Source organism: Piliocolobus tephrosceles, chromosome 16 (assembly GCF_002776525.5).
Source record: "Piliocolobus tephrosceles isolate RC106 chromosome 16, ASM277652v3, whole genome shotgun sequence".
NCBI lineage: Eukaryota > Metazoa > Chordata > Mammalia > Primates > Cercopithecidae > Piliocolobus > Piliocolobus tephrosceles.
Window position 1 is genome coordinate 10,377,272 of NC_045449.1, and position 64,302 is coordinate 10,441,573.

The following is a 64,302-nucleotide window of genomic DNA, read 5'->3' on the forward strand; positions in this document are numbered from 1 at the left end:
AATTAAATTCTTTCCTATTTTTTAAGGTCAGATATATTGAGGTATAATTTACATAGAGTCAGATTCACCCTTTTAAAGTGACAGTTTTATGAGGTTTTTTGCTTGTATTTTTAAAAATTTTTTAACTTTATAACAAAATTTACTTCTTTTGTTGTATGATTCTATGAGTTTTTATATGTGTATTGATCCATGTAGCCACCACCACAGATAGGATGCAGAACAATTCCAGGCCTATGAGTTTGATAAATATATGCAGTTGCATGAACTCTTACACTGTGATTACATAAAAATTAAAGCCTTAGAGATTAGGCTAAATTTTCCCTTTGATGAACATTCACAATGCTGGTACCTCCCTTTTCTCCCAAGGTAACTATGGATACTCGTTTGGTTTGTAATATTGTAGACCTTTTCTGGACATTTACATATGTATTTTCTGGGAAAATATAAATTAGTAAAACTGGTCTAAGGAAATTGGCCCATAGAAAATTTATAATACATAATATCGATGTTTAAAATATAGATGGTATTATAGTTTGTTTATTTACAAACTTGCTTTTTTCATTCTACACTCTTGGATCATTTGCCATGTTAGTACATAAATAATAATATGAAAAAATTGCAAATATATACAAAAATAGAAAGGGTAGCATAATAAACCTAGTATACTTATCATCCAGCACTGATAATTATCAGTTCATGGTCAATCTTGTTTCATATATATTCTCACCATTCCCTCTATTGCTGGATTATTTTGATATTACTCATTTTTAAATTTCTGTGTAAAATTCCATAGGTTGAAGATTGCAATAATTTCTTTTTTTTATACAAGTTGTAAAAAGTTTCTCCTGATTTAATAATAATCTTTACTGTGGGATCTCAGTCTTCTAGAGGTTTTACATCTTTAGGTAGTCAAAGTAATAAAAAATTTTCTTTTATATTTTTGGTTTTTTTGTGTGTATTGTATAAGAAAAACTTTGTCTAACACAAGAACTCAGAGTCATACATGTATTCCTCTGTATTTTCAATCTAATGCTTAAAAAATAGTGATAGTTGTAATCCTGTATTTTCAATCTATTGCTTAAAAAAATTGTGAGATTTGTAATCCAGCTGTATGTGTTTGTGTGTATGTAATCTGTTTCTGGATTCCATATTTTGTACCGTATTTCTGTGCCAATAGCATAGGTTTGGATGATCAGTAGGGCCAATTTTCCCTAATTATTCAAAGTTGTCCTGTTAATTTTTACCTTCTATTATATGAGTTTTAGAATCATGTTCTCCAGGTTATGTGGAGAATTCTATTGGGATTTTGATTTCGATTAAATTGATATAATAGATTAATTTGATAAGAATTGATACCTTTACGAAAGTGAGTCTTTCAATTTATGATATATTTTCCTGTTTTTTCCAAGTCCTTTTAAAAAATTTTTTTAGTCATTTTTAAAAGTTTTTTCCATAAAGATCTTATATTCCTTGTTAGGTTTATTCCTACAAATTTTATAGTTTTTTGTTGATATGTTGAGTGGGATTATTTTTTCTATTACACTTTCTACTTGGTTACTACTGGCATGTGGCAGACAAGTTTGCATAATCAGACCTGCACTTTTGTTTGTGGCAGTAGTATGCCAAACTATATATTATTCAGACTCTCAGCATAGAGTAACCATATGACAGTGTTTTGGTTAATGAAATGCAAGCAGAAGCTGCTGGGTGGAGCTCCCAGAAAAGCTCTTTTCTAAAAGAGGGTAGACTTTGCTCATACTACCTTTTTCTTTATCTTTCCCCTACGTAGAACACAGATGTAATGGTTAGAACTATATAGCCTTAAAAGAAAGATCAAGAGATTTTTGGAGACCTTAGCCTTGACACCTGTGAGCTAAATTTCATTGTGTGAAGAAAAAAGTAAAGCACTAATTTTTTGAGGCATTGTTGCCTTGGGTTTTTTTGTTATATACGAACACATTCCCTAACAGATACATGGTGTTTCAGAAAGTTACTGACTTTTCTGTGTTAACTGTTATCTGGCTCTCTTGCTGAACTCTCTTATCACTTCTAATAATTTATTTGATGCTCTTGGATTTTCAATGTGTCATAAGCAAATAATCACAGTTTTGCCGTCTTCTTTCTCTTGTCACTTATATGTTATTTTGTTTCCCTTCTCTGTCTCTCAATCTGTTTTTTTTTTTTTTTTTTTTTTTGAGATGGAGCCTCGCTCTGTCACCCAGGCTGGAGTGCAGTGCTGCGATCTTGGCTTACTGCAAGCTCCGCCTCCCAGGTTCACGCCATTCTCCTGCCTCAACCTCCCGAGTAGCTGGGACTACAGGTGCCCGCCACCACGCCTAATTTTTTGTATGTTTAGTAGAAACGGGGTTTCACTATGTTAGCCAGGATGGTCTCCATCTCCTGACCTCATGATTGCCTCGGCCTCCCAAAATGCTGGGATTACAGGTGTGAACCACTGCGCCCGGCCTTTTTCCCTTCTCTTATTGCATTGTCTATGACATTTAGGACAGTGTTGAATAGTATTAATATAGTATTACTACTGAGATACTTGTGTACACATCCTGTGCAAGATAAGGGCATCCTTATCTTGTTCTTGACTTTTATTGGATTGCATCTGATGTTTCACCAACCATATTTACTGTATACTTTGTATCTAGTTTGCTAATCATTTTGATCATAAAAATGAGTTAAATAATTCTATTTCTAGGTATATGCCCGAGAGAATTGAAAACATGTTTATATAAGAACTTGTACGTAAAGTTCATAGCAACATTATCTATACTAGCCAAAAAGTGAGAACAATCAGATGTCCATCAGGCAACAGGTAGATAAGGAAATCCTGTTTGTCCTACAATGGAATTTATTAATACAATGAAAAATTATTCAGCCATAAGAAGGAATGAAGTTAGATGCTACCCTATGGGTGAACCTCAAAAATATTATGCTAAGTGAAAGAAGCCTGACACAAAGGGCCCATATTTGATGACTGTGTAGATCTAAAATGCCCAGAATAGGCAAATCCATAGAGAAAGAAAATGGATTAGTGATTGCCAGAGGATGTGGAGAGAAGAGGCGTTGGGGAGTGACTGAAAATGGACATGGAGTTTCTTTTTGGGGTGATGAAAACATTCTGGAATTAATGGTGATGGTTGCATAACTTTGTGAATCTAATAGAAACCACTGAATTATACACTTTAAATTGTGAATTTTGTGATATGTGAATTACGTCTACAAATAATAGATTGGATTTTACCAATTTTTTAATATTTGTTGAGATTACTGTTTTTCTCCCCTAAACTATCCATGGAGCAAATTATATGGTATCTTTTTCTCACCTTACCACCCTAGAATTCATGAAATAAAGGCTATTGATATAATATTGTTTAATTCCCTGCTGCTTTCAGTTTTCTAATTTTTTATTGGAATTTTTACATCTGAGTTCATATATGATGAGGTCAAAGTTTTCTTGTGCTATCATTTTCTCGTTTTGATATTAGGATCGTATTAGTCTTGTAAAATAAACTGAGTAGCTTCCCATTTGTTTGTGTTTTCTATATCATTGCGTTTGAGATGTAAATTATCTGTTCCATGATGGTTTGATAGAGTTCTGCCATGGAATTCTTTTAACCTCTAGCCTTTGTGGAATATAATTTTTTTACTCTTATTAAGTCTTTTTATGATTATTGATTAATCTTTGTTGAGTTTCTACTTGTCTTTTGGCCCATTTGGATAATTATATTTTCCTAGAAAATTGCTTATTTTGTGTGGGTTTTTATATTTTTGGATCTTTTCTGTGCATATCTCTTTATAATAAAAAAAATCTCAGTTTAGTCATCTATTTCATTTTATTATTTATATTAATTTTGTCCTTATTTTAAATCATATTTGCCAAAGTTTTATCTTTTTCACTTAGTTTTACTGAATAGCTTTTATTTTCTAATTTATTATTTTCTGCTTTTAGTTTTATCAATGCTTTATTTCCTTATATTCATTTTGGTTCTCATTTCAACTCCCAAATTATTTAAAGCATTTTGTTTTTTAAACTTCCAGATGTATAAATTTGGGTGTTGGGCAGACGGATTTCATCTAGCTATTAATTATTTTTGTCTTTTGTGAGTGTGTGTGGTTGTGGTGTGTTCACCTCCTAGTACGCCCAATGGGAATGAGGGTTGTGGTTCATGTGATTGTGTTTGTGTGTGTGGATGTAAGTAATAAAACAATTCAAATAGTATCCAATACCCCACAAAACTCACATGATCTTCTGTATTATATCTCATATTTTCCTTCCTTCAAAGGTTACTATGAATTTATTTTTATGATAATTATCCACATTTCTTAATGTTTTAAAATTTGTATATGCATTGCTAGTTTAGTTTGGCTGGTTTTGAACTTCATGTGAATACAGCTGAATTTATTCTTTAGTATCTATCTTACTTCTTTTGCCCAAAATTATTGTTGTGAGATTTTTGCATGAAGTTGCATGTAACTGTGTTTTATATTCATTGTGTACAGTATTACATTGTATGATAATGTGATAATTTATTCATTCTACTGCAGACAAATTTTTGGGTTGTTCCAAGTTTTTGGCTATAGTTTATTGATCGATTGATTGATTGCATGATGAATAGTGACTGTCACTTGTCTGATATCTCATTGTAGAGTTAGTTGACATTTCTTTTGTGGCTTTGTTCATAGATCAGGATTTTGTTTTTTTTTAAACATCTTTAGGTAGAATTTTACATACCTTAAATGTCATCCATTTTAAGTATACAGTTCAATGGATTTTAGTAAACTTATATAGTTGTGCAGTCATCACCACAATCTAGTTTTAGAATACTTTCATCAATCCAAAACATTTCCTTTTGCCCATTTGCTGTTAATTCCCATTCAACCCCAAATCCTGGGGAACCACTGATCTGCTTTTTGTCTCTATAATTTTGCCTTTTTTTAGAAATTGTATAGAAATGGAATCCTATAATAGGCAATTTTTTGTGTCTGGCTTCTTTCCCTTAGCATTTTCATTTCAACTCCCAAATTGTTTTGTTTTTTGAACTGCCAGGTGTAGAAAGTTGGGTGTTGGGGTGGCAGATTTTATCTTTTTATATTTTGTGAGTGTGTTTGGTTGTTGTGTGTTCATATCCTAGTAGGAAATTCAATTTTTTGAATTTCATCTATGTTGTTTTATGTGTCAGTAATTCATTTCTTTTTATGAATGTATATGTGGTAGTCCATTGTACAGGACTACCACATTTTGTTTATCCATTCACTAGTTGATGGACATTTGAATTCTTCCTAGTTTTTGGCTTTTATGAATAATGTTATTATTAACATTCCACATAAGTTGTTGTTTAGTTGGTTTGTTTTTATTGATTTGTTTTCCAGGAATGGATGTTGGATATTATAAAAAATGGCTAGACTGGGAAGTAGCAGACAAAAGGTATTGCATCTATTCTGGATGGAGAATTGTAGCAGTGGAGTTCTAAGCAAAAGAAAGCAAGTTTCCAGGAATAAAAAGCTTTTACCACACAATGAATTAACAAGCCATCGTACCTGACATCAAAACACGTTTTAAAAATATGAGATTAAAACAATATATAATTAATATAGATAAGTATAACAGTAGAACATAATATAGTCTAGAAATGGTCTCCTATATGTATAGCAAGTTAGTATAGGATAAAGGTGCATTTCTGATTCATTAGAGGAAAGGAAGAACAATTCAGTGAATTAAAATGGAGACTTACCATTTGAAAAAAAATTAAACTACTTCCTTGGCAGACACCATTTATAAAAATAAGTTCTAGATGAATTAACATCTTAGGCGTAAAAACAAAGAAGTATTGAAGAAATTGTAGGATAATATATTGATACTGTCAGAGTAGGGGGAGATCTTTAATGAGGCAAAAAGATCAGACATTTGACGACATCAAAATTTAAAACTTCTCAATGATTAAAAAAATCTACACAAACAAATTGGAAGACAAGTGGCAGGCTTGGATAAACTATTAGCAACTTAAATAACAAAGAAGTTATATTTGGCAAACACACACACACACACACACACACACACACACACACACACACGCACACATCTCCTTCAGATCGAAAAGAAAGGGAGATACAAGCAAGTAGAAAAAAAAAATAGCCAAAAAATAGAAATAGACAATTTATGGAAGATGTAGTACATATGGCTAATAAACATGAAAACATGCTCAATCTCAAGAGGTATAAAATAAAATAACAAAGAGCTAGTATATTTTACCCATCAAGTTGACAAAAAAAAAAAAAAATGATGGTATCAAATGGTGGTGTGGAGAGGTGAATGTTCTCATATGTTGTGAGTAAAGGTGTAAATTTCCAGGGCAATTTGTTGTACCTTTTGAAATTTAAAATTGCAGTGATTTCACTTCTCATTTTCTTTCCTACAGAAGCACAGTGAAATAGGACGGATGCTCAAGACTATGCATTTAACATTTTTTCTAATAGCAAAATTTTGGAAACAACTGTCAATTCAGTTACTTTGTAATTTAATTATGTGGCCACCTGTTAAGTGGTGGTGCTCTGATGATGTGGTCAGTGGTTGAAACTTGAAACTCGCCTTAATCTGAGATTTGGATCAGCATAATGCATTTTCCACTGGTTCTCTTTGAGATATACTGAAAATTGAAAACCTTATTTAAAATAGCAATAAACAATGAAGTAAAGAGTTTTTATAGGTAACATATATAAGAATACTAAACTGTGAGATATATTTTGCTAAAGCCTAATTATTGGTATATTTCATCCCTTCTATAATGTACAGATATCTCTTCCACCATTCTTGTGTGACAACTCATTTATTTTAACTTAGAGTAAAGGCTCTTCCAAGGTCTGGCTTATATCCCTTGTCCTTGCTCTTCTGCTAGTATCCACTTACAGTTAAGCCCAGGGTGAACATTAAGTTACCGTATTTAATGACCCTTCTGCTCTAAGAGTCCTTGCCAGAAATTAGCTTACAATTCCTAAGATTCCCTCTGCCCTAAGAGTTCCTCTACTTTCTCTCTCCAGTGAGTAAAAGCAGATGAATTACAGCCACTTTAAGACATCTCTACCTTTTCTAAAACTCTGTAATTATATTCTCTTCAACCCAAGGAAAAAACTGACCTTTCATATGACTCATGCCAAAGAGGAATGTTACTTAGATTCATCCACATTCTTGCATGTATCAGTAGTTCATTTCTTTTTATTGGTGAGTAGTATTCCACTGTGAGGATGTACCATCTGTTCTCTTGCTGGTATATATTTCTTATCTTTTTATAGACATATCTTTCATTTCTTTCAGTTAAATAGCAAGGAGTGAGATTGTTGGATCAAGAGGTAGGTGTCTAGTAACTATACTGTTTTAGATTCTGGCTAGTGATATATAAGCAATGTGGTTGCCCAGCATCATTAGTCTTTATAAATTTAGCCATTCTTGTTGGTTTGTAGTGGAATCTCTTTGTGGTTTTAAAATCTATGTCCCTAGGCCAATGATATTGAGCAACTTTTAGTTTTATTACTAGGCTTTCATGTATTCTCTTTATGAAATGTCTATCTTTTGCCCATTTTTGTTGGATTATTTTTTTTAAATATTGTTTTGTTTGTGTTCTTTATAAGTCATTTGTGCAGTATATGTATTGCATCTGTTTTTTCTAGTTGGTGACTTGCCTTTTGTGTTCTTAACACAAAATTGATGAGCAGTAGCTTTAACTTTGAAGAGGACCAGTTTATCATTTTTTCTTCTATATTTAGTGCTTGCTGTATTCTGTTTAAAGAATTTTGCATGAGATTACAAAGATATTCTCCTATATTTTCTTCTAGGAGATGTGTAATTTTAGGATTTACATTTAAATCTGTTGTTTACCTTGAATTAATTATTGTATATGAGTTATTATTTTTTCCATACAGATGTCTAATTGATCCATCATCATTTATTGCAGAGACTTATCTTTCCACATTGAATTGCATTAGCAACTTAGTAAAAAGTCCACTATATACATATTGGATCTATTTCCAGACTCTCCATTCTTCTCTATTCTGTTCCATTCATGTATTTTTCTACCCTTACACTAATACCACACTATCTTAATTACTGTAGCTTTGTAATAAATTTTAAAGTCTGTTGGGTAAGTTCTCCAATTTTGTACTACTTATTTTTCAAGACTGCTTTGGCTACTGTAGGTACTTTATATTCTTATATGCATTTTAATATCACATTGCCAACTTCTACTGAAAAATAAAGCTTGATAGGATTTTGATTAGGGTTACATTAAAACTGTAGATCAATTTGTGGAAAACTGACAGATTTACAATATTGAGTCTTCCAGTCCAAGAACATGGTCTCTCTCTCTCTGCTCTCTCGTTTAGTCCATTTTTTGACAGAAAGGGTTTACTGTTTTATTATTAGGCAAGATATCTTAGCTGTGCTTTATTTGTAGGTGCCTCTTACTAGATTGAGACAGTTTTCTTTTATTGCTTGTTTGCTGAGAGGTTTTTTTTTCATGGACGGGTATCGGATATTGTCAAATGCTTTACTGCATCTGTTGAGATAGCTATATGATTTTATTTTTTATTCTGTGAATGTTATGAATTACCTGATTTTTGAATATTAAACCTACCTTGCATTCTTGTGATAAATTCTATTTGCTCATGATTTATTATTATTATTGTTGTTGTTAATATTGTTTTCATATATAGTCATTCACTGCATAATGACGTTTTGGTTGACAATGGACTGCATATATGATGGTGGTCCCAAAATATTATAATACTGTATTTTTACTGTACCTTTTCTATATTTAGACATGTTTAGATACACAAATACCTACCATTCTGCTACAGTTACCTACAGAATTCTGTACAGTAACACACTGTCCAGGTTTGTAGCCTAGGAGCAATAGGCTAGGTGTGTAGTCGGCCATACTGTCTAGGTTTGTGTAAGTACACTCCGTGATATTTGTACAATGAGGAAATTGTCTAATAATGCATATTTCAGAACACATCCCCATTGGTAAGCAACACATGACTGTATTGTTAGACATTGTTGGATTTGATGTACCAAATTTTTGTTAAGGATTTTTGCATCTATTAGGGATATTGGACTATAATTTTCTATGTTGTTTTTCTATTCTCGATTTCATTAATTTCTCCTCTAGTCTCTATTATGTCCTTTCTTCTGCTTACCTTAGATTTCATTTGTTTTTCCCACCCGCTGTGCCTTAGGTGGAAAATTAGGTTATTATTTGAACTCTTTCTTTTCTCTTTATATAGGCATTTACAACTATAAAGTTCTCTGTAAGCACTGCTTTAGCTGCATCCCATATGTTTTTGTATATTGTATCTTCATATTCGTTAATCTCGAAGTACTTTCTGGTTTCCCTTTTGATTTTTTCTTTGACACATGATTATTTAGGAGTGTGTTGTTTAATTTCCACAAATCTGTGATTATCTCAAATTTTTTCCTAGTATTGATTTCTAACTTCATTCCATTGTGGTCAGAGAACATACTTTGTATCGTGTCTATCCTTCTAAGTTTATTGAAGTTTGTTTTATAGCCTAGCATGTGGTCTGTCCTGGAGAATGTTACATTTGAACTTGAGAAGGATGTATATTCTGTTGTTACTGGGTGGCGTGTTCTATAGATATCTGTTAGGTCTATTTGGTTTATAGTGTTTTTCAAGTCTTCCTTTTTTTCTTATTGATCTTCTTTAATTGTTACATCCATTATTGGAAGTGGGGTATTGACATCTTCAATCATTATTGTGGAATTGTCAGTTTCTCCCTTTATTGCTGTCAGTTTTTGCTTCATGTGTTTTAGTGCCTCTGCTATTAGGTGCAAATATATGTGTAAGTGTTATGTCTTCCTGATGAGCTTATCCTTTTATTATTTTTTCATTATAAAATGTCTCTCTTTATCTCTTGTAAGTTTTTTTTTAAGTCTATTTTGTCTCCTATCAGTATAGCCATTCCATTTTATTATGGTTCCTGTTTGCAAGATAATGTATTTTTCCATCTTTTTACTTATATTTGTGGTTTCTGTAGACAGCACATAGTTTGACTATGTATTTTTATACATTATGACAATCTCTGACTTTTGATTGGACTGCTTAATTCACATTCACATTGATTCACATTTAGTGCTTTATTGGTATAGTTGTAATTATTTCCTGTATGTCCCATGCCTTTTTTGTTCCTCTTTTCTGTCTTCCTGCTTCGTTTTGCATTGAATATTTTCTAATGCAGCATTTTAACTTTTTTAGTAATTCTCTCACTATATTTTTATTTTATTTTTAAATTTTTCTATAGAGATGGGTTCTCACTTTATTTCCTATGCTGGTCATGAACTCCCAACTTTCAGCAACCCTCCCACTTTGGCCTTCTAACATGCTGGGATTACAGGCATGAGCCACCATGCCCACTCCTTTCACTATATTTTTAATAGATACCCTAGATTTTACCATATACTGTAAACCTTAACTTAACAGAATGAGTTTCAGATTTATACTAGTTTTATTCTAGTGACATATAGAAAAGTTACTCCTCCATAACTCTATTCCATTTTTCCCCAGTTTTGACCTATTACTGTTCCCTATCGCTTTTTTTTTTGGAAACAGAGTCTCGCTCTGTCGCCCAGGCTGGGGTGCAGTGGCGGGATCCCAGCTCACTGCAAGCTCTGCCTCCCGGGTTTATGCCATTCTCCTGCTTTAGCCTCCCGAGTAGCTGGGACTACAGGCGCCCTCCACCGCGCCCGGCTACTTTTTTGTATTTTTTTTAGTAGAGACGGGGTTTCACCGCGTTAGCCAGGATGGTCTCGATCTCCTGACCTCATGATCCGCCCGTCTTGGCCTCCCAAAGTGCTAGGATTACAGGCCCTTTCGCTTTTAATGTTACAAACCCAACAGTACATTGTTAAAGTTATTATTTTACTATTTATAGTCATTTCCTTATCCCAGTACAGCTTTGTTCCCACAAAACTCCTTCATGCTGTATTGGCAAGTATGTTACACATATATTACATTTCTTTATGTTACAGGCCCAACCATACAATGTATATGTATTATTTTATACAATTGCTTTTTAAGTCAGTTAAGAGAAGAAAGGAGAAAAAATGTGAATTTATACTGTCTTATAATTACATACTTACATTTTCTGGTACTCCTTTTTTTGTGTGGATATGAATTGCCATCTGGAGTTACTTGCTGTCAGCTTGAAGAGTTTTCTTTAGTATTTCTTATCAAGCAGGTTTGCTATCAGCAAATACTCCCAGTTTTTATCTGGGAAAGTGTTTATTTCACCTTCGCTTTTGAGAGATAGGTTTGCTGGATATAAGATTTTTTGGTTGATGGTTTTTTTTTCTTTTTTTTTTTTTTTTTATCTTTGACCACTTTGAATATGTTATTTCTCCTGGCCTCTATTATTTCGGCTAAGAAGTCAGCTGTTAATCATACTGTTCTCTTGTAAGTAATGAGTCGTTTTTCTCTCACTGCTTTCAAGATTTTCTCCTTGTCTTTAATTTTCAGCATTTTTACTATGATATATCTATAGAACTATTTGCATGTATCCTACTTAGTGTTCATTGAGTTACCTGGATGTATAGATAATTGATAAATTCAGGGAGTTTTCATCCATTATACATTTGAATATTAAATATATAGATAATAAATTCAGTGAGTTTTCATCCATTATACATTTGAATATTTTTTCTGCTCCTTTGTCTTCTCCTTCTGGTATTTTCACTGTGTATGTATTAGTGTACTTAATTATGTCCTACATTTCTTTGAGGCTCTTTTCATTTTTTATTATTCTTTTTTCCCTCTCTATACTTTGGCCTTCATAAGCTTTATCAATCTGTCTTCAAGTTCACTTATTCTTTCTTCTTCCAGTTCAAATTTCCTGCTGGGCTCCTCTAGTGAATTTTAAAATTTCATTTATTATATTTTCAACTCCGCAATTCTGTTTTTTTAAAAAATTTCTACCTTTTTATTGATAGTCATTATTTGATGTGACATTGTCATTATGCCTTCCTTTACGTCTTTCATCATGTTCTCTTTATTTCTGTGAAAATGTTTATGATAACTACTTTGATGTATTTTTCTGTTAAATTCAACATTGATTGCTGTCACAAGCAGTTTCTGTTGTCTGATTTTTTCAGTGTATGGATCATGCTTTCTTATTTCTTTGCGTGTATCGTAATTTTTTGTTGGAAACTGGACATTTTAGATAATGTATTGTAGCAACCTTGGGTAGTGTTGCCCTCTCCAGGGATTGTCAGTTTTATTTTCTTACTTATTTGTTATTAAACAATTTCTTTATTACCTTTATTATTTTTTAAAAGTTTAATTATTTTAAAAATTAGTACATAATATTTGTACATATTTATGGGGTACACATGATATTTTGATACATGAATACACTATGTGATGATCAAGTCAAGGTATTTAGGATATCCATCACCTCAAATATTTATCATTTCTTTGCATTGGGAAGATTTCCATTTTCTCATTCTAGCTATTTTGAAATATACAATATTTTGTTGTTAATTAGAGTCACGCTTCTGTGTTATCACACACTGGAACTTATTCTTGTGCTTATTTGTTTTTAACTGGCTGGTTTATTTCAGTGAAGTTTGTTTCCCACCCACAGTTTAAAGCTTCTGAAATTGCTCCTCAGGGAGGTGCAGCTTTGGTATGCCCACATCCACCCTGTGATGACAGTGGTTTTGGGAGGGCTCTCTTCCTCTCTTTTTCTGACTGCACCCAGATGTCAAACTCCACTACTAGGTGGCTGATAGCTTTATTGATTTTAATAATTCCTTTGGGCATAAATTGCTCTGTGAATGAATCCAATCAAATTCTATCTCCTTTGAAAATGTAATTTCTGAGGTCAGTGTTTGATATTTGTTTTGATCCCAGGGGGACTTCTCCCAGCTATCTTATTACCTGGTTCTCTCCTAAAAACTAGCTGGCATACAGTTTAGCCTATATATTTCATTTCATGGCAATTTGTTTTTAACACAATGTGCCCTGTTCTTGAAAGTGTACTTGGGTTTTAATTTCTCTGCCTTCTGTTGCAAATGAAATCAGTTCCTTTGGGCAAAGATTAGGAGCTCTGTTTTATGACCGACTTCTCCCCTAAGGCAAAATCTGAGCCAGGGCTTTGGAGCTGGTGGTGGGGACAATTTTAATCTTCTGTCTGATTGACACCTCCATTCTGGGAACTGAGCACTTGGTGGGGATGAGCAGCAGCCTAAGGTCCTCTTGGCTTGTCTCTCCTTGTGTAGAACCTCCACCTCATAAGTCAGGTCAAGGGTGATCAGGGCCCCAATGTTCTCAGCATCTAGGGTAGAGCCTCTGTTCCTTGAGTGGTAGCTGGGCAGAAAAGAGAGCCTAAACCTTTCAATCACACTTGCTCAGGTCTTAGCCTCAGAGACAGGTAGCTGGAGGCTGAAGGAAAAAGACCAATGTTTTGCACTTTCTAGAAAGAAAGCCCTCTGACTGGGAGCTTGAGGAAGAGGAAATCCTGCAGTCGGCTATAGCAATCTGGAGTGGAGTCCCACCTCTCTGTGCTGGGATGGTAAGAGGCAAGAAGTGATTTTGGTTCAATACCACAGAACTTTACCTTTCTTACTGAATTTGCACAGATTTTCTTGATAGATGTTTTTTCCTTTTCTGTTTCTTTAGGACCATTTATTTTCAGAGACTTTAAATGTTGTTTTGTTTAAAATAATTTTCACCTATTTCAGTGGGAAGAGGATCAGTGGAGCTCCTCACACTGTCAATGCTGGAAGTAAATCCTCCGTATAGCACATGTGGGTGTATGTGTGTGTGTTTCTTTGTATGTCATTTTTAGTAGTTTGCTTTAGGTATTACATTATGTGCGTCTCATCACTGTCTTCTGTTGTCATGTTATCAGTTCAAATGAAACATATGCATTTTATCTCCCTGTAAGTCCTTTTATCCTCCCAGTTTGTAACTGTCTTAAACATTTCCTCTGTATACTTTTAGAACCACACCAGAAGGTGATACAATTTTTGTTTCAATCATCAAACATAATTTATGAAACTCAGGAACAGAAAATCTTTTCTACTTACTTTTATTTTTGCTTGTCATATTTTTTCCTCTTTGATGTTCTAAGGTTTCTTTATTCACTTTTTTCCTTTCTGCTTAGACACTTTTCTTAGCCATTCTTTTAGGCTATGACAATTCTCACAGTCTTGATCTAAGACTTAGGTCTAAGACTTAAAATAGTGCTAATCTAAGAATGTCTTCATCTCCCTTTCATTCCTGGAGCTTATTTTTGCCAGACATAAGATTCTGAGTTGACATTTTTTTTCAACTACTGAAAAATATTGTACTATTTATTTCTGTCCTTCATGATTTCTGATGAGAAATCCCCTGTCATCTAAACTGTTTTTCTCCTATAGGTAAGATGTCATTTTTCTCTGGCCGCTTCCAAGATTTTGCTTTATTTTTAGTATTTAGAAGTTAATGATATGCCTTGGTGTTGATTTCTTTGAGTTTATCCTGTATAGATAAACTCCTTCTTGAATCTGTAGGTTTATGTTTCCTAACAAATTTGTAAGTTTTCAACCATTATTTATTTAAGTACTTTTCAGCCCCACCCTCTTTTTCCAGCACTCTGATAACATGAATGTTAGGTCTTTTGTTTTAAGGCTTTGTCTACTATTTTTTCATCTACTGCTTTTAGTTGTTCAGGTTGGATTACTTCGATTATTCTTATTCCAACTCACTGATTTCTCTGTCCTCTCCATTTTCCTGTTGAGCCCATCCACTGAGCTTTTTAATTCAGTTATTGTATTTTTCTCTTCTAAAATTTCCACTTTTTTATGTCTTCTTTTTATTTGCTGAGGCTTTCTCTTTCTCCATTTGTTTCAAGCATGTTCATAGTTGCTCTTTGAAGCACTTTTATCATGTCTGCTCTAAAATCTTTGTCAGGTAATTTAACATCTCTATCATCTTGGGTTTGGCTTTTTTAACTCATTTATCTCTTTTCATTCAGTATGAGATTTTCTTGGTATAATGAGTGATTTTCAGTTGAAACTTGGACATTTTTGTATTATGTTCTTGGAATCTGGATCTTATTTAAACCCTTGAATTGGCTTTCTGTTACACTTCTCTAATAAGGGAAGTGATGTGGTTTGGCTGTGTCCCCATTGAAATCCCACTATGAATTGTAACAATCCCTACATGTCAAGGGCAGGGCCACGTGGAGATAATTGAATCATGGGGTCGGTTTCCCCCATACTGTTCTCATGGTAGTGAATAAATCTCATGAGATCTGGTGGTTTTATAAATGGGAGACCCCTGTACAAGCTCTCTTGCCTGCTGCCATGTAGGACATGACTTTGCTCCTCATTTGCCTTCTGCCATGATTGTGAGGCCTCCCCAGCCAGTGGAACTGTGAGTCAATTAAACCTCTTTCCTTTATAAATTAACCCGTCTTGGGTATGTCTTTATTAGCAGTGTGAGAACAGACTAATACAGGAAGTAAGTGAAGGGGGGCTGGTGATGCTACCTTACCGTTTCCAGATAGAGGTGAAAGTCCAGTGTCCCTTCTGTTAGCACTTGAATGGAGAGTATTTTTTCACTACTGTTGCAGGGGGTAAATTCATTACCACTGAGCAACAGTGAAAGTGCTGACTTACCTCTAGGCCTCCTCTAATGGTGGGAAGGACAAGGGGTGCCTTGTTACTCCCCGTGTGTGGGAGTCAAAGATCCCAATGTTGTCACTACTGATATGCTGTAGGAGGGCATTACTGACCAGCAGGGATGAAAATTCCATTTTTCTGCTTGGTTGGCATCATCACCCTCTAGTGCAAGTGCTGGGCATCTAATCATAGCCTCATAAAGGCAGAAGTATAGGCTTTCCACTCGTCTTTTGCTGGGGGTGGGAAGGGGTCACAGTCTTATTCTCTCTTGTTTGATTCCACTGGAGAAGCTATTGTCTAAAAAGCTATTGTCTAAGTTTTCTGTCTTGCTAGGCTGCCTGTTTCTTTTTCCTCTGGCTAGAGAGAAAGGCCTTTGTTGGGGCTTTTAAAATCTTCATCCACTTGTGTTTTTGTATTGTGTGCTTCTTCAGTTCCAAGTCTGGGGCATATAAGTCAAAAAGAAAACTCAGGGAATTTATGTCATTCTTTGGGTCCTGAAGTCCTGTATTACTTTGTCTTCATGCTGCTGATAAAGACATATCCAAGACTGGGTAATTTATAAAGGAAAGAGGTTTAATTGACTCACATTTCTGCAGGGCTAGGGCTTGCACCCTCTGAAGCAACATCCTGAGCTGTCCTTTGGCACCTTTTAGCTATGGCTGGAGTGACTGGGACGCTGGGGACCAAGTTCCAACCCTGCACACAGCAGGGGGGCCCTGGACCCAGTCCAGGAAACCATTTTTCCCTCAGGAAGCTTGTGGCAGAAGGGGAAGCAAACATGTCCTTCTTCACATGATGACAGCAGGGTAAGTGCTAAGCAAAAGGAGGAAAACCCCCTTATAAAACCATCGAATCTCATGAGAACCCCCAGTATCACGAGAACAGCAGCATGGGAGTAACCACCCCCATGATTCAATTACCTCCCTCCCATGGCACATGGGGATTATGGGAACTACAATTCAATATGAGATTTGGGTGGGGACACAGCGAAACCCTATCAGGTCCCCGACTTTTCCATCTTTTCTCCGTCTTTCAGAACCTCTTACGTAAGTTTTATGTATAACGCCCAGGGTTTTTTGTTGTACTTAATGAGAGGAATAGGGAAAAGTACAAATTATTGTCCTGGAAGTGGAAGACTCCTTACAGATTTTTTTTTTGTAGTTCTATCAATTACTGAGGAAAAGATGTTAAAATATACACTACTTTAGGATGTACTTATGGATAATATGTGTAAGATGCCTAGCACTGTGCTTGGTACAGGTTAAGTTCTTATTATTCATTCATCCCACAGATATTTCTTGATCACCCATTACATGTCAGGCAATGTTCGTCAGATATTCAACAGTGAGCGTAACAAAGTCCCTGTCCTTATGGAACTTATATTTTAGCAGAAGGAGACAGATGTTAAACAAATAAATTAATAGTTAAGTGGTGCCGTGGACAAATATGAAGCAAATCAAGGAGATAAGAAGCGTAAGTGGCAGGGTAGGGAGAAATGGTTGTTTTTTTTATACTGGGTGGCCAGGGAAGGTTTCTCTAATAAGGTGTAATTTGACCAGAATCCTGAAGACATTAAGGAGCAAGCCACATGGATATCTGGGTGAAGAGCCTCTGCTGTGGTGAAATGACAGATGACTGACCTTATTTGTAAGGGAAGAATGTCATCAGAACCTTTTGCTTATTAGGGTATGGTGGAACTCAGAATAGTGTATTACTTCCAGAAGGAAGAGTTAGATGATCATGCCCCAGGTCTGGCTTTCCCATCTATTAGTCATACAACCTTTGACAAAGCACAGTCTTCTTTGTACCTCAGTTTCCAAAAGGATTCTCTTTATCTCACATGGTTGTGAGAATCCAGTGACTGACAAATTACACATAAAAAAGCATTTTACAAATGAAGCAAAGGGTTCTATAGATGTAAGATATTATAATTGTATCATTATTACTTCCAGTGCTATCTAACTTGGAATAAAAAACATTCAGATTATATTTTAGAGATTATTTTTAGCTCAACCTCCTAATTGCATGGATAAAAAAACAAGCCCAGGCCGGGCGCCGTGGCTCATGCCTATAATCCCAGCACTGTGGGAGGCTGAGGCAGGCGGATCACAAGGTCAGGAGATTGAGACCATCCTGGCTAACATGGTGAAACCCTGTCTCTGCTAAAAATACAAAAAAAAAAAAAAAAAAAAAATTAGCCAGGCGTGGTGGTGGGCACCTGTAGTCCCAACTACTCAGGAGGCTGAGGCAGGAGAATGGCGTGAACCCAGGAGGCGGAGCTTGCAGTGAGCCGAGATCGCGCCACTGCACTCCGGCCTGGTCGACAGAGCTTGACTCCATCTCAAAAAAAAGAGAAAAAAAAGAGATTAAATAAAATGACCATCCTTTAGGGTCCCAAGAATTCAGACTCTAATAGGAGATTGGGATATAAGATAGATAGAAGAGGTAATGCTGTGGAGTAGAAGGATCCTGAGATTTCTTCTGTTCTTAATACCTGTTTGGTTATTTGAACACTTATGAATGGAGTGGAAAGAAGAAGATTTATGATATTTCCAGTGTTAGTCACAGAATTTGTTTCTAGTAGCCATGGTTTTTAAGTTCTCAGAACAGAGAGAAAAAAAGGGACTGGCATTGTTACAGATTCTTAGGGGGTTTTATTAGCGTCATGATGCTTGACTTACCAAAAACACTAGGGTATGGTCATCTTTGCCTAGTTCTCTGTGTGTGCTTTAAATAGTTTTATCTGTAAGTTAGAGAAGAAGTCCCTTGCTTTTTTTTTTTTTTTTTTTTTTTTAATGTTTCAGTCTTTTTCCAGTCTCCATTTCTTTCTGTCACACTAACTATTAGTGTTACAATCAGGTAGAAATTGAACTTAAACTACCTGTCTTGGTCCTAATTCAGACTTGTGTATTCTTGGAGACAGCCTCTGCCTTCTCCTTGCATGCATCCTGTTTGGGTTCTCAGATCCAGCAGCACTAGGTTAGAAACAGTCACCAAATCTCAGTAATACCTCATATCAATTAAAGGAAAGATGAAGAGTGCTATAAGCTGTCCTAGATTATTATGTGTGGCTTTATTGTAGTAGATAAGGAAGTAAGTCTATAAATCAGCTAGTCTGAGGAAAATGAGGAAAAATATTAACCAGAATAACTGTGACTCTATGTGCTTGCTCCTTTAATCAGGAAACCCATAATAATTGACCCATAGGTAATAGAATACACTCTCGACTCTCTACATAAGCAATTATTTAAGTTAGGAGTCAGAATAATAAAGCAATTGCTCAGTGCTTTTGAGGTCAGTAGATTAACTCTCCAGAGCTTAATTAAAAAGCAATAATAAATGCCTGCTCTAGGGAGGATGTTTCATTAGTCTTCATCATGGCCTAGGTGAAGTATTCCTAATAATTATTTTCTACCGCTTTAAAATTCTCCTCTTATGAAGCAAGCTTCTCACTGCTAGTTAGGATTCCCACACTGGGGAAGGAGAGTTCCCAAAGCAGCCTCTCCATTAGAAAAGCCTAACTTTGAAAAGACAGCACCACTATAAAAGAATACATTGGTATTCTGTTATCTTATTTTTGGAAGAAGCAAAATATTAAATTTTAAGAAAATATCAAAGAGAAGAACACTATGGCAATGGTTATGATAAAATTTTGGTCATATTCTTTTTGAAATTAAGAATTAAATTTCCTTTACAGTTCCTCCTTAAAATATACAAGATACTGAGAAAAGTCAGACTCCTTTTCTGGAGCAAAAATGGACAGAACTTTTTGGATAAGTATTTCTCTTGACCTTCTAATTCTACATACAGTAAGCAGAACTTCATCTTCATCATGGCCTAGGTGAAGTATTCCTAATAAGTAAGCAATACTGTATGTAGAATTAGAAGGTCAACAAAAAGATTTATCTAAGAAGTTCTGTCTATTTTTCTTGGGGAAGGAGAAAGTTCAGAGAAGAATAATTTATTCCAAAGGGAAGTGAAATCTGTAACCAAAAGTAACTGGGAGGTTTGAATGCTGTGAAACTGTTTAACTTCTTCCGTTCTTCCAAGCCCTTTCTTTATACTGTTAGAACTGTGCGTTAATTCTGCATTCTTGTTCATTTCCATCACCATCATCCATTCTTGTTCATTTCCATCACCACCATCTCTAATTTTGACCATTTAATAGCCTCCTAAATAGTCTTTTTGCAGGCTTTGATCTTTCCCACCTTACTCATTCCTCCATACTGCTGCCATAATTGTGTCAACTCTACTCTTCAAGAAATTGGACCAGTTTGATGTGTGTCCTTATTCCTTAGCACTACATATGAGGCCATACCCTTCACAGCCAGGCCTTAACTTCCGTATCTGGCCTCATCTGCTCCCCTTTGCTCATGAAGCCTATGCTAAAACTATGCTGAAATCTCATGCTTGTTTTCTTTTCTTCGAATGATCACATATTTTTTTTCTCTTTCACCTAATAACTGTCTGGTCATCTTTTAGGAACTAGCTCATAGTCTCCTTTGAGAAGCCTCTCTGGATTTCCAAAGTTAGCAGCTCAGTCTATGTTATTGCCACACTTGTTTTTCACACTTATGTCAGAGCATGTATGTTGGACATACATACAGCATATATCTGTTTGAATTGCCGTCTTCCACATTGGATTAAACTCCTCAAACAGGGATAACTATCATATCTTTGGTGTCCATTTCTGGACCAGATGTATAGTTGATACTCAGTAAACTTGGTTGAATGGAATTGAGAGTGCATTTGTCACCTTCATGTCTCCTCAGAATACCTTATTTCGTTTACCTTCTTTTAAAGTTGGGTTTACTGCCCACATTCATTTTTGTTATCATCTCTGATTGCACATAGTAGGAGCTCCACAAATGTTGAATAAAGGCATTAGTTCTATTAGCACTAAAGAGCTTATAATTAAGGGACAAATGTATTTTTAGATGCAAAATTATCTAAAGATTTTATTTCCTTGATATACAGGACAGTGACAAAGAACTTCACATTTTGTGCATTTCTTTGGCCACATTTTCTTCCATTAAAATGAATTACTCTTCACTTATGACTTTTGTGTGAACCTCCCGACTCTTCATTCTCAGCTTGTTGACTTGGGACTCAGCAATGTCAGCCCGTTCCTCGGCCTCCTCCAGCTCGTGCTGGAGCTTGCGGAACTTGGCAAGGTTCACATTGGATTGTTCCTCCTGAAAACAGAGATGCATTTGAGATAACAAGAAAATTGGACATTTTCTGATTGTTACTGCTTTTGTTACTTCAGTATTTGCCTCATGAATGAGAAAGAAAAAGGGTCTGTTGTCCGGGCGTGGTGGCTCACACCTGTAATCCCAGCACTCTCGGAGACCGAGGAGGGTGGATCACCTCAGGTCAGGAGTTTGAGACCAACCTGGCCAACATGGTGAAACCCCGTATTTACTAAAATTAGCCCAGTGTAGTGGTGCATGCCTGTAATTCCAGCTACTCAGGAGGCTGAGGACGGAGAATCTCTTGGACCCAGGAGGCAGAGATTGCAGTGAGCTGAGATTGCACCATTGCACTCCAGCCTGGGCAACAAGAGCGAAACTCTGTCTCAAAAAAAAAAAAAAAGAAAAAGAAGAAGAAAAAGGCTTTATTATTTAGTAACATAGTTATTTGAGAGCAACGCATCCTACAAACTCGCCTATGTAAATGAATGTGCTTATGACCCTCCTCAAGTCTCTTTCTCACTTGACTCTCTGGAAAACTGAAGAGGCTGCAATGATAACCAGAAGAACAAAGTAGCAGGGATCCGAATTCAATCTTGTTTCTAAAAAACAAACTTTAAAAAATAGGTGCGATAGTGGCATTTGGTGCCAAGAACCCTAAGGAAGGTTTCACAATTAACAGAATGAAAAAGATAACTGCAGCCGAATTGAAAAACAAAAGTTCCAAGATGGATTTATCATGAAGTTAAATGAGGCTTAGAATTCATACCCTCATTTGCACAGGTTCATATGAGTTGGGGGTTGTAGAATGTTCTAGATAGGGAGGGAAGTGGATTGCAACCAAGAAACATTTCTATGTTAACCTGTCTGGAAAATTGCTTAAAGAGGTCTCAGAAGAAATAAACTCAAATCGCTAAGGCTCCAGTAATTTATGGTTCATTTTTCTCATTCTAAATATTCATGTTTATACCTAATTATGCATTCCCAATTTAAAGAAAGTCCCCTAAATCCTATAAACTTTCGGCCCCACAAAACCTGGATCTGTATCTGAACCTTTCATTTCCGCTATGGAGATACTCACAGCCTCTTCAGCTTGTCTCTTGTAAGCTTTGACTTTGATTTGCAATTTGTCCACCAAGTCCTGCAGCCTAAGAACATTCTTGCGGTCCTCCTCAGTCTGAAAGAGGGGACAAATAGATAGTGCCATTATTTTAAAATGACCATTATTTTCTTGAAAGCTGTAGGCCTGGAAGATATGAAAACACTGGTCACCTGGTAAGTGAGTTCCTTCACTCTTCTCTCATGTTTGCGAAGACCCTTGACAGCCTCAACATTGCGCTTCTGTTCACTTTCCACTTCACTTTCAAGCTCTCTCACCTGGAAGGGAACAAAGACATTCACCAGTTTGGCTGTAACTGGCCACATGAGTAGGCTAGGAATTGAGTGAAGTTGTGGAGACCCACCCTGGCCTCCAGTTTCTGGATCTGCTTCTTCCCGCCCTTCAGGGCCAGCTGCTCAGCCTCATCTAGACGGTGCTGCAGGTCCTTCACCGTCTGCTCCATGTTCTTCTTCATGCGCTCCAGGTGGGCGCTGGTGTCCTGCTCCTTCTTCAGCTCCTCAGCCATCATGGCAGCCTAGTTAGCAAATAAATCATGAAAATAATGAATTCTGATGATAGCAGGCAGCAGCCAATGTGTCAGTAAGACAAATGCTCATCTTGCTTACATCAGTGATGGCCTTCTTGGCCTTCTCCTCTGCATTGCGGGCTTCCTGGACGATGTCCTCCATCTCTCCCTGGATTTGGGAAATGTCTGTTTCCAGCTTCTTCTTGGTGTTGATCAGACTGGTGTTCTGTTTCAAATTAATGAAAGAGAAGGGAAGCACATTAAATTATAACAATTCACACTATCATTTTACCTAGTATACACAGGCATAAATTATTGATCATAAGAAATGTTTAGAATAAAAACCAAATTAGAAGATAATTCTAAGTTTATGCCTTTTCTCCTTTCTATATATATCTCTATTGATCACACTTCTAAATTATTCCAGGTAAAATCTAATTTCTGATATCAAACATATTCAACTATTACCAATTGCCATCTGTAAGCATGAAACACAACCCGCAAAACTCAAAGTGCTGTGCCATGCAGTACCACACCACAGCTCATTTAAAATGAATCCATAATTCTTAGCTGTTAACTCATGTTGGTTGGCTCCATATTACAAATGCATAAATAGTAGTCTTGTTGGGATAAAAATGAACCAAGAATCCCTTCTGTTTTTGGCAAGTTGACAGTATTTGGAATAGTCAACTTCAGATACTGTTAATAAGAAAAAGGTTGCATATTAATTTGATTTTAAAGTTATATAAAGCATGTGATTTTAACACTTCTATAATAGTTATGTCTATACAGTGCAACTTTCTGAAGTACACAGTAATAGATATTTATTGTAAAAGATAGTGGAACATACAAATTAGCAGACAAGAGACAAAAAATAATTATTGTGCTCTCACCAGAGATAAAGGATAAGCTTTTATTTATCTTTCTGGATGTTTCCTGTATGTTTATATGGGAAAAAAGATCACACATCCTATATTATTTTTAAGTTGCTTTTTTAACTTACTATAATGTAAACATCTTCCCATGGCAATAAATGCATACTAGAGTGGTTACATATTAGCCATTGTGAGGATATACCACCATTTATTTAATACATTCACTATATACAACAAATGCTAACTAGTATTAATAATGGCCTCCACGAATCTGAACTGAAGAGCTTCTCTTTGTATCCCATGAGGTTAGCATTCTGTGCATATGTGTGATACATAAATATAATTTAGTGGCTTTTTGTTTTTTTCCTCTATTTTATTTGCCTATCTTTTTGTAGCTTAGAGTTACATAAGACAAGACAGTTACAAATATTGTGTGTATGTTTATTTACAGGTGGCCTTCTGTGCTTTTTTACTAAAAGTTTCTAGAATTCCAGATTATTTCAAATGAACATGATTGTGCCAGCCCATAAATATACTCATGAACCAGCTAGGTCCCAGTAAATCCTTACAGCACCCTCTACGTTTTCTAGAGCTCCAGGAAGGGGTACCTGCCAAGATTATTTTTTGCTTTATAAACAAGCTTACCTTCTCAAATTGTCTTCAGCTTCAGGGAGTACATTTGCTAAACCATAATCTTGAACCTCACCTGAGTGTGCAGAAGTTGCACACGCTCACTGGCATCCAGAAGCTCTTGTTCTGCCATTTTCCTGCTCCTCTCAGTCTGTTCCAGGGATGCCCTGAGCTCTTCAACTTCAGCCTGCATCAGGTTAGCTCTGCGCTCAACCATTGCCAGTTGTTCCTTAAGGTCATCTTGGCCTCTGATGGCATCATCCAAATGTAGCTGAGTGTCCTACCCAGAAAGAAAAAAGAGAAAAAGCCTCTTACTTATACTCCACTTAAAGCAAGTGCAAACTTATGGTCATGTACACTCTTTGATCTTAATGACTTAGAGTGTGATTAGATAGGAACAATCTGCAAGTACCTTTAATAATAAATTCTTTGTAGCTGAGGGTTGCAGTTCTACTCAAAAGAACATGTTGTTTTATTATTTTAGACCCTGAATCATTAAAAAGTACCATGGCTAGCTCTGAAATTTTGGATCAGGAAAGTATCCTTAGACTTCAGTTAGTCCAATGGTGTTATTTTACATATTAAGCAATTGAAGTCCAGATTAATGAAGTGATTTAAGCAGTGGCATGTAGCCAAACTCTTTCATCACTTCCTCTATCTCCCTACCCCTCACCACAGTGCTTTCTGCAGATAACAAAGCAAAATCTGTCCTGGGCCTTCCAGAATTAAGCTCTTTTTCAGTTTTGTGCGTATACTTTTGAACTGATTACCATGTTGCTTAGGCGATTTATGACACATAGTCCTCGTAAAACATTACAATTTGAGTTACACAATGGCACTGAGACTGTACAACACCATGTGTGTTTTCCCCAGCATACCTTCAGTATTGCTTGTGTGTTTCTAAGATTTCTTAGTGCCTCAGCAGCCTGGCGGTTGGCATGGTTCAGCTGGATTTCCATTTCGTTAAGATCTCCCTCCATCTTCTTCTTGATCCTCAGAGCATCATTTCTGCTCCTGATCTCAGCATCCAGCGTGCTCTGCATTGACTCCACAACTCTGAGATGGTTCCTCTTCAGCTGATCGAGTTCTTCATCTTTTTCAGCAATCCTTCGGTCAATCTCAGATTTCACCTGATTTAGCTCAAGTTGAATGCGAAGAATTTTGCCTTCTTCATGCTCAAGAGATGCCTTAATAAAAGCAACATTTATTTAGGTTCCCTAAAGAGCTTTTTATTTCTTTCACATTATGATAATTTCTCCAAGAAGGCATTACAAAACCCACAAACTGTCATACGTCTTAATGTATCCTACTAGCTCTGCATTCTCAAGGTACAATTCAGTATTTTTCAGTGAATTACATGTGTTATCCCCTAAAGATTTGCAACATGATAGAGATCTCAGTTGCTATTAATTTTCAATTTATTTATAACGCAGAGCTAAGCAAATGAAAAATATACCTCTGCTTCCTCTAGGGAAGCCTGTAGTTCACTCTTCTCATGATCAAGTTGTTTCTTTACTTTCTCCAGTTCGTGGATGTGCTTTCCACCCTCTGCAATGTGCTCTGTCAGGTCAGAAATCTCCTCTATAATAATAAAGTACCAAATTTCAGTTCAGTAGAAAGAAAAATTGAAAAGATATCTCCCTACCATTTTTGAAATAGAACGATTGCAATGACTCACGTTGTAAATTCTTATTCTCTCGCTTTAGAGTTTCGAGATGATCCAAGGATTCCTCGTAGGCATTCTTCACCTTGAATAGCTCAGTGCTGAGAGAACGGGACTCCTTCTGGGAGGCCTCAAGCTCAGCTTGAGTTTCTTCATACTTCTGTTTCCATTCTGCCAGAATCTGGAAGTATATAGAAAATAAGCCTTTGAAACCAAGAAGGATGTCAGTTTCCCCCCGGGGAGCTGGTACTGTGGACCACCTTGTCAAAGTTTCTTTGCTTCTTATCGAGAGCTATGCAGGCAGCATTAGATCGTTCCACATCAATCATGAGGTCCTCTACTTCATTCTGTAGCCTCTGCTTTGTCTTTTCAAGAGAAGCACATTTGGAATTCACAGCTTCTACATGTTCTTCAGCATCCTGCAGACGCTGGGCCAGCTTCTTCCTGAAAATTGGGTCAGTATGAGTGACCAAGAGCAGACTCAGAGTCACCACAGTATCCTTTATAAAGCTGCTGACTAGGAAAGCATATTTCCTCAAGAGTTGTCTACAAGTTGTTGAATTTTTCTAAACATTTTCACTCTCTTAGAATTCTGATTTCCTGTTGAGTTCTTATTGTTATCCATCTCAGGTACTGCCAAACATATTTACAAAGCACGTGTGTGTGTGTGTGTGTGTGTGTGTGTGTGTGTGTGTGTGTGTGTGAGAGAGAGAGAGAGAGAGAGAATATAAGTTAGCACTAGGGCTAAGTGAACAATGTGAAAATTTGCTCCTCTTTCTTTGTTTTTATTTCACTAAGCTGGGCCTCTAAGGTGTGGCACATTTTCTTGAAGTTTGCCTGGGGTGAGAAGTAGAAAGCAGAAGTAGAATACATTTCTCTTTTGAAGCCTGGGATTTAGAGATCTGTAACTACTTGTGGAAAAGGGCTGAGTTTTATTTACTTTGAGGAAGAAATGGCAATCATGAACAGGAAGCGTATCACCAAGGAATGGTTAGCATTGAATAGTATCTTTAAGCATTTTCTAGTATGGGTCTCTTTAAAAGATTTTGCAAATGACGAAACAGCAGCCCAGAGTGATATGTTCAAGGTCGTACAATGAATCAGTAACTTTCTGGGTTTGGTGGCCTCAGATAATAAATATTACTGCATTATTGCATTTCCCAAATTTCCTCCAAAATCTTATCTACTACTCTTTTCACCAACCTAGGCAATTCATGACCTTTCCCAGCCCACACTCTTATCTAGAACTCCCTCTGGAAATGCTTGCTAAACTCTTTCATTCTGTTTAATTCTAACAACTACTGAGATAAATTAAATTTAGAAAGGCTTCCTCCACTAGGAATATAATGCTTTTTTTTCCTTCTATGTGTAAATGTGTAAATCTCATGACTTGTAGTCCACAAACAGTATGTGTAATTAGTGAATACATTCATTGATATAAGTTGTTAGTTGAAATAATGACAGCATATGACAACCTTAATCTAAACATTCAATACTCCAGGTAAGGAAAAACCGATTATTGTTAATTGTAATACTCATAATAATTTACCAGATAGTCTCAATGTCTCAATTTTTCCTTCTATTAAAAGATACTAATTCTATTTAATTCGTAAAGAATATTCTGATAATTAATAATCCATCCTTGTGGAAAGAAATTTAAGATGCTCTGGACCAGAATGGGTGGAAGGATCTGGTCTCATTCCATTCTCCAGTGGACATACACTGGACTTTAAGAAGAAGAATATGGTGGAATCCACCACCCTGTAATAAAATAAGCTGAAGTCTTTCATCTCTCCTCCCCATGCCTGGAATATTCTCTTTCTTCTATTTTTCCTTCACTGCCTTCACTTTTATTTCTTCCTGCTCCCCCACCCGTTGCCCCGCACTAAAAGCCCATACTTGGCCTCCTCCAGCTCCTCTGTGCGCTGGATGGCGTCCGTCTCATATTTGGTCCTCCACTGGGCAACCTCACTGTTGGCCTTGGACATTCCCCTCTGCAGCTCAGCCTTCGCTTCCTGCTCCTCCTCATACTGTTCCCGCAGCAGGTCACAGTCATGGCGGGCTGACTGCAGGGCATGGGCCAGAGCGCTCTTGGCCTAGACCAACCAAAAAGTATGTGATATAAGTTTATCTTCTGATCATTGAAATTCTCTCTGCAAAGTTCAATAGTGTGTTATGTTGCACGATTCAAGTGATTGAAAGTATCAGCTGGAGAATTCTCACCTTAGTCTCCTCTTCTAGCTGCCTCTTTAATTCTTCAATCTGTTGTGTAAATGCTTGTTTGCCTCGGGATAGCTGAGAAACCATAGCATCTTTTTCATCTAGCTTTCGTGAAAACTCACCTGTGGAAGACAAAACATCAATGATTAGTTCTGTTGTCTAGGTAAACAATAATTTAAAGAATGGAATAACATTGTAACCCTCTTATTTCATATGATGAAAAAAATCCTCAAGATTTTCAGTGCTGTTGAGAAGGTTATTTCTTGCTTTTTAAAAAATGTGTGAGTTTTCTTTGATATTTTAGAATTCGAGACGTTTTGAGTAATGCTGAGGCAACAAAAATCTCCTGAGCCCAGGGAGCTTAATTTTTTCCCTCAATTGTAGCTTAGAATCATTGCATTTTACTGTCTCATAACAAAAAGATGGAGGAATACGTAAGACATGATAAATGAACGTACAGAGCTTGAGAAAGTACTTGTATTTGATAGGTAAAGGCTTGCCTTTCATTCCTCACCTCTCTGAAGGCTGATGTTATTTATTTACTGACCTGATTCTGTGTGTAAACGTGCCTTCTGGGCTGACAACTCATTTATTAAGCGTTGTTGCTCCTCTTCCTTTGTTTTTATTTCACTAAGCTGGTCCTCTAGGGTGCGGCACATTTTCTCGAAGTTTCCCTGGGGTGAGAAGTAGAAGAGACAATACATTTTTATTCCAGAGGCTGGGATTTAGAGATCTGTAACTACCTGTGGAAAGAGGTTGATTTTTATTTACTTTTCTATCAGTCTTGCATGGTGGCTATACAGTAGTAGAGGCATTTAATTTGGCTAAATAATGAACACATGATTGTCAAAATTATATTCTCTTTGAAAGTGTGAACATCATTTAAATTCTGCATCATATAGAATATGGTTTTTAGATAAACCTTTTTTGTAATTATATATTTTTTTCATGGTAATAGTATCAAAGGTTAAAGTGTTTTCTACAAAGAAGTTAAGAGAACTTAAGTGATTCAATACAATTATGTGCACTAGGAGTAAGTTTAAGCTTCAGATGACATCTAATGTTTGTGTAATTTGGCTAAAAATAGTCATATATAAACTTGGTCATTTTGAATTATTGCAAATAAAGATGAAAAGGGCACAAGTTAATGAAGACCTTGGCTTTGGAGACAGTCTCCATGTTACTAGCAAGGTCATCGATCTCCATCTTCAGCTCACTCTTTTCCTTCTCCAGCTTCTGCTTGACCCGCTGAAGGTTGTCAATCTGCTCCCCAAGCTCAGCCACACTATCTGCGTGCTTCTTCCGAAGAGCAGCTGCTGTGGCTTCATGCTGTAGGGTGGACTCTTCCAGGTCCCTGCGCATTTTCTGGAACTCAGCCTCCCGCTTCTTGTTCATCTCAATCTGGGCTGAAGTGGCCCCACCGGCTTCTTCCAGCCTCTCGCTGATCTCCTCCAGTTCCCGGGAGAGGTCAGAGCGCTGCTTCTCTGCTTTGGCCCGGGAGGCCCGCTCTGCTTCGATTTCTTCCTCCAGCTCCTCGATGCGGGCCTGGTTGTGATATGTCCACATTAATGTGAATTTATGTCAATTCTGTTTCCTGTAATGCTCAGAAGAGGTGGAGTTTATAACTTACCTGTAACTCTTTGATCTTCTTTTGTAGCTGCATTGCAAGGGCTTGTTCATCTTCAATCTTGCCTTGCAGATTGCTCATTTCAAACTCTTTCCTATTAGAAAAGCAACACATTAGCTTATAATCAGTTCTCTTACCAATCTTCTTTTCTATGTATAATCTAAGTTTTTTTTTAATACTACTGGTGTTGAAGGAGTGAGTAGTACAATGTTTTACACATTAATAATGTATTAGTTTAAGTAAAAAGGTCAAAGATGTCATTATTTTTTTTCCATATGTCATGATATAATGTTTTGGAGATCTTTTTAGCGTATGTTTCATTTGCATTGACATACAACAAGCAGGTTATAGCTGAATTATGCCATACTTACTTTTTGAGTTTCTCATCAAGTTGCTGTTTGTCATTTTCTATATCCATTGTGGATTCTTGGGCCAATTTTAGGTCACCCTCCAGTTTTCTCTTGGCTCTTTCTAAGTCCATGCGAAGTTTCTTTTCTTGTTCCAGAGATCCTTCAAGCTAAATTTATAATGCATTTTATTTATTTCAGCTCTTAAGCACTGAACCCTATGCTTAGTAGCCTTCAAAGATACATAAGAAAAATGTTTAAAGATACAACAAATAGCATAAGAACTTTATTCACAGACCAAGCATTAAAGGCTTATGAGCATCAGTGCTGGTTTCATGTCACAACTGTTTATTTTGTCACAAGGGGAAACATTTTCTTTTTCACACTTACATCATCCACTTGCTGTTCTAGCTTGGTTTTAGCTTTGGTCAGAGTGTTGACTTTGTCCTCCTCCACCTGCAGGTCATCCAGGGTCTGCTGATGGGCCTCCTGGAGAGCCTTCTTCTCCTTGGTCAGCTTAGCAATGTTTTCATCCAGGCCTGCCATCTCTTCTGTGAGGTTTTTCACCTTTGGATTTGAACAGATGACCGAAAGGAATGTCAATGACAACCTATTATCTTGATAATATAACATGATACTATAGTATCTTAGGATAATGTCAGCCTGAGATGGAAAATGAGAACCAGAAGGTAACCCAGGCCAATAATGGCTGAAAAAATAGGAGGTAAAGGTCAAGTAAGTAGATTGTGGTGGTGAAGACTAAAGAAATGACATAGTTATGACAGTGGTATTTTTCATATTCAATCATCTTCAGATTAAATTTTTAATTAAAATACTTCAGTATCAAGGTACTTATAAATATTCTAAAATGGATCATGATTTGTACCTTGTTCTCTGTGGCGTGTTTCTCCTTCTCAACCTTGGCCAGTGTCAGCTCAAGGTCATCAATGTCTTTCTTGAGCTCCGAACATTCATCTTCCAGTTTCCTCTTCTTGGCTGTCAGCTCAGCATTGATCTCTTCCTCATCCTCAGCTCTTTCAGTCACCTCTTTGATTTTGGCCTCAAGTTGGATTTTGGTTTTAATCAACTGATCACATCTTTCCTCTGCATCAGACAAGGCATCTGCTTCCTACAGGGAGAAATTAAGCATTTTCATTTGTCTGAGCTATATCTACAAGCACACAATAATTTATTAAAAGGTGGAAACTTCAGTGACTGCCAGTTTGGTCAACATGTATACAAGTTTCTAACTTTTAAAATGAAATGGACAAAATGTTAATATTGTCATCTACTGATCAAGTATAATAACAAATTTCCTTCGGATATTCATTTGTGGAAGTCCAAATCAGGGAAACTAGCCCTTTGGCAAAAATCTGCCTCTATCCTAATCTTTGCAACTTTGGAAAAGTCACTCATTCATTGTAGGACTCAGTTTTCTCACATTTAAGAGGGGATTAATTTAGCCATTTCTCTGCCCTGGTAAAAACAACGTAACTTCTCTTTTATGCACAAAAATATACTAAAGAAAGAATAATCTGATCTGAGAGAAGGTTCCATAAAGAAAGGAAACTACCTATTGATATTTTTATGATTTTGCTCACTGATGAGCAAACTGTATGAATGCACATATGAACATGTGCAGCATAATATGTGACTTTGCATCTATTGCTTCTTTATGCCCGAGTCTTGGTGTTTTTGAACAGCAAACAATCAGAACAAATGTTTCAGTGGAAACCATTCATTTTAAAACATTAAAAACAATAAGATATGGCTGAACTGTGCAATGTATAATACTTACAGCTTGAACTTGGAGTTGTAAGTCATTTTTCTCTTGCATTAGCGTCACCATCTTTTCTTCTAGTTCTTTCCTCTTTGCCTCTGACTTAGTCAGCTCTTCTTTGGTCTTCTCAAATTCTTCCTTCATGTTGGCCATCTCCTTCTCTGTCTCTGCACTCTTGAGGAGGGGCTTGATCTTGAAATACAGCTTCATCCAGGGCCAGTGCTTCACGTTCATGAAAGCACGGATATTGTACTGAATGCAGAAGATAGACTCTCTGTAGGAAAAGAAAAAAGGATGCAAATGGAGAATAACGTGGAAAGTGATCATCATTCAACAAAAGTAATGACTGCAGTGGATTCATTTATGAAAGTGTGGAGAAGGAAGACTTGTGTGTGGGCTCTCACCTCCTCTCCATCATCTTTCTGAACTCCACTCTCATCAGGAACCCTCTGCAAATGGCTTGAGTGCGCGTGATGAGTTGAGCTAACTTTTCATCTCGCATTTCCTCTAGAGTTCCCAACAGGCCAGCTTTAAAGAAAACCTTATGAAAGAACAAGTTAAATATGTTATTTCCACTTAGGAGAAAGTCTAAAAGTGATAGAATTATGACAGATAGAAATTTGGACTGGTGATACCTTGGTATGACCGAATTTGTACTGGGTATGGTCAATGTCAATAGACCCTAGAAGTTTCTCAGAAGCCTTCTTGCTGTCAATGAACTGACCCTCTGGGATAGCACTCGCATTTAGAACCTTGTATCTGTCAGAATAAAAAGAATATAAAAATGTGGCTTTTCTTCACTGAAAAAAAACAGTAGAATATTTGGTAGCTATCACTGAAAAGATGATAGATTTTTTGTGAACAAAATGCCATTTAAAAAGTCAGACAGTGCTTTATGTAAAACTTGGGAAGATATTATGACAAACTTATGATAATATAAACCTAGGATTCTTTCTTTTATGATCAATTTTAAAATAATTGCATGTCACTTTTCAAGGAAGAGTTTTAAAATGCTTGAATTATACAGTGATTTTGATGTAGACTAAGACATTGAAAGCTAAAAATAATGAGACACAAACCTCTGTTTGAAATCTGCATAAAGGATTCTGCTTGGGAATCCTTTCCTACAGATGCGGATGCCTTCCAGCACACCGTTACACCTCAGCTGGTGCAGGACAAGCTCATGCTCCATGGCACCTAAAAGAATGAATCCACATGTCATACTTCCTGGTCTATTGCACACACGCTGGAGCTTGTCTGGATATCAGAAATGTCTTACCAGGAGTTTTAGTTTCATTGGGGATGATGCACCGCACAAAGTGGGGGTGAGTGCTCCTCAAGTTGGTCATCAGCTTATTCAAATTCTCCTGTGGAACCACATGAAAAGTTTTAAACTCATTTCTAGTTGCATCTACATGACAGTCCCTATCAATGTTTGTCTTTCATTTCATATTTTAATGAGCTGTCTCAAGGAAAAACAAATTATCATAACAGCGAAGAATCATATATATGGAGCATAGGTAGGAAATTACGGATTACACAAAATCAGTTAATTTCAGTTTGTTATTCTCAAGCACCACCAGTCAGAGGAACTTTGTATTGAGATTTTTGTCACATGAAGGAGATGTAATTGAATACAGTGGTTATTTTTAAAAGAAGGTTTGAGTTCATGTGAAATTTGTGCAATACCAGATCTCTTAGATATAGGACTCAGGGGCAATGGTTCACGTATCATAAAGATTGATGTGAAGAGATACATAGTTTTTTTTTTGTTGTTGTTAATTTTTTCCCTAAGGTATTTAAAAAGTTTACAAAACCTTTATAGTCTACTAAAAAATATACTATACTACTTTATTCACTTTCACCATTGATATCTTTAAAAAAATTTTCTGTTTTGATACTTTAGTTTTTTAATGAAAGTATTTATCTGTAATTCAAGAATATACTGTACCCTGAAAAGAGCTGACACTGTCTGGAAAGAAGAACCCTTCTTCTTGCCACCTTTCTTTCCACCACCACCCTCTAAAAAACAAAATGGAAAAATTAAAGTTATTTGCCACAGCCTTTCAAGTACTATCCATAGACATCAGGACTGCCAAAATTCCCTTTAGAATTTAAATTTGCTCTCATTCACTCGCATCATTCCTATTCTTTCCATATCTCTCCTCCCTTAATTGTAGATTAAGCGAATCATAGATTTGTCTCACGTGATAGGCATTCAGGAAAAAACCAACAACAAAAGAATTGCGAGTGTAAAGGGTAGATGTGGGTAGGGGATGGGACTCTCCTACTCCAAGTCAGCAATGTCTGTTCTCTGAAGAAGGACCAAGGAGGCAGAGTAGTAATGCCTCGTGAGTGCAGGTATCACTCGGATAACAGGCAGAGTTGCATACTTGGTCCCAGGTAGGTGAGTCTCTGCTCGCCCTGCAGGGAAATCCTGGCTCCCATTTGCCTGTGTTTCTTGCACATCTGGTGTTAGGGCACTTAAGAGAACAGAACTTCAGTTCCGCAAGCACTAGGGCCCTGACAAAGGATTTCCTTATCTCCAGCCTAGCTGGAGAACCTTGAAAGAACCAATACTATTAAAATGATACACATTAGTTTTATGATCCTGAGCAAATCACTTAACCTCTCTGAGATTCGTGTTTTCTCATCAATGAAATCAGGCTGTGGGCTAAATGATCCAGTGTCAGTTAGCTCTGAAAGTCTATGACTGTAAAACTGTACCACAGTTATTAAATACACTTTCTTTCATTAGGCGCGTGTTGGCCAGTGTTTTCGTGTTCGGTTTTGCTGTAACCACATATGTCTCTGTTGAACAGTGTATGTCTATTTTGTACTCTTGTAACATATTAATGCTATTAAACATGACCTGATTCGGCAGTTTGTGCCCCAGAGAAGAGGAAAGCCAGAGTCTTCATTGCAGACTTCTGGTACAGCCCCACCACAGTCTCGTTCAGGGGGTCCTTGTTCTTGTCAAGCCAGCCGGCAATGTTGTAGTCCACAGTGCCGGCATAGTGCACCAGCGAGAAGTGAGCCTCAGGCTTGCCTTTGGCAGGCTTGGGCTTCTGGAAGTTATTGGACTTTCCAAGATGTTGTTCATACAGCTTGTTCTTGAAGGAGGTGTCTGTTGCCTTGGGGAACATGCACTCCTCTTCCAGGATGGAGAAGATGCCCATAGGCTAAGAACAGGAAAAAAGGGATGATATATCATGAGCCCCTCAGAACGTTATGCTCCATGTGGTTGATGGAAAACTGAAAATACAATGTTTCAAAAGAAGACTTTGAATGATAAATTAAACAGGCATGACATGTAAAGGAATCATTATGTACCCAGAACATATGGGAAATATGCTTGCTAGAAAGATTCAGTTAAAAAAAAAAATACATCTGAACCATTTGGCACACTTTATGTTCAGTGTATAAAACCAGATTCTGAAAACATCACTTCAAAATTGAGTTCTTTATTCCATAAATGTATATGTCTGACTACTTTCTTTCCTACTGACAATATAACTTCCTTTACCTCGAATTTAGAGGTGACAGAAGTATGAAGGGAAGAGAGATTATGTGTAAGGACTAAAAATGATCCATTCCTAGGGGAAAAGTGCATCTTATGTTGTATCATTAAAATTCTGTACTTTAGCCTATGTTCTCCACCACTGTGGAGTTAAATGATAGTAATTTGGTTTTGCTTTCTAAGAGTTTGGCTTTTTTCTTAATGTATGTGATAGGAAAGAGTGAAAGAAAATTCAACATTGATGATTTAACAAATTCACAAATTGTATCCCTAAGAGTATTTTGGTGACACAGAAACTGAAATACTAGAGAATAAAATAAATGCCTTTTCTGAGGACCATAAAGTTTTCATGAATAGTAGAGATATTATATCACCAAATTAACATATCTTTTCCCCAAATTGTGCAGACCTAGTCTTCTGTTAAACTCTTATCTTTCATATTTTTGTGAATTTTAACCTGAGTATTTTAAATTTTCTTGGGTGGCAATTGCATTTACTCTTCCCTTCCCCTACCCTGCTTAGGGTAGGGTTCACACATACACTTTATTGATATCAACAAGTACATGACAAGCTCCCAAGATACTTTTGGAAGTGTTTACCAATTGCTTGATGAGTGTTAACATATCTAGATCTGATGTAACTATTGCTCCACCCCCTTAATAATGGAGAATTCAGGGCCCATTTTCTAGGTAAGTGATACAGAGGTTTGGTGTTTATTCAGTAGTTATCATGAATGGAGAAAGGCTTAATGACTGCAAGAGTTGAAGGACTAACCTTCGGATCTTTAAGACATGTTGACAGAGCCTGCCTTGTTACACATGAGGGATGATGATACCTGCATAATACACTGTCATGGGTGCACCAGGGTTAATTACACAACCCAGAGGAATAGCTGTAATTTCATCCCTTTCTCCCATATGCATGAAATCATGTAGGAATAAAAGAGAGAATTAAGTTTTTAGAGGGATAAATGTGAATCCATGTGTGTGTGAGTGAGAATCATTTTTCTACAAACTGCTCTACTTATTAATAACAGATCACTTGGGCCATACCTCATATCCAATCAGAATATACGAGTGTGTCAGGAAACAGCACTGCTTGTTCTTTGAGAACAGGGAGTGTGATTAAGCATAGAGAAGCAAGCAATTTGGTTTTCATGTTTTGAAAGCTAGAAAAGTCATATGAACCTTCTCGATGAGCTCGATGCAGGCAGCCAGGTCCATCCCGAAGTCAATGAACTCCCACTCGATACCTTCCTTCTTGTACTCCTCCTGCTCCAGCACGAACATGTGGTGGTTGAAAAACTGTTGCAGTTTCTCGTTGGTGAAGTTGATACACAGCTGCTCCAGGCTGTTGAACTACAGGACAAGATAAATATAGGAAATTACTCATAACTTAAGTATTCTATCTACAGAGTATCTATTAGTATTTTCTTGTGAATTTAAGGCATTTTGGTTTATTAAATTATAAACCTTCAGATTGTTTTCCTAGTACATAATTCTAAACAAAGTAGAATTGATTCTTTGAATACTTGTTTTCCAAGTAACTGCATGAGATCATGCATACTAGGCAAAATACTGTTAAATGAGGATTCTAAAATATTCCCTTAGAGTATTTTAAAAAGGTGTTTTTATGCTCATCTGCTTGGATCCAGGATAGATTTTGACTATTTTAACCTCTCAGGGATCAACTTTTGAGACTTCTAGACTGAAAAGAATAGAATTTTCTCTTTTTCTGTTTATACCTATTTACTTTTCATATCTTTTCAAAGACTCTTTTCAGTAGGAATTACATTTGAACATTTTGTAAGGTACATTTTGTAAAAGTGATTTTGTATGCTCTAACAGGATTGATAAAATGACTGAGGATTTGCACTTACTAATCTTCTGTCAGTTCACAACTCACATCAAAGATCTCAAAGCCAGCAATGTCTAAGACCCCGATGAAGTACTGCCTGGGCTGCTTGGTGTCCAGCTGCTGGTTGATGCGGGTGACCATCCACAGGAACATCTTCTCGTAGATGGCTTTGGCCAGAGCACCCACTGCATTGTATACCTTCAATAGGAGTGATAGTTTAGTTTTTTAAATTGAAAATAGTGATGAACTCCTGAGTCACTTGCGGTTCAAATAAATCAGAGAGTTTAAGTCATGTTTACCTGCTGCACAGTCTGGCCTTTGGTGACGAACTCATTGCCGACCTTGACTCTGGGATAGCAGAGGGATTTGAGCAGGTCAGCAGAGTTCAGACTTGTCAGATAAGCAGCTTTGTCAGCAACTGTGTGAATAAGGTGAGAATGGTGAAACTGACCATGGCTTACACAATTTAAAATGTAAATGATGATGACAAAGAAAAAAGGTTTTACTCCAAAAGTAATATGTGCAAATAGGTTTCACTATTCATTTGTTCATATTGCCTCAGAAGCATTGCCACCATTTTCACTAATTTTGTCATTTCTTGTGATGATAAATTGGAGGTTGGGAAATCGATACTCTCTGTGATATTTAACGTTGCAAAAGTAGACCACAGATAAAAATAATTTGAGAAACCCTAACCTAGAGGAGTAGCGACAGAAATATTCAGATCTCTGTTTCTTCCAGTGCATGTGGGCACACAGATTATTCACTGAAATAAAAAATGTATTAGTCAAATAGCAAATATGAGCTTATGAAAAGCCAATGAAGAACGGAATGAGCAGAAATCACAAATCTGCTCAATAATGTAAAACGTCTGGCAGTGTGTAATTTCCTTCTCATAATACTTTTGCCCTTCACGAACTAGGTCAGAGAAAGTAAAAACACGGTCTCTGCCTCTGAAAAGCTCACTGTGTCAGTTCTGTCAAGTGGAAGATACCAACGGGGGGTGGTACCTTCTGTGCCGTCTGGCTCTGCCTGCTCTTCCCTTTGCTTTTGCTTGAATTTCATGTTCCCGTAATGCATCACAGCTCCAGTGAGCTTGTAAATGGCCACCTTTTCATCGGCAGTGAAACCCAGGATGTCCACAGCACTCTGTCAAAAGAGTTGAATTTACTCATCCCCAATTGGCACCATGGAAGACTCCCTCAGAACACTGGGGCTGTCTCCCACTTTTTTCTCATCTTGCCTTGCCTTATGTTTGACTAGCACTTTGCCATCTTCAAAAGGTACTCATATGCTTCACCTTTTGATCCACATGGTAACACCAAGAGGTATGCGTCAGTCTTTCCATTTGAGTCAGGAGTCCATTTGGTCACAGAATATGATGTGACTTGTCCACACTCACTGAACCAGGGCTCAGAGCCATGACTTTGGATGCCAAGACTAGTACTTTGCCCCTTTTCTCCACCCCAGCCCCCCTTTCCTTCTCAGGCACATGCTCCTCATGGTCTCTTGGCTATTTTTGTTTCTTTTCTCCAGTCTCGCAAGTCTCTCTGTTGCTCCTTCTTCTCCTATTTGTCCTATCCTAATCCATAATCCCAGTCTACCTTCCCACTCTAATGGGCGTGAGCGATAAAGTTGGAAAGAGGGTATGAGGAGAACAGCAGTGGCTGTGAGTCTTTCTCCACATGCGTCTCTGATAGCAAGCCACAGCTCAGCTGACCATGAGATGCCTGGGGTAGCAAACTTTACCTAGTCATTTATTTCTCATGCAGAGAAGAGACATTTGTGAAAAGAAGGAATTTTGCCGTTTAGTGTAATATTTCTGTGTCTTTTTTCTCTATAGAATTTTGATTACCTTTTTAGTTGCCCACATAGGCTTTGAAAAGGCTTTTAAATGGGGGCAGGATTCAGAGCAGGCAGAAGAAAATGCGTTTATTTACCATTCTTACCAAGATTCTTTCCCCAGATTATTGCCTTCCGCTTCCGGCTCACTAACCCTACCTATTTGCAGAAACTAGACATTATTACGGAAGTCTTAGAGCAAGACTGCTACATTTTTTTAACCTTGCAGACTAGGGTGTATTTCTTAACTCCCTATCACTTTTGGACATACAAAGATAATAGTAAGTTATAGAGAGTACAAGCTGATATTTATAAGATGAAGCCACACAAATGAATTATTGACTTCTTGAGAATAATATTTTAATAGAAAAAGCATTTTTGCAAAAGCACTGTCAGCCCTAACTTAGGGGTGTTGGGATATTCCCACTGATATTAAAGTTAAAAATAAAGAAGATTATTCAGAAATCAAAAGAAAAGATGAAATATATATAAAGTTTACATATAAAGAAAGTAAGCCAAAAAGTAATATTCCTTAAAAAAGAGGTGGTAGTGGGGAAAGAGTGTGTAGTTTCAAAAATAAATATAAAGGCTTATGGAGTCCCCAAAGTGCATGTTTTTGAAGTAGACAACCCACTTCTTCTAATATTGCTTGGGGAGTAGAGAGGGATATATTATTAACCCACAGAGGTTTATTCAAAATGAGGCTTATGTTTACATGTGACTGTAGAACAGTGGGAGTTCCATGTTTAGTTGTAATAATATTGCAGTTCCTTCCCAGGATCTTGGGTGTGGGGTCTGGCATAAAATAGCAGAGAAACATCAATATTGGACCATAAATATCAACCAAAAATGACTAATAAAATAGAATAAAAGGAACCTACTAGCTAAGGAATACTAAAGACCCAACATTTATTACAGGCTTTTTAACACATATAGGGGGAGGGTTTTGAAATATCCTATAATTTGTTTCCAAGAGTAAGAAAGTCCAAAGGGTTGTATTACCTCTTTATAGTCTTTCTGCCACTGCTTTCCACCCTAATAGAGGAGAGTGTTGTACACTGGAAAATGAATTTACTTGTTACTACTTTGTACCTATTACTTACATCTGTGGCCATCAGCTCTTCCTGGTCATCAATGCTGGGCACAGTAATTTCCCCTTGGCTGACAAACGCGAAGTCATATGGGTTGGTGGTGATCAGAAGCATTTCTGAACACATGGAAAAGAACAATATATAGACAGCGTTACTTTGGTCATCAAAAACGTTTCAGAGGGGCTTCTTAGAAGGGCTGTTATTCTTCTTTGGTAGAAATAAATCAAAGATGTTTCTTACCAATGAGCTCTGGTTTCTTATTGGACATGATTTGATAAAATATGTGGTAGCTTCTTTCAGCCTTTAGCTGGAAAGTAACTCGGGACTTCTCTAGCAGATCTGGAAAGTCAGATTAAGCTCATTTGAAAGCAGATACCACAGGGAAAAATTTAGTGTTTGAAAATTTCCCATAACAGAAATAAGTACAGGATTTTCCAACATGTACCCACAAAGAAAAAGATTCTCAATCACTAATATTTATTAACTTACATGTTTCAATATCTGCAGAAGCAAGTTTGCCTGTGGCACCAAAATGGATCCTGATGAATTTACCCTTAAAAAGGAAAAGGAGGGATTATTGTACACATTAAAAGTGAGAAACTATTTTTTTAGCTGTGGACCAAACAGATGGAAAAAATGTTGACACTGCATGCACAGAAGAGCCAGTGCTGATCTTCACGTGAAAATGAAGATCAAGAGACTTACAAAGCGAGAGGAGTTGTCATTCCTCACGGTCTTGGCGTTGCCAAAGGCTTCCAGTAGGGGGTTAGCACTGATGATTTGATCTTCAAGGGTCCCCTTAAGAGAAATGAATAATCAGATAAAGAAAAAAGTTGCAGTAAGTAATTTCCCACTGACCTCTTTCCGTTCCCCATTGCCCCTGAACAATATTCTGTAGCTTTGAGAAAAGCTTTCTAAAATGAGTTAAAAGGAAGGTGAATTGGGAAGGGGAGGGGGACACTCCAGTGACCTGGTCTTGACTTCTGCATCCCCCAGGCCCAGAAAAGCACCTAAAACATGATTGTGAGAATTTTTCCTATTATACTTGCCAATACGTTGCCCTATTCATCTCATTCTCACAAGCCCTTCCAAGAGTTATTTTCCAAATTCTGGCGTCACTTGCAATTGACTGCTATGATTTTGAAGCACCATGGTAAATTTAAAAAAAAATTAACCTCTATTTTGGATTCAGGGGATACATGTGCAAGTTTCTTACATGGGTGTATTTCATGGCACTGAGATTTGAGGTATGGATGATCCTGTCATCCAGGTAATGAGCATAGATAGTATCCAATAGGTACTATTTTTTGGCTTTTGCCTCCCTCCTACCCTTCCCCATCTAGTAGTCTCTAGTGTCTGTTCTTCCCATCCTTATGTCCATGCATGCTCAATGTCTAGCTCCCACTTATAAGAGAACATGCTGTATTTGGTGTTCTGTTCCTGCATTAATTCACTTAGGACAATGGCCTCCAACTGCATTCAGGTTGCTGCAAAAAATATGATTTTGTTCTTTTTTAAGGCTGCATAGTATTCCATGGTGTATACATACTACATTTTCTTTATATAGTCTACTGTTGATGGGCACGTGGTTAGATTTTAAAATCTGTTATTCTGTCCTTAGATGAATATCATGCCCACCTGCATTTTGCCAGAGGCAGGTTCCTCTTTTTTCTTCTCTCCAGTAACTGCAATTGTTGCAAAGTACTGGATGACACGCTTCGTGTTCACAGTCTTCCCTGCACCAGATTCTCCGCTATCAAGTTCAAACAGAAGTAAAGTTCAGAATCTAAGGTAGTAGTAGCCACTACAATGATCAAAACAGAAAGAAAGTATTGAAATATACATACGTAATCAGGATTGACTGGTTTTCACGATCTGTGAAAGAGAAACCAAAGATAATATTTAGAAAAACACACTTAACACACAGGTCAACACAGTACTTATAAACTCAAAATTGTCTTTTAAAACTCCCCATTTGCAAAAATAACTATATGAACTTATGCTTTGCTTCTCGTAAGGTTTTTCTAAAAATAAGTATCAAAGATGTGCTAATTAATAATCCCATTACCTTTCTAATGTATAGACTATGTAATGCATCATTTTACCATTTTATCCATGAGAATAATCTGTCAATATCAGATTAATAACAATTTTGTGTCCCATCCTGTCACCTGGTTCATAGTTCAAAGTTATGTCATGTTGTTAATGTCCAATTTAAAGTTTTATACTGTGCTTGTGATAGCTTGTCACTGTGAGACTTCAAAACTTACTTTTTAGGAGAGATTATGTATTATCTATAATTCAAATGCAGAGTTGATGCCTAAATTTAATTAATTTTGAGGTGGAACTAGCATTAGTTAATTTGGATTTTAGCACAAGAAATCTAAGCAAAATTTCCCCTATTTTTGGAACTAGGGGAACTTAGCATAGAAATCTAAACAAAATTTCTTCTCTGTTTGGAACTAGTGCATTTTATTCTAAATATATTTCCTTAATTTTATTATTTCTATTATCATGTTTGTGCTGAACATTAATTCTCAGAATACTAGCCCCATGTTTTTTCTGATATCAGTATACAACTGTTTTACAAATGATTATGGAAATTGTAATTCTCACTCACCAGTAAGCATGAACTGATAAGCATTGTCAGAGATGGAGAAGATGTGGGGTGGGGCCTCCTGGCGCTTTTTGCCTCGGTAGGCTGTCACCACCTCAGGATTGTACACCGGCAGCCACTTGTAGGGGTTGACGGTAACACAGAAGAGGCCCGAGTAGGTCTGTGGGAAAGGACAGGGTTGCTCAATCAGCAATCACCTTATTTATCTACCTTGGAAATACTGCTTTAAGGGCAAGCAGAGCGGGACCTAAGTACTGTGTTAGTTCTCATAAAGTTTCATTCATTTGTTGCCTCCCTCCATCATTGCTGCTGCACAAAAGGCTTCGGTTTTTCAACTAATTCAGTTAAGTAAATGGCTTTCCACATGTACATTTTTTTTTTTTTTTTTTTTTTTTTTTTGGAGACAAAGTCTTGCTCTGTTGCCCAGGCAGGAGTGCAGTGGCCGGATCTCAGCTCATCGCAAGCCAGGCGCCTGCCACCTCGCCCGGCTAGTTTTTTGTATTTTTTTTAGTAGAGATGGGGTTTCACCATGTTAGCCAGGATGGTTTCGATCTCCTGACCTCGTGATCCGCCCGTCTCGGCCTCCCAAAGTGCTGGGATTACAGGGTTGAGCCACTGCGCCCAGCCTCACATGTACATTTTAAAACATATCAGAGTTTACAACATTAACCAAATGATTGGTCATAAAAGAACACTGCAATAACCAAATTTATTTAAAGCCCTTAATTTATTTTGGCTAATGTGTAGTATGTGGAGTGAGTGAGAAATAATGTTGAAAGGGCACTCACGTAGATCATCCAGGCTGCGTAACGCTCTTTGAGGTTGTACAGCACCGCAGGTTCATGCAGGTGAGTCATCATGGCCATGTCCTCAATCTTGTCATATTTGGGAGGGTTCATGGAGAAGACTTGGTCTTCTTTCACCGTTACAGTCTGTTAAGAAAAGATGGAGCCAGTGCACATCAAATAAGTAGTAGAAAAGGCCAGGTCAAAAAATAAGTATCACCTAAATTAACCCCAAATGAGGCAGAGTCTACTCAGCTCCAGATGTTTTTACTCACAGCTCCAGCTTCAGTCTTGGCTGTCACCTTCCCCCCTTCCCTGCTCTGCACTGTTGCTTTCACGTAGGACTCCTTAGGGTCCACCACGAAGACTGATGTCTTGGCATCAAAAGGCTTGTTCTGCGCTTCAATTCGCTCCTTTTCAGACTTTCGGAGGAAAGGAGCAGCCTCCCCAAAAACGGCCATCTCAGAGTCGGAACTCATGGCTGCAGGTTACTGATGGCAGTTCTGGACTAGGTGTACCTACAGGAAGAAACAGAGCCAAATGATGATTCAGGGTTGGGGTGGAGAATTATTCTGTTGATTTCATATTAATGTGCTTAATTTTCCATGCTTGTTTCCTCACCCCTGCCTTTAGGGACCACTCCTGTGTACTATGTCAAGGAGCTGAGAGATCAGCTCATTGATTTGAAAGCACTATGTTGATAGCTTAATTTTTGTGATACTTTAAGCCTAAGTTCATTCCTCTATGTTATAAATCTTAGTTGAGAAATGTGGAGGAATCAACATTCAATCAGCAACATTTGTGATGCTCCAAGCATGTTCAGAATTTTTTCTTTCTCTTGCTGCTTTTCTTTTCTTTCTTATTTCCAACCTCCCCCTCTTAACATTGTGATGATATGAAGAAATGGACAATAACTGTTTCCAGTGGCTTTACAATATAAACGAACCTGTCTTAAAAACTCAAATACAGATCTTTGGGCATATATTCCTCTCATCCCCAATTACTAAAATTGGATGTCAGACTTACTAAAATTGAACGTGGACAGGTACACCTGTTCTTTCAGGATATAAGTCCAGATCTAATAATTACAAATAAGCACCTAGTTAACTGACAGTTAAGTAAAGGAAAAAAATAACTGTAATGAAAACTGAATATCCAAAGTATAATTTTGCCCTAAGTAAAAATTAAAGTCTCTTTTATTGGTTTTTAAATTGTTTGAAAGTCAGAAGTATTATCTAAACCAAAAACAGCTTTAAAAGATTCTTGGAGAAAAAGAACTTCTTGATTTTTAATAAAATTTTATAGTGATTGTGTATGTTTAGTCTGTATTTCTCTTTGTTTTTAGTTGAATTTCAATATAATAGATTTTAAAAATCTGATTCTTACTGTCTTAGGTTTATAATCTCTTTCTTCTCCTGTTTGTAAAAATACCAACTAATCTTCTAAATACTTTTTCTGATGTGGATAGCCAGTATAAAGTTTCAAGCCAAAATGAACTTTAAAAATTTTCCCCACTGGCAAATTAATTATGAGAAAATAAAATAAGTCCTGCTGTCTTGATGGCAAGGACAGGGTAAGCGGCCAGAATAAAAGAAGGTGACCGCGGGGGAGCAGAAGTGTGTTGGTTGCCAGCGACAATGACAGCAATGATGGCGACAACAGCAATAGCCACCACCTTCTGCAGACCTTCCAGAGTCTTGATCTTTTGTCATCCGCCTTAAACTTTCCCTCAACTTAAAATGTTAAATATGGAATTTCCACATACTCTATTTTCAAAATCAGTCTTATCTGTAAAAGCGTCCTGATGACACTGTGAAACTTAGATGTATTTTCAGGGAACATATATTGGAACATTTAATGTCAGGTTTTTTTTCTTTGAAGAAGAAATGTTATTATATTACATTATATTTTGTTTCTGTGTTTGTTTTTACACCAGACAACTTTGAATTAACAACACACTGCCACGTGGAGATTACTATAATGCAGTGAATCCAGGAAACACAGAAAGATGATTGCTAACCTTCCCATCTCCTGTCTTATTATAGATTCATTGTTTCCCAGCTTGTGGATCAAGCCCCCACAGAGCCTCAGGTTGTTGCAAGGGGTCCTTGAATCCACCCACACAGTGATCATTGCCTCAAGTTTGCGGAAGCAGCATTTCCACATGAACAGTGTTTTCTGTTCTTTTCTAAGTGAATATAGCTGCCATGTTAAATATAAATTCATTTAAAATAATTCTTAAGTGTAAAATAGGTTTTCATGATTGTATATACCCTTAACATAATACTAAAAGTACAAGTCTGCACATGCACAGTTAGCAGGATTCCATTACATGTTTTGATTCTCCATCAGCAGAGTTCCATTAAATGTTTTGATTCTGTGGAGTTGTCCTTGAAAACCACTGACTTCAATCACAGTTGGCAAGAGCTGGAAGGACCTTAGCAGTCAATAGAATCCAGCCTCCTTGTTTACTGATGAGGAAACTAAGGCCTAGAAAAGTTAAGGGTCATTCAGTGTCACAGAGGTGGATGATAAGTGGTAGTGCTGGGACATGAGTCCTGTTCAGCTAACTGCAGGTTTGTTAATTCCACTGCAACACACTGTATTTCGAGATACATAACGGCTAACTGGCTTGACCCAGGCAAATAGAATCAGTGAAAAGCCTGGATTGGCACCTAGAAATATCAAATTCCAGATAAACACATCTTGATTTTATCATGCGATCTCTCTGATATATCCTTATGGGTTATGTTGGAGTAGTAGTTCATATTAAATATTACATATGATGGCTGCATTCTTTCTGAAGTTCTAACAACATGTGAAAGAGAAGTTTCATTAAGTTGTGTTTGATTAAGTGTCCTGAAAAGTCAAAATTTTATGAGAAGTCATTTTTAAGGAACAGCTGCCCTGATATCCTATTCCCAATACTAAACTAGGAAATAAAATGGTAGCTCATTAAGATGTAGCAACATAGAGATTCCTTTGTTCTTTAGAGCATAATAATAAATTATTCTTACCTCTTTATTATCAGATGAAGGTGGCAGGCTCAAAGCAGACAACTACTGTTGAAAGAAAAAATAAAAAGAATGCAGGATTCTTTTTTTCCCCATTTAATCACAAAATACTGGTAACTATATTGTGTACAATGTCATCCTTAAGAATGTTGGAAAGAATAATTAAAATTTGGGAGATAGTAGATATCCCTTAAATGAAAAATCATTGTCATCAGGAATGTAAAAGTAAGTGTTCTTCCACATATACATACCTTCAAGAATTTTGAGGACGGACGGGACAGAGGCATCTCAGCTTCACTTTTATAGAGACCATTCTGCAAACACAGCAGCCACCTCAGCTGTCCTAGCTGGGAACCTACTTGGCAAAACCGTTTTTGGCAATCTCTTTGCACAATATTCACTGACTGTGGCTGTGAATGGATATAATTAGAAATATTTCTTGACACCTATAAATAATTTGACAGAGGATGATCTAGGGTTCTTTATAGGCATTTGATAGGGGATGGGGATTCAGGGCTTCTAATGCTGTTTCTCCAGTTTGACTGTTGCATCATTCATCACAGAATTCAAAACCAGATTCCCATTTACTCCTCTGCCTATAAAATTGGTCCAACAGAATGAGTCTGACGTGAAGAGTTTAGGATTAATTAATTTGTTGGTTCTTAGAGCCATTAAGGAGTCTGGAATGAATTTTAGATCTGACACTATGATTGGAAGCAGTGAGTGATAGATATTAAGACAAGATTCCTAGCCACAGTCTGGATTTTAGAAAGACTGGTGATAGATTCTTTTAAAGTCTGAAAGTCTAAATATGAAGGTGAAAGTGAATTCTCAGATTAGGCAGTGGTGATGGACCACTGGGGGAGGCATAAGGGATTTAGAATAGATATAAACACTTCTGTTCTTTTTCTGGAGGACTTTCCATGGATATCTCCAGCTTGTATGTTTTCACTGAAGGAACAACAGGATGCTGTGTGATGTTCCATGCATGTTTCCACTGCATAATGGAAGGAGACACAAACATGCATTCCTAGTTCATGGGCAGACTCTCATGACTAGCTATAGCTCTAATGAGGTGGGTACCGCATATTTTTATTTAAGGTGGGAGGAAAGTCATGGTATCCACAATATTCTCCCTGTGGATTGAAAAGATGGATGGGCCATCACATATGCCCATAATACTCATAAACTGGCTTTTCATGGTTTTGCTACATACACAGCTGTTACTGAATATGACAGGAAATATACCTACTCTAAGTGTGACCCTAACTGAGATCTGGTGAGATATTTTCAACTATCATCTACTGGTTTACATTACTGATTAATGAGATCACTGTTTTTATAATTCTGTTGACTTAGAATTTATCTCTGACACATTGATAGATTGAATCTTTTATACTTTTAAAATTTATTTTGATAAAATTCTGTGAAATAGGTGATCAGCCTTTAATAACAAAATCTCCATGAAAATAACTCACAGAAGTCTAGCGACTTGCCCAAAGTGCTAGGCTCTAAGCCAGAAGGAAACTTGTTCTATTTTTTCTCTCAGATTTTCACAACTCATTTTTTGTACTTCTTTTGGAACTTAGCATCTGACTTGCAGACATAATAAGTATGTATTATATTTACTGTATTTGAAGTTGAAAGATGAAAGAAGAAAATATGAATGAGACCAAGATACATAGGATGAGTTATAGGACCACAGATAATGAGGACTCTTTACATAATAGTTAGAACCCTGATCAATTACAGATAGACTGATCACTCAGATCTTGAAAGCTCTGAAACAAGACCATGATATTCTAGTGGGACCCCTATTATGGGCCACCAGGAGTGGATCAGAGGACCTTGCAGAGGTTGGACAAGGAGAGAAGAGAAGCAACACTGAGTGAGGGAGTACACATTTCCCTTAGACTTACTTGTTAAAGGATTGTCTACATAGAGAACACAGGAGATTAACACGAAGGCTTTTGTATTTGTATGGTTCTTTGTGATTAGATATGAGTGGGAAGAATGGCTCCAATCCAAATAAGGAGAGTTATTTTGGAAGCTGTGTTTAAGCAGTCTGTGTAAAAGCTGCTCGCTCCCTATTTTCCTCAGATTAGGAAATATTATAGGTTCTATAACCTTGCATTTCCTTATCTATTAAAAACAGAAATCCGGTGAAAATCAAATACTGCATTCACCTTACAGGGTTGTATGAATTAAATTAGATTTTATATATATATAGGTATCAGAAATTATTATATTATTATATCACATGGGGAGAGTATATCTACTTTATTATATGTAATCTTATTTAATTCATACATGTATGTATGTAAAGTGCTTAGCATAGTGTCACCAGGGCAGCTGAGCAAACATTTCTTCACTAGAGATGAAAGTCACAATGGCTTGCTGGTTCTTCTCTCAGATATACCCAGGGAGTTAAAGTGGTAGTAAAGAGCTGAAGATAGATGGTAGATAGGAAAAGTCTAATGAACAAGATTTTTTTTCTTTTATAAATTTTGTTTAAAAATACAGTTGGGACCTAGGTTGGAGATGTTCATGTCTTAGCTTCTATAGTGGTCCAGTGTGGCAGCATGACATTAATTTGAAAAACACTTAAGATTCAGCAAGTCAGACTGGTATTTGTCTTCTTTTAAATTGCTCTGAGACTCCAAAGGGCCATCACTACTGAAAAGAGGTTGTATAGTCACTTTCAAGTCAACTGCTTATTACATTCTACATAGTTATATTTCATCACGTGGGTAGGTCATTGACTCGCTTGTTTACTCAATACATACTTACCGAGTGTCCACTATGTGTCAGCTGTTGTTCTAGCACAGGGGATAATAATGCAAAAAACTGGCAAAGCCCTGCCCTTATGGCAATTTCAGTCAGCAGGGGTGAATATACATAAACAAATAAACAAGTAAATATGTAGTATGTCAGATGGTATTAACTGCTATAAAAGGAACAATAAAGCAAAGTAAGGAGTAAAGGGAATACTGCACCAAGGGGAGTGACCTGGATGGGCTTCCGTATTAAGGTGACATTTGAGTAGAAGTTTGAGAGAAGTGAAGGAGCAGGCCATATGAATATCTGGAAGAAGAATTTCCAGACAGAGGGAGCACAAAGTACAAAGTCTCTAAAGTAGGAGTACAACTAAAATGTCAGATTTGTGATAACACGTATGAACCTGGAGAATACTATATTAGTGAAATAAGCCAGGCACAGAAAGACACATACAACATGATTTCACTTACAAGTAGAATCTAAAGTTGAATTCACAGAAGCAGAGTAGAATAGTGATTACCAGGGATTGAGGCTTGGGAGAGGGAATTAGATGTTGATTAAAGGATATACAATTTCAGTTAGGAGGAATAAGTTCAAGAGATCTACTGTACAGCATCATAACTATAATTAATAACAATGTATTGTATACTTGAAAATTGGTAAGAAAGTCAATTCTAAGTGTTATCACCACAACAAATAAGTATGTGAGGTAATGCATATGTTAATTAGTTGAATTTAGCTATTCTAGAATGTATACTTATTTTAAAACATCATGTTGTACAACATGATATGTGTAAATATATATAATTATTTGTCAATTTAAAAAAGCAGCAAGAAAACCTGTAAGGAGCAAAATGGGCAAAGAGAAGAGTGGCAGGAGATGAGTTAGGAAGGGTCAGATAATGTAGGTCCTTATGGAACTATGGGGACTTTGGCTTTTAATTGAGTGATATGGGAAGCCAGTGAGAATTTTAGGAAGAGAAGCAATAAAATCTGACAGAATTTAAAAATCACTCTGGTTTCTATGTTGAGTGTAGACTGCAGGCATCAAGGGTAGGCCAACAGTGGGTAGCAGGGCCAAGGATAGATAGGCATTGCCACAATGCAGATGGAATAGAGTGATGGCTTGGACTGTGTCCTAGTGACTATAGCTGCATAACAAATTACCCCAAATACAGTGGGTTAAAACAGCCATTTTAGTAGGCACGTGCATTCTGTGGGTCAATAATTTGGAAAGGACACAGTGGTCTCTTTGTTCTTCAATATCTGGGGCCCCTAAGATCCCAAATCCTGGAGGTGATTCAACACCTAGGGACAAGTACTTTGTCTCATAATAATGGTTAGAGAAAAAAGGGATTGTTGAGGAGGATAGCGAATAAATGAAGTGTTATCTGGAGGCAGACATGAGGTCGAGGTAGGAGAAACTAAGCATAATGTTGAAAGATGGGCAAGATTAAGTATATTTGTGTTGGGGAGAAAAATTCTGTGGAGTTAAACAAATTGATAATGCAAAAGAGGGAGGGGCTAGAATCCAGAGGCCAAATGGAAGTGTTGGACTCTGATGGGAGCAGGAACACTTTGTGTTATTAGGAAAGTTGACTGAGAGTGAAGGCAAGTTTTAGCTTAGTTAGTAGGTTTGATGGTGAAAAGATGAGGGACTTGGTACTTGCTTGCTTCTGTTTTCTCAGTGAAGTATGCAACAAGGTCACTGACTGAGTGCAAGGCAGGGGAGGAGATGTAGTGGGTATATAGAGAGAAGCTGTGAAGTGTTCATTTTGGAGAGTGAGAGCTATACTACACGTCCCCAGAGTATTGAATGATAATCATGAAGTTAAAGTGAGACCTGTTTAGCAAAGCTATATGCTTTTTTCCCACAACTTTGGTTGCTTGGATGTGTCCACAGAAAAGATGAACATTTGGGTTTAACCAAGGTGAGAGTTTATCAGGTAAGTGCAATATAAGGAGAGATGGGCAAGGGAGCTAAGAATCTTTTCAAGTGTGTAATTATAATAATGTGCCATAAAATGTAAGCTTGAATAAGGAAGGAAGTGAGAATATGAGGGTACACATCAGAACAATGAAAAAGTGGAGGAGCATCAATGGATAGAAGGTCTTGATGATATCAAAGAAATTGTAGGGATGAAAATCTGGAGTAGGTGAGCTGGAAGAGGAGAAGGTATTGGATAGAGATTGATTGTAATAAATCCCAATTGGTTGTGATGTGTAACTCTTTTTATACACTGTTGGATTTGATTTGCTAGCATTTTGTTGAGAATTTTTGTGACTATGTTTATGAGAGATATTGGTGTGTAGTTTTTCTTTCTTATAATATCTTTATTTGGTTTGGGTATGGGTCATGCTGGCCTCAAAGAATGAGTCAGAAAACATTTTCTCTGCTTTTATGTTCCTGAAATTATTGTGGATAATTAGTATTATTTCTTCCTTAAATGTTTCGTGGAATTCACCAGTGAAACCATCTGAGCTTGGTGCTTCTTTAGGGAAGGTTATTAATTCTTGATTCGACTTCCACAATAGATATAGTCCTATTTAGATGATCTGCTTCTCCTTGTGCAAGTTTGTGCAGAGGCTGAATAGTATGATTGAAATTGAGGTTTTGGAGGAGGTACACACATAGTGATGATGACTAAGTCAAGGATGACTATGTGCTGAATCTAAACGCTGGGGAGTCCCAGAGGCAATTTTCTATACAAGCAAACACACTTTTGTGCACACATATATAGTGTATGTATTTATACAATGGGATTTTATTATACGGATGGTGTTCAACTTGTTTTTTTTTTTTTTTCATTATACTGTATTTTGAGCTTCTTTCCATGTTAGTATTCACTTGTTCAATTGGTATTTATTGAGCAGATATACAATGGTTTAAAAACCAAAGTGCTTGCTCTGATAGAATTTACATTTTTTAATGGGGGGTGGTAGTGGAGACAATATGCTCATAAAAATACTTAAAGAAGAATTTCATATTCCGAGTGCTAGACCATGAAAGGTATAAATCAGAGTAACGAGATAGAGATTGATGTGGGGAGAGGACCACAAGAGGTAAGCTTCTTTCAACTGTGACTTGAATAATGTGAAAGAACTAGCCATGCAAATTTCTAAATGAAGAGCATTCCAGGTAGGGAAAATTTGGGGGAAGTGAGTGAGAAAAAAATAGCTCCATGTTTTGAATGCCTACTACAAACCATGTGTATATTCTAAACATTTAATATACATTGCTTCATGTTATTCTTATGCAAACCTGAAGAGTAGAAAGTACTATTATTGCCATATACTGAAAAGGAATTGAGCCACAGTCTGGGTAAGTAAATTGCCCAGGCCACATAGCTGATGTGTGGTAGAGTTAGTACTCAGCTCAGGCAGGTTTACCCCAGAGACCATGGCCTATCCTTTTCTCCCCTCCCCTTCCCTCCCTCCCCTCCCCTCCCCTTCCCTCCTCTGTCTTCCCCTCCCTGCTCCTTCCTTCTCCTCCCCTCCCCTGTCCTCCCCTTCCCTTCCCTCCCCTTCACTTTTTTGTTTCTGAGATGGGGTCTCACTGTCTTACCCAGGTTGGAGTGCAGTGGCGCTATCTCGGCTCACTGCAACCTCTGCCTCCCAGGTTCAAGCAATCGTCCCACCTCGGTCTCCTGAGTAGCTGGGACCACAGGCATGTGCCACCATGCACAGCTAATTGTTTGTATTTTCGGTAGAGACAGGGTTTTGCCATTTCCCAGGCTGATCTTGAACTCCTGAGCTCAGGCAATCCATTTGCCTCAGTCTCCCAAAGTGCTGAGATTACAGGTGTGAGCCACCATGCCTGGCGCATTGCCTATCCTTTTACTGTACGGCCTCTAAGGGCCCTTCCAACTCAAAGATTCTATATTTATCTAATGTGGTATTTTATTGACACAATAAAGGCAATACCAGAAGTAAAAAGCTAACAGGATAATAAGTGAGGGACCACCTGTCAGATGACTTGCACTTTGTGAGAACCTACATGTATGGGAACTTCATGTGAGGTTATGGTATCCAGTTGTTGAAAATTCCATAATGCTTACCCACCAGAAGCAGACATTTTCAAAACCAGGATGCCACAAATAAATTAAAATCATGACACATAGAAATATGGAAAGTACATGATTCTGAAAAGATAGAAATGTATAGAGACTTATGTTTTCTTTGCTACAGGATATAAGTAAAGCCTTGAACCTGTTTTTCAAAAATTCTATCTTGGTGACATATTCATCATTTGGACCCAACACATGTAACAGTTTTGCTCACTTACCACTTACCCCTCCTGGCTGTCTACACCTTTCCTGTTACTACTTCCATTGTATGAATAGAGAAGTATATATGTGATGTCATAATTAACTCAGAGGCACACATTTTCTTGAGCAAGCAAATCTAAATGGGAAAAAATGAGGGGATAGAATCCTTCAACTCTTTCTAGTTATTCTATGTTATTATTTAAGACCTGGATTTCCAAGGGTCGATACTTATTTGTGTGGCTTACTCTTATTTTCCTTCCTTGTTGTTATCTGCCATTTCTACCCTAAGGTATGAAAAATCTTATGCTAACTCCACTGCTCAGGCAATATTAATACTTACTTATTTGAGAATCTGATTTTCCAAGTATTGATGAACAGTAGTACAAATAAGTCAGTGGACAAACTTAATTATATCATCGATTTCCTTAAATTCTCACCTCTTCCTCAGTTCCAGTTAGAGAGCAAGACTTGCTTAGGCATCTTGCTCCAGGAGGTGGACTTTTATGTTAAAAGTCATGCTTCCTTTCAGGAATCTTTTTTGTGTTCAAGTTTTGGGTATGGCACTAAGATACCTTTAATCAAGAAAAGAGGTGCCAGGAAGTCACTGCTGTTGCTGCCGACAGCTAGCATCTCCTATAGAGTAGGAATTAGAAATAGGAAAAGAATACACTCTATTTCCAAGTTGTGGGATAGCAATGAAAGATAACTGTAAAAAAATAAGGGCAGTTATGTTGGGAAAATGGATTAAATGTTTTCTTTTTCATGTACTAGTTGTTTGTGAGTACTTTGGACTTCTATAAATTTTACTGGGTAAACAGTTGCCTATTGATTTTGAAGGTGTTGAAACTAAGAGAAAAGATTGAAAAAAAAATTGTTTCTTAAACAGATTGTAGCTGGAGAAAATGCAGAAGTAAAATGTGGATAAATACAGCTATTTTTCTTTAAACAAGTAAAACAAATGTATCTATCTGAAATCTGGATTTGCCTCCTGTTACTCAACAGGAGAAATAAGACAGGATGCAATAATTCAAGAAGAGAGGTAAGTCAGGATGTAATAACTGAAGGTAAAAGATAAGACAGGATGGAATAACTGAACAGGAGGAATAAGACAAGATATAATAACTGAATGGGAGAGATAAGACAAGATGCAGTGATTGGAGAGGAGAGATAAGAAAAGATGTGATAAATGAAAAAGACAAGATGGTATGTAATAAATGAGAGGGAGAGATCAGACAGGATACAACAAATGAGAGAGAAAGAGAGAAGACAGGATGCAATAAATGGATGTGAGAGGTGAGACAGGATGCAATACATGAGCAGGTGAGATAAGACAGGGTACAAAAATGAATGGAAGAGACAAGAGGGAATAACTGAATGGAAAAGATAATGTGATGCAATAAATGAAAAAGAGAGATAAGACAGGATACAATAAGTGAACTGGAGTGATAAGACAGGATGCATATGGTAAATGAGTGGGAAAGATAAGACAGGATGAAATAACTAAATAGGAAAGGTAAGACAAGCAGGAGTAACTGGTCAGAAAAGATAAGACAGGATGCGGTAAGTGAAATGGAAAGATAAGATAGGATGCAATGAAAGGGCAGAAAAGATAAGAAAGAGTGGAATATCTGGATTGGAAAGTTAAGACAGGATGCAATAACTAAGCAGGAGACATAAGACAGGATGCAATAACTGAACAGGAGAGAGAATCAGGATGGAGTAAATCAACAGGAGATGTAAGATAGGAAGTAATAACTGAAAGGGGAAAGATATTAGGTTATTACAGACAGATTCTCCTTCCTACTAGGGAATGCTTTTTGAAGCTTGTAACGAAGTATGAGTAGGGTGGACTTGCAAAGAGGAGGAAAAAGCATGACAACAGGAGAAAGAAGAATCTGACTGTGATATTAAAATATGGGGAAAGAGCACTTAAGTCTACCTGGGTATCATAGAATTTATAAAAGTGAATAACTTGATGCCTAAAGAAGGCATGAAAGTTGGGTAAAAATTGGAAACATTCATTTACTTATACTTTCAAAATACAAGTATTGAGCATAAACTCTGTTCAAGGCACGATCCCAAGTAGAGGGATACAAGGATAAACAAGTAAGAACCCCAATTTACATTCATGTAGCTTGTATTTTAATGAGGGAGAAGATATTATCATAGTTATTTAGTTATTATAAGTAATAAATGATGAGATCATATAACAGGGAAATCTTAACTGTTCTGGGGGGACTAGGAAGTGAAGAGTATCACAAGGTGAAACTTCCAAGGTGGGAAAAGCCTTCTTTAGGATTTTGGCCTTTGTGCTAACAGCAAAGGTATGGTTTTAAGCTAGAGAGTGATGTGATCAGCCTATTATTTTTAAAAAGCTCTCTCTGCCTGCAGTTTAGAATAGATTTGTGAAGTAAGAATAGGTATGTGGAATACCAGGCAGTAGATGATAGTAGTTTGGTCAAGGAAGATGACAGCAAAGACAAAGAGAAATTGATGGTCTTGAAAGATGTTTAAGAGTAGTAAAAAAAAAAAGTTAATGATTGATTGGATATGGGAGAATGAAGGACATGTAGATTTCAAGGCTGATTCCTAGTTTTTAGCTTGAGCCAACCGAGTGGGTAATGTTGCCATCCACTATGATAGAGTGGTATGGGAACAAAAGCAAGTTGTAAGGAGAGGAGGGGAAGGTCATGAATACCTCTTGGCTGTGTTGTGTTTGAAGTGCCTATTAGTAGAGAGATTGAGTCTGACTCTCAGGGGAGAGAATTAGGCTTGGGATATAAAGTTGGAATTCATAGGTGATGAATGGTAATAGAAGCTAAGGGAGTGGAGGAAATCATTTAGGGAGAAAGTGTACAGTGAGAAGAGATGGCGTCTAAGATGGGACTTTGAATCATATCACATTGAGGTTACATAAACCCTTGAAGGTTATAGAGAGGAAGTTGAACTGACAAAGGAAAGAGAAGGAGAGACTAGAGAGCCAAAGCTCTGAAGAAAACCAGGGCAGGAAAAAGTCTTGGAAATCAGGTGAAGAGATCAATTTCAGAAAGAAAGAATGGTCAGATGTATAAAATATAATTGGAAGATTATGTTAGTTAAGGCTTGGGAAGTGTCCATTTGATTTAGCAACAAATGAATCATTGAATCATAGTGAGATCCATTTCAGTGAGGTGGAGGGAGCAAAAACTACTTTGAAATGAATTAAAGAGTAGGTGGGAGGTGAGGAAATGAAAACAGTGTGTATACACAATTCTTTTCAGACACTTTGTTGTAAAGTTGAGAAGTAAGACAAAATCTGGAGAAAGAAATAGGATCAAGAGAGTGTTTAAGAAAGGATTCAGTAGAGTGGGAGATTGGGGATGAAAATGAAAGAGAAGTAGTCTATTATATAAATCTTCCAAAAAAGAAAGGAGGGAGGGAATGAGATTTACTGCCAGGAAGAGAAGATAGCCTTAAATTGGAGGAGACACCTCCTCACTGGAAGGAGCAAGATGGTTTGGCAGTATAAATGTGAGTCCATTTCCTTTTGAGCAAGATGGCTTGGCAGTATAAATGTGAGCCCATTTCCTTTTGGTGACATCTATTTTTTTCTTTTTTTTTTAATTTAAAATATTTAATTGACAAATTGTATATTTTCAAGTTGTACAGCTTGATGATTTGCTATACATATACATTGTGTAATGATTACATCAATTAAATTAACACATCCATCATGACCCATGCTGTACGTTAGATCCCCAGCATTTAATCCTCTTATATGTGAAATTTTTTACCCTTTGACAAGCATCTTTTTGATTCCCCCAACTCTCAGCCCCTGGCAACCACTGTTTTACTCTCTGCTTCTATGAATTCAACTTTTTTGGATTCCACCGTGTAAATGAGATCATGTGGTATTTGGTTTTCTGTGACTGGCTTATTTCAGTTAGCATAATGTCCTTATGGTTTGTCCATGTCATTGTAAATGGCAGGATTATCTTCTTTTATACGGTTGAATAATATTTGTGTGTGTTACATTTTCTTTATCCACTCACCCATTGATAGACACTCAGGTTGTTTCCATATCTTGGCTGTTGTGAATAATTCTGCAGTAAATATGGGAGTGCTGGTGTCTCTTTAAGTTACTGATTTAATCTCCTTTGTCTGTATGCTCAGAGGTGGAATTGCTGTTTTATTTTTAATTCTTTGAAGGACCTCAATACTGTTTTCCAAAATGGCTATACCAATTTGCATGCCCAGGAACAATATACAAGTGTTCACTGTTCTCTGTAGCCTTGCCAATACTTACTATCTCTTCTCTTTTTCATAATAGCCATCCTAACACACATGAAGTGACAGTTGTGGTTTTGATTTGAATTTTTCTGATTAGAGATATTGAGCACCTTTTCATATATTGATTGGCCATTTGTATGTCTTCTTTTAAGAAATTTAGGTCCTTTGCACATTTTTAAATAAGGTTATTTGTTTTCTTGTTATTGAGTAGTTTGAGTTCCTTTTACATTTTGGATATTAGCTCCCTATCCAATTTATGATTTGTGAACATTTTCTCCCGGTAGTAGTCCATTCTCACACTCCTAATAAAGACATACCCGAGACTGGGTAATTTATAAAGGAAAACGGTTTAATTGACTCAGTTCAGCATGGCTCACGAGGCGTCAGGAAACTTACAATCATGGCAGAAGGGGAAGCAAACACATTCTTCTTTACATGGCAGCAGCAAGGAGAAGTGCTGAGCAAAAGGGGGAAAAGCCCCTTATAAAACCATCAGATCTCATGAGAACTCACTCACTATCACAAGAACAGAATAGGGTAACTGCCGTTATGATTAAATTATTTCCCATCAGGTTTCTCCCATGACAAATGGGGATTATGGGAACTACAATTCAAGATGAGATTTGGGTGGGGACACAGCCAAACCATGTCATTCTGTTCCTGGCCCCTCCCAAATCTCATGTCCTCACATTTCAAAACAAAATCATGCCCTTCCAACAGTCCCCCAAAGTCTTAACTCATTCCAGCATTAACCCCAAAGTCCAAGTCCAAAGTCTCATCTGCGACAAGGCAACTCCCTTGATGAGCATGTAAAATCAAAAGCAAGTTTGTTACTTCCTTGATACAATGGAGGTACGTGGATTGGGTAAGTATATCTGTTCCAAGTAGGAGAAATTGGCAAAAAAAGGGGAGTCACCAGTCTCATGCAAGTCTGAAATCCAGTAGGGTAGGAATTAAATCCTAAAGCTTTGAAATAATCTCCTTTAACTCCATGTCTCACATCCAGGTCACTCTGATATAAGTGGTAGGTCCCATGGCCTTGGGCAGCTTTGCTGCCATGGCTTTGGGGGTACAGCCTCCCACCTGGCTGCATTCATGGCCTGGCATTGAGTGTCTGCAGCTTTTCCAGGGGCATGGTGCAAGCTGTTGGTAGATCTACCATTCTGGGGTCTGGAGGACAATGGCCCTCTTCTCACAGCTCCACTAGGCAGTGCCCTAGTGGGAACTCTGTGTTGGGGCTCTGCACTCCCATTTCTTTTCCATGCTGCCCTAGCAGAGGTTCTCTATGAGGGCTCTGCCCCTGCAGCAAATTTCTGCCTGGACATCCAGGCATTTCCATACATCCTCTGAAATCTAGGCAGAGGTTCCCCAATTTCAGTTCTTGACTTCTGTGCACCTGCAAGCCTAACACCATGAGTCAGCCACCAAGACTTGGGGCTTGTATCCTCTGAAGCAATGGCCTGAGCTGTACCTTGGCCCCATTCCCTGTTTAGGCATGGCTGGAACTAAAGCAGCTGGAATGCAGGGCACCATGTCCTAAGGCTGCATAGAGCAGGCAGGGCCTAAGCCCAGCCCATAACACCATTTTTTCACTCCTAGGCCTCCAGGTCTGTGATGGGAGGAGCTGCTGTGAGGGTCTCTGACATTCTGTGGAGACATTTTCCCCATTGTCTTAGTGATTAAAATTTGGCTCCTCATTATGTATGCAAATTTCTGCAGCCAGTTTGAATTTCTCCACAGAAAATGGAGTTTTACTATTGCATCATCAGGTTGCAAATTTTCCAAACTTTTATGCTCTGCTTCCTCTTGAATACTTTGCTGCTTAAAAATTTCTTCCACCAGATACCCTAAGTCATCTCAAGTTCAAAGTTCCACAGATCTCTAAGGCAGGGGCAAAATGCCATCAGTCTCTCTGCATAGCAAGAGTCAGCTTTACTCCAGTTCCCAATAAGTTTCTCATCTCCATCTGAGACCACCTCAGCCTGGACTTCATTGTCCATATCACTATCAGCATTTTAGTCAAAGCCATTCAACAAGTCTCTAGGAAGTTCCAAACTTCTCACATCTTCCTGACTTCTGAGCCCTCCAAGTCTCTAGGAAGTTCCAAACTTTCCCACATTTTGCTGTCTTGTTCTGAGCACTCCAAACTGTTCCAACCTCTGCCTGTTACCCAATTCCAAAGTCGCTTCCACATTTTTCGATAGCCTTACAGCAGCATCCCACTCTCTGTGGTACCAATTCACTGTATTAGTCGGTTCTTACACTGCTAATAAACATACCTGAGATTGGGTGATTTATAAAGGAAAGAGGTTTAATTGACTCACAGTTCAGCATGGCTGGGGAGACCTCAGGAAACTTACAATCATAGCCAAACGAGAAGCAAACATGTGCTTCTTCACATGCTAGCAGCAAGAAGTGCCAAGCAAAAGGTGGAAAATTCCCTTATGAAACCATCAGATCTCATGAGAACTCACTATCCTGAGAACAGCATGAGGGTAACTGCCCCCATGACTCAGTCACCTCCCACTGGGTCCCTCCCACAACGTGTGGGGATTATGTGAACTACAATGCAAGATGAGATTTGGGTGGGGACACAGTCAAACCGTATCGCTCCCAATCTGTGGGTTGGCTCTTCACACCATTAACTTTCCTTTGCTGTATAGAAACCTTTTAACTTGATGCAATCTCATTTGTTTATTTTTGCTTTTGTTTTCCATGCTCTTGGGGTCATACCAAAGAAATCACTGCCCATACCATTGTCGTGGAGATTTTTTCCCCATGTTTTCTTCTAGTAGTTTTACAGCTTCCAGTATTATGTTTAAGTCTTTATTCCATTTTGAGTTAATTCTTCTATAAATGATGAGATAAGGGTCTATTTCACTCTTATGCATGTGGATATTCAATTTTTCCAACACTATTGAAGAGACTATCCTTTCCCTATTATGTATTCTTGGCATCTTTGTCAAAAATCAATTGACTGTAGATGTGCAGGTTTATTTCTGGGCTTTCTATTCTTATTCCATTGGTCAGTGCATCTGTTTTTATGCAAGTGCCTTGCTATTTGGATTATTATAGTGTATTAGTCCATTTTCACAATGCCATAAAGAACTACCTGGAACTTGGCAATTTATGAAGAAAAGAGGTTTAATTGACTCAGCTCCATAGGCTTAACAGGAAGCATGGCTGGGAGGCCTCAGGAAACTTACAATCTTGGCAGAAGGCAAAGGGGAAGCAAGGGCCTTTTTCACATAGTGGCAGGAGGGAGAGAGAGAGAGAGAGAGAGAGAGAGAAAGAAAGAAAGAAAGAGACAGTGCCACACACTTTTAAACCATAAGATCGCATGAGAACTCACTTATTGTCACAAGAACAGCAAAGGGTAAATCCACGCCCATGATCCAACACACTTTTAAACAATCAGATATCATGAGAACTCACTCACTATCATGAGAACAGCAAAGGGAAAATCTGCCCCCATGATCCAGTCACCTCCCACCAACTCCCTCCTCCAATTTGACATGAGATTTGGGCAGGGACACAAATCTAAACCATATCATATAACTTTGTAGTGTATTTTGAAATGTGGTAGTGTGATGCCTTCCACTTTGTTCATTTTGATCAAGATTGCTGTGACTGTTTGGGGTCTTTTGTGCTTCCATACAAATTTTAGGATTTTTTTTTCTATTTCTGTAAAGAACGACGTTGGAATTTTCATAGGAATTGCATCGAATCTGTAGCTCACTTTGGGTAGCATGGAAATTTTAACAAAATTTATTCTTCCAATCTATCAGCATGAGATATCATTCCATCTATTTGTGTCATCTTCAATTTCTTTCATTAATGTTTTGTGGGTTTTGGTATGTTTTCATGTCTTACTTAGCATTCTTTCATTTCAATCCGAACAATTCCCTTTAGCATTTTTTGGTAGGCAAGTCTTGTAGTGATGAACTCTCTGAGCTCTTGTTTGTCTGGGAATGTCTTGATTGCTTTTTCATTTCTGAAGGATAACTTTGCCAAGTACAGTATTTTTGCTTGTAGTGTTTTATTTCAACACTTTGAATATGTCATCCCACTCCTTTCTGACTTGCAGGGTTTCTGTTGAGAAGTCCATTGTTAGCGTTATGTAGGTTCCCTTGTATGTGATGAGCTGCTTTTCTCTTGCTTCTTTCAAAATTTTCCATCTTTGACTTTCACTATTTTATTACAATATCTTGGAATATTCTTTTTTTGGGTTAATTTGTCTTGTGATTCTTTGAGTGTCATGGATCTGGATACATATATCCTTTTCAAGATTTGAGAATTTTTAGCTAGTATTTCTTTAAATAAGCTTTTTGTCCTTTTTTTCTCTCTTCTCCTCTGACACTGTCATAATTTACACATTTGTATGCTTGAGGTGTCCATAGTCCTTTATGCTTTTTCTCTTTTTCCTTTTCTGATCCTCTAATTGGCTAATTTCTGATGACATATCTTTGAATTCACTAATTCTTTCTTTTGCATGATTGAATCAGTTGTTGAAACTCTTTATTGAATTTTTCTATTCTTTTATTGTATTATTCAGCTCCAGGATTTCTGGGTTTTTTTGTCTTTGGTTTCTATTTCTTTGTTAAACTTTTCACTTTGTTCATGCATTATTTTCCTAATTTTGTTTAGTTGTCTATTTTGGTTTTCTTGCTTCTTATTGAGCTTCTTTAAGATCATTATTTGAATTCTTTTTCATGCAGTTTATAGATCTCATTTCTTTGGGGTTGGTTATTGGAGCTTTATTAGTTTCATTTGGTGGTGTCATGTTTACATGACCCTTTGTTATCTGTGTAGTCCTGCATTGGTGTCTGAATTTATTCAGGTTTAGTTCTTTCCACTCAAATGTAATAGGGTGTACAGAATGGCAGAGAAATTTAGGGAGTTCTCAAGATAATGGCTATAAAGATAAGTTATGGATTTTTCCTTAAGTGGGAAGAGAAATAAAGATAAAAAAGATGCTGATTTAGATAAGAAGTAAAGAGACCAAATACTCAGGTGCCAGTGGGGTTGAAGAACTGTTATGTTGGGAATAGTCCAACAAGCAAGTTAGAAAATCAGAAAGTAGATGCTTTATGTAGTTAGTTTGGAAAATGGAGATTGGGGCAGTTTTGTGATACTTTCTAGAGTGAGACGAGACTATGGAGGAGGGGTAGTGGCAGAGAAGGTAGTCGAGGCAGAAGTCAGTGTATTCAATGAATCATCCATGTGGACATTGAAATCTCCCAGGAAAGTGGTAAGGATTGGAGGGAAAGGAAAGGCAGGTGCCAAAATCTTTGATGAATGAAAAGTTAGCAAATGACCGCAGTAGGTATGTGAAATAGCTAAATAATATGAACTTCAAAGAAGGAAGAGTCTTCTATAGGAGGATAAGCAACAAGGTGAATTGAGAGGGGTATTATTTCTAGCTTAGGACTAAGGAGTTCTTGAACCATGAGAGAATAATGGTTACCTCTTAAGAAGACTTACAGGGAAGGATTTTTATCAGGGGGAGGCAGATTTCAATTTAAACCAAGAAGTGGATTGGGGGGAATATTCCAAAGAACATAAGAGATCTCATGTTTTCCAGGAGGGTCAATATTAAGTGAGGGTACAGCTAAGATTTGCTACCATAATCAGGTCCTTCTGTCCTTTCCTGACTCTTTGCTTAACATATGCCCATTTATTTATCCATTTTTCTCATTGTCAATAACCAAAGGAAATGGAAATGTGTAATTGGAATATTAGGGTATAAACTTTGGGAGAAAACTGAATATTAAAATCTATTAAAATTATTTTAAAGTCCAGTCCAAGATATAGCATTACAATAATGAGTTGTTTCTAATAATCAATAGAAAATAAGTGGAGGTGCATAATGACCCAGAGAGAATCTTCCCCAGGAACTGAAGTCCAGAGATGTATGATTGGATATCTTAACCTACTAGATCATAAGATTGGAAACATTTAATTGTATATTGTTCCTTTTAAGTAGACTGGGTACTATTCTCACAAGACCTTTGTTATATCTTTAATAGACAAGATACTTGCTCTTTTACTTGCTCATGTTGTATGAAAAATTGACATAGGTGGAAGGCCCATGCTACCCTCAGTACAGGTAAACCGGTGGTAGTAATACCACAGTTACAACAATGATGACAATAATTGCCATAGCACTATAGAAAGACACAATACAGAAATCTATAGTAATGAGAGTAGGGTACTGACTTTAAAAAATATGAACTGACCTATTGCTATCAATATACTGGAAGAAATCTTTGTAAAATACAGAAGTATCCAAAGAGATAGAAGACATAATAGAAACGTATTTCTTAACAATTTTTTAACTCCTGGTTACCATTTGATTGTGATAACCAGGGAGGGGGCACAATCAAGCAAACTAAACATCTGTAGATAACAAAAAACTTAAAATCTCTTATATTTAGAAAGAGCCAGAAAACCTACAGAACATGCTTCCCTCTCAAGGGATTCTAATCCCAATTTAATGGTTCATACAGTTATAGTGAAGAGTTTGCATTTTAAATATTTTTGACAATACTTAAACCTAATTTTTAAATTTTTCTCTTATTTTTTGTAAATAACATGTTTTAATTTATTTTTACTCA

General features: G+C 37.2%; 1 protein-coding gene across 4 annotated transcripts; it reads right to left on the reverse strand.

The window, feature by feature from the left end:
* Positions 1 to 20,642: 20,642 nt before the first annotated feature.
* On the reverse strand, positions 20,643 to 46,643 carry LOC111525448 (myosin-4). 4 transcript variants are annotated; one of them, XM_023190848.2, is made up of 40 exons: positions 46,622 to 46,643; positions 46,374 to 46,418; positions 43,632 to 43,874; positions 43,360 to 43,503; positions 42,575 to 42,731; positions 41,802 to 41,829; positions 41,593 to 41,707; positions 40,660 to 40,752; positions 40,444 to 40,507; positions 40,195 to 40,293; positions 39,967 to 40,070; positions 38,032 to 38,170; positions 37,321 to 37,439; positions 37,070 to 37,219; positions 36,352 to 36,522; positions 34,517 to 34,826; positions 33,596 to 33,666; positions 32,924 to 33,011; positions 32,724 to 32,841; positions 32,280 to 32,403; positions 32,049 to 32,185; positions 31,663 to 31,918; positions 30,751 to 30,993; positions 30,255 to 30,431; positions 29,889 to 30,034; positions 29,521 to 29,611; positions 29,046 to 29,435; positions 28,438 to 28,564; positions 27,894 to 28,012; positions 27,570 to 27,766; positions 25,931 to 26,114; positions 25,686 to 25,851; positions 25,464 to 25,588; positions 24,886 to 25,194; positions 24,084 to 24,287; positions 22,603 to 22,728; positions 22,341 to 22,511; positions 22,150 to 22,254; positions 21,959 to 22,054; positions 20,643 to 20,880 (listed from the first exon to the last, which is right to left on the reverse strand). In XM_023190848.2, the coding sequence occupies exons 3-40, from the start codon at positions 43,833 to 43,835 to the stop codon at positions 20,728 to 20,730; spliced, it is 5,820 nt and encodes a 1,939-aa protein (XP_023046616.1). In that variant the 5' UTR covers positions 43,836 to 43,874; positions 46,374 to 46,418; positions 46,622 to 46,643; the 3' UTR covers positions 20,643 to 20,727. The 4 variants fall into 4 exon arrangements, with proteins under 4 accessions (XP_023046616.1, XP_023046617.1, XP_023046618.1 ...); XM_023190849.2 differs by lacking the exons at positions 46,374 to 46,418; positions 46,622 to 46,643 and having other exon boundaries at positions 20,728 to 20,880; positions 40,660 to 40,756; positions 41,600 to 41,707; positions 43,632 to 43,835; XM_023190850.2 differs by lacking the exons at positions 46,374 to 46,418; positions 46,622 to 46,643 and having other exon boundaries at positions 20,728 to 20,880; positions 33,596 to 33,649; positions 34,512 to 34,826; positions 43,632 to 43,835.
* Positions 46,644 to 64,302: the final 17,659 nt, after the last annotated feature.

Coding starts and splice junctions, on each gene's coding strand:
- LOC111525448 (XM_023190847.2), bottom strand. CDS start 43,835: ATGAGTTCCGACTCTGAGATGGCCGTTTTTGGGGAGGCTGCTCCTTTC. Junction 28,013..28,437: donor ACGTTTACACACAGAATCAG/GTCAGTAAATAA, acceptor TGTCTTCCACAG/GTGAGTTTTCACGAAAGCTA. Junction 22,729..24,083: donor TGCAACTTCTGCACACTCAG/GTGAGGTTCAAG, acceptor AATTTGAAACAG/AACACCAGTCTGATCAACAC.